Here is a 71839-nt window from a genome sequence, read left to right as displayed (position 1 = left end):
AGTGACGTAGTACCACGTTGCTAGCCTGAGAGCCCCCGCTCGTTCCCTAACCGGTCCGCGCGTGTGACCGGCGGATCCCGATGTCCGCCGGTCACTCGCAATCTCCCCGTGGAGAGGGAGAAAGGCAGACAGCTGATGTAAACAAAGCCGCCTGTCATTCTCCCTGATCTAACTGCAGAGATCATACGATCCTGCTATGTAGGATCGTATGTCCTCTGTGGTTACATCACTAGCCACACCCCTTTACAGTTAGAAGCACGCCCCTAGGGACACACTTAACCCCTGCATCACCAATAAAGTTAACCCCTTCCCTGCCAGTGTCATTTTTATAGTAACTGTGCATATGTATAGCACTGATTACTGTAGTAATGTCACTGGTACCCCCAAAAGTGTCAAAAATGTCAGTCAAGGGTCCGATCTGTCCGCCGCAATGTCGCAGTCCCGCAAAAAAAATCGCAGATTGCCGCCATTACTCGTTAAAAAAAAAAAACCACCAAAAATGACAAATCTTTCCCTTAGTTAGTAAACGCAATAACTTTTGCGCAAACCAATCAAAATACACTTATTGCGATTTTTTTTTTTTTTTTTTTTTTTTTTTTTTTTTAAATTTATTTATTTATTTATTTTTTTTACCAAACATATGTAGCAGAAAACAAATTGGCCTAAAATGTTTGATTTTTAATTTTTTTTTTTTTTTGGGGGGGGAATTTCATATAAAAAAAATGTGAAAAATATTGATATTTTTTCAAAATTGTCGCACTTTTTTGTTTATAGCGCAAAAAGTAAAAATCGCACAGGTGATCAAATACCACCACAAGAAAGCTCTGTTTGTGGGGAAAAAAGGACATCAACTTCATTTGGGTACAGCGTCGCACGACCGCGCAATTGTCCGTTAGTCACGCAGTGCCAAATCGCAAAATAGGGCCTGGTCAGGAAGGGGGTAAAATCTTCCGGGGCTTAAGTGGTTGAGAGTGCTCACTTTGTTGAAATATAAAGGAACCACCACCTTTTGTGGTTGAACTCCTCCTTTGGACTGTGATTACACTTTTCTTATTTATTCGGACTGGATTTGTACCTTTTTGTCATATGTTTATAATTTTTTGGGACTGTATTTGCATATTTTTATATATTTATAATTTTTGTAATGTATTTGCACAAGGCTTTTCCTAATATATTGTAATGTATTTTCATGTATCTATTTGCACTTGAGCACTTTATTTCTAGCATCGGGAGTGATTTAGTTAGTTTGAGGAACTTGCGCTGCTAATAGCAATTTGCTATTTATTTCTGTTTTTGGCAATATAGTGTATATTCATCTGTAATTGCTCTGTTTGAAACTGCTTGGGGACCTCCCGTGGTTCGTACATATTAATTGCTGTGTCACTCAATGGCCAGTTAAACAGATGTCCCTGCAGGGTTTGCTGTGTGATGACTTCTTGGGTCTCCCTCTGATTACCTAAAGACAGTCACTAGGGGGATTTTTCACACATCCATCCTTACTCCTGTTTGCTTGCTAGTCAATAAACAGTCCAGGGGATTTGGTTTTATATTTATTGTGGAACTTGGATGGGAGAAGGAAATTGTGGGATACTCTAAATTAACTATTCACAGAAGATGACAACTCTCACAGGGCCCCTACCAGGTTATTTGGGGAAGTGGACACACTGCTTTAACCATACTGCCACTTGTTTGGAAGAATTAAGTCTTCTTGCTCTCTTCAGCAGTAGACTTGATGCAAACTGCTTTCTCTTCAGGACACTCTCTAGCATCCCCTTGACTAACACCCGTCCACTGTCTCCTCTAGCTGAAGGGATGAACCCCCTCAGGACAGGCCACATGACACAAATCTGTACTCACTGTAGGCAGACCCATATCATTTCCAGTGTCTCCCTTCCAGTCCGCTCTGCAGGACATCTGGGTTCAACTCCTCTCTAACTTTCAGGCCCTCAGGTCGACCACCTGAGGCAGCATGACAACTCCTACAGAGGAGGGGCAGCTGCCCCCTCCCTCTGGGATCCCGCTCCCTAGCTTAAAGACCCCGTGCACATGTGCTCTTGGCATTTATACAGTATTCAAGAATGCGTCGAGGCACTTTCCTCTGCCAATCACCTGGGCTGTAACAATGCCTGTGCCCTCACTTGTCAGGTTTCCTCCCACTGTCCAATATGCCTCCCTATTGGCCCAGTGTGAAACATTCAGACAAGCTGAGCTGCACCATGAGCAGACCCTACCAATGAATCCTGCTCTCTGGTAGGCAGAGCGCAATATACATTTACCTGGCAATCTCTCTGGTAAGCAGAAAGACCCAAAAACTATACTTTCTTTTAACACCTACCTAGGAGGGTGTTACATCTCTATCTATCTATCTATCTATCTATCTATCTATCTATCTATCTATCTATCTATCTATCTATCTATCTATCTATCTATCTATCTATCTATCTATCTATCTATCTATCTATCTATCTATTATATATATATATATATATATATATATATATATATATATATATATATATATATATATATATATATATATATATATATATATAATCTTTCTGGCAGTCCATTGAATGGAAACGCACCCCCTCTTGTTCCTAGGAGCAGGAAGAGTTGTGGTTCCTAGGGTCTGGCCTTAGATCTTTGTGCCTAGTGTGTTGTAAGAGTTGGGCATTCATCTGTGGTAGCACCTGGAAAATTGAAACAGATCTTATAATAGACTTGGATGCTTTCTAAGAAGTATTGATAGATTTATATATAAATCCAGTAAATAGATTTGGAATGTTTTGATAAAGGCAATTGATCTGATTGCCTTTATCAAGTCAGGAAAAAGTTTTTTTTTTTATTTTGCAAACCAAAATTGTTCATAGAATTATTTATTTTTCTGCATCCAAACTGCTGAAGGTTGGAACATTTACATCTTGACAGATATGTGTCTATCGCATATCATAAAGTAAAATCACATATCAGTGCATTTCTCATTATGTTTGTCATTTAGTGATTGTTTTTTTCTATTCCTTCCTAGCTTCGCTTGGAGCAATCTTTGGTATCACTACCTGTTTAACAGCCCAGATTCGTGAGAAGCCAGATGACGCACTAAACTATTTTATAGGGGGTTGTACATCTGGTGCTCTCCTAGGAATAAAAAGTAAGTTCAATTTTATTTCAGGTATACTGTATTCAGAGGCAAAACTAGAACCTTAACACAGATATCTGTGAAATCGCCCGTGAAGTCGGACTGAACTCGCATGATTTCAAACCCGCCTCAGTGTGAACCTAGGCTTAACGTTAGATCTGACTAGGAGCATCATCTGGATTGCATCCAAATCGGCATGTCAGAGAAGGCTCCACTGTTCCTAAGCAACCTGCAGGGAACTCGACTGTCTACAACCAATTGTGCTGGCCCTCTTGTGCATGAGCCCATCAGCCCCATAAAGTAACCAGCACTGGGTCCTAATGCGCTGTACTGCTGCCATGGAGACCAAAACGAACGCTGTCAATAGCAGGGGCAGGACAGTAACCCTGGTTGTTTGGCCACTGGTCGTTGTTCCACTGGCCCACAGTGGGAGGATTCCTCCATCCACCTGAAATGTGTATATGGGGGAAATAGATTATATATATATATATATATATATATATATATATATATCATTTTTTTTTTTTTTTTTTTCTTCAACTTAATAGTTGAATGAAAAGTGATTAATGCATGGGCTACCTAAGTGCTAAGGCCGGGCCATAGACAATTTGAATCTTGGCCAGTTCAGCAGGAACTGGCGGAGATTTGAACCATGTATGGGGTGGGCTGAATGTACCAAGTTGATTCATCGTTTAACTTGGGTGCAACCAGCCTGGTGAATTCTCTTATGATTATCGATAGCGGTTACTATAGCTGCTAGCGATAATCACGGTTTGTTGGAAGCAGACAATTGCTCAGCAGGAGGGATTCCCCTGTCAGCACTGTCTGCGTTGATGGGGAAATCATGCAAATTTCTTTCCTGCAAGCTGTGGCTGCAGGAAAGAAATTCGTACCATCTGTGGCTGGCCTAACTCGAACTAAAAGATTGTGAAGGTCTTGGAAGACCAGAGGGGAGGGAGACAGATGGGGGAAAGAAGGGAGGGAAATATGGACAGTTCATTGATAAGTGTACTACAGTGCCGGCCGAGGCTGGAAGCTCAGGCATCATTGACACAACACAGACAGTGAAGGGAATCTGTAGCTGCTGATTTTCATATTTTCCGCCCACATATCCCCTGTCTTTCAGATACAGCTGCACGCCGGGGATAGGAAAGTGGGCAGGAAAATGGGTGGGAGGAGCAGGAGCTGTAGTATTCTCTGCTCTCCCATCTATGAGGGGAGTGGGTGTGCTTGCTGGGCTGTGTAAGAGTGTCATAGACACTCGACTCAACTGCAGTCACCAGTCTCTAAAGTTACAGGCTAATGGGCCATACACACTATCCAATTTTCTTTAGGTTTGACCTCATATTATATGGTTTTGGTAAGTCTGAAGGAAAAAATCTAAACACTTTCAATTTGTATGCAATCAGGCAGGCCCTTGCACTACATAGAAAAGGTAAACCTAAAGGAAATCTGACAACAAAAGTTGTATAGTGTGTATCCAGCTTTAATCTCCTGTCATACGGACGGGAGAAATCAGTCTGTTTTTTCAAACTGCCACTGAGATAATGGGCGACTTCTGCAACCCTGGTAGTTCTGCCACTGACTAGTAATAACTGTGTTTGCACTGACAGCATAAAAAGTGTAGAAAGAGGTGTCGTGTAACACTTAAGCCCCGTACACATGTAGCGATTGTCGGCCGTAAATATTCGGCCGACGACCGATCGGCCGATTGTAGGCTTGTTAGTATGATGCTTCCAACAGCCGACAGCGCATTTTCGGCCGAACAGAATCTGTCGTGCAAGCATTAAAACTTTTGTTGGCCAACACCAGAACGGCCGATTGTTCGCCAGTCAGTACAGATTTCGGCCGACATGCAGCAGATTAGCAAGACTGGGCATGCTCAGAAAAGAAAAAACACACGGAAATTAACCATCACATGACATCACTTCTGCAGTCGGCTGTTGTTGGCCGACAAAATTAGTGTGCAGTCTTTTGCAGTTTTCAACAGACACGACAGCCCTGGACAAAAGACGGCCGATCGTTCGGCCGACGATCGGTATGTGTGTACGGGGCTTTAGGTCAATTGATGCAAGGCAGATATTATGGATAATGGATTGGCACACAATGTTGTATGAAGGATTAAGCTCATACATGCATTATTAGGTTTGATTATCTGAGGTTTTTTTTTTTTTTTGGAGAAAATAGACAACCCATTACTTCTATCCTTCTACCATTTCCATCAAGCCAGAAGGTGATAAAACCTGCCGATATATGGAATTAAGCTGGGTATACACTGACCGAAAATCAGCTAGTTCAGCAGGAACCTGGCCGACTTTCAGTCAATGGGTACAGCTGTCTTTCCCACAGTCGGTCTAACGTCTGGCATTTGTCAAAGGGACATGCTGGAAAACCAGCATCTGATCGGTGCTTGCAGCCAAGTTTCAGTGCAGGGTTCAGCAGCAAATTTCTAAGGATCAAACAGTAAGAAAGGTACATATTTTATAGACCATATACAGGTATGGCTTCATTAAAATACTATAGTGACAGGGCCACTTTAGGGGCCTTACACACTGGGCATAAAAAATGCTGCTTCTAATGGCTTTTGGTGCTTCTTTTTGTTTTCTTCTTTCTTAAGCCTGTTTCAAAGGATAAGTTCATCTTTTGGAAAAAATAAATAAATGCACATCTTTTTGCAAGTAAAATGTGCAATTTTTATTTTTTTTACTAGGAGCCTGCAAAGTGTTGCACCTGTGATTACCAGATCGTGGGTGCAATGCAGAACTCCTGCAGACTGTCAGTGTAAGCGGTCTGCTTGTACATCATGCAGGCAGGCAGTTACATGGACAGGAAGAGACCATGAACTACCTAGAGCAGTGGTCCTCAACCCTGGCCTACAGGGCCCACTAACAGGCCAGATTTTCAAGATAACTGAAATACATCCCAGGTGATATAATTTGCTGCTCAGTGATTGCAGAGTTCTAGTCTGCATCTCCCCAAGGTAATACCTAAAATCTGGCCTGTTAGTGGGCCCTGTAGGCCAGGGTTGAGGACCACTGACCTAGAGCACTCAACAGCACTCTGGTAGTTCGTTGAGAACTACAATCAGACAGCCGCAAAGGCTGTCAGTGCTTGTAGTTCTCCTCTCTGTGAATGAATGACACGGCTGGGTTGGCAGAGTCCCACACGGCCGCGTTTTTTCTTTTTGTTAATTGTGACAGCGAGTTTGGGGAGAAGATCCCTGGCTCCCTCTGTCCATAGAGGCGGCGGGTCGGGGAGAGGCTGCAGGAGTGTGGACAGGTTACACGTTCCACCCTAAAAACATGTAACATGTTCCCAAAGATGAACGTATCCTTTAAGCAATTCTATATTGGTCTATTTGTCCATGCACCTTAGGACAGTGGTCCTCAACCCTGGCCTACAGGGCCCACTAACAGGCCAGATTTTCAAGATAACTGAAATACATCACAGGTGATATAATTTGCTGTTCAGTGATTGCAGTATTCTAGTCTGCATCTCCCCAAGGTAATATCTAAAATCTGGCCTGTTAGTGGGCCCTGTAGGCCAGGGTTGAGGACCACTGCCTTAGGAAATTTAGAGGCATATTTGCAGAGAAGCGTATACAGGTAGAAAAAATCCCTATCGGAATCGGGTTTTGGAGAGGAGCTTTCTGGCAGAGAAATCGCTTGACTCACATAAACACTGCTTTTAGGACTGTTCAGTGGTTTCAAGTTTACTCTTATCTGCTAATAGTGAAAAATTTGAGCAGAGGGGAATTTTCTGGAAAAAACGCTTATAAAAGCAAATGCCTATAAATGCTCATAAAGTGAGCATTTTTATGCTGCTTTTTCTGATGCATGAAAAATGCATCCCTTAAAATCCAGTGGAACTCTTCACACTGGTCCGTTAAGGTTTTGGCTGCTTTCACACTGCTGCGGTGTACAAATGCATAATGAATCCCTTTAAATCCTATGGAACACTTCACACTGGCCAGTTGCGTTTTTAAAAGTCCTGCTTGCAGCATTTTTGGTGGTGTGGTGCATGTTCGAGCCTTTTCACACCAAACATTTGTTTAGTTAAAAAAAGCGGAAGATCCTGCATTTTAGCAACAGAGCAGTGTGAAAGCAGCCAAAAACGCAACTAAATCGTAACTAACTGATGTAAAGAGTTCCATAGGATTTGAAGGGATGAATTTTTCTTCCACTTTTTTTTTTTTTTTTTTTTTTTTTTTTTACTGAAAAATTGATCAAAAACTGATCAGTGTGAAAGGGCCCTAAACAGTTAGATGAGGGGGGGAAAAAAAGCCAACTTTCTGTTCACGATTGTACTTTATGTAAACAGGAGCATGTAACTTAAGTCACAGAGATTACTTTTCTGTTCACAGGTCACAGCTATGCAACTGGAGCCTACGCATGTGTTACGTTAGGAGGACTTGCTGCTTTTGCCAAGATTTCAAAAAAAGAGGGCTGGGTATGGATTCCATCGGAACCAAGACTCTGAAACTTTGTATTTTTGTCTTGTGATATTATAGCTGAAAAAAAAGATAAATATTATTGAAAACTGAATTTGTTTTACAGCTGAGTCGCACTTTTTGGTTGCTGTAGTGTACATTGGTCCCTATCTGAGCAGATAAATAAACTTGCTACATTGATTTTGTGTTACAACTGTGCTCTAAGTATGCCTCACCATATGGAATAAGAAACCTTTCATTTAGAGTAGATTTACTCCAGGTGAGGTGGGACTGCGTTGGGGGGGCTTTTCCAGCACAGTCCCACCATCGCAAGGCAAACTGCCTTGTCTCTGGTGTGTGTGTGTGTGTTGGGTGCAGTACTTTTTTCAATGTGGGGCAGTTACAACATGGCGGCCAATAGAACTTTGTGAAATGCCACTGTGTGAATAAAGTTTATTTAAAAAAGAAAAGTGAACAACACAATGCACCAGGACCAATTGTAATGCAGAAGCTGCTGTGAATGGAGCCTTAAAATGTAATCTTCTGAATCCTCTATCAAATGCCATTCTTTACTAGTTTACTAGTTGAAAATTGTAAATAAGTCTACAGTTTCATGTTAACACTGGAAAAGAAAAGTCTGATTGGAGCAGAACTCTATCCTTGGTTTAGATCTACCATACTACTGCTTAAAGGCTAGGTTCACATATCTCCAATGGGAATTTCCCCTCTACGTTTTCAGTGCGAATTTCCAAAGCAGCTGTTTAGTGGTTCAGCTGCAATTTTTAAATACGGTTCAGATGCACATTTTTGGAGCCGGTGTCTAACAATAGCTGGTTGTAAAGGAGCGGACCAGGAAGCCAGCCGCCGCATCCTTAATGACTCATCGGCTGTCCAGTGGGGTTCTCCACTGACAGCTGAAATGTAAAAAAAAAATCTGCTTTGCCGGCAATACAAATTTGTGAAAAAAAATAAAAATGGTGAGTTTCCTTCCACGCCCCCCCAACAAAAAAATCCTTATCCGAGTATGCAGTCCAGCAGGTCAGGAAAGGGGGGGGACAAGCGAGCACGTGCACCTCCCCTGGAAACTATACCAGGCTGCCACATGCCCTCAACATGGGGAGGGGGGTGCTTTGGAGCACTGGCCCCCCGCCCCAAAGCACCTTGTCCCCATTTTCATGGGGACAAGGGCCTCTTCCCCCACAACCACCCCAGATCCCAGCCCCCCCATGACTAATGGGGTACATTGTACCCCTACTAATTTACCAAAAAAAGTGTCAAAGAAATAAAAACTGTCTTTTCAAAAATGGGAATTTTTCAAAAACGACGTACCATCAATCACCATGAACCCAGCCGACCCCCCAAAAAAAAAACTCCACACCCTCTGCATGCTGGGTCGATGCCGTCACAGGGGGTTCCGCCCCTTAGGTATTTAATAGATGTCAGATGGCAGGAGCCAGCAATGGATGCAGAGCTTTTTTTTTTTGATTCGCGTTTATTGTGATCGACGCTGGATCCACACTGAGGGACATTGTTATTTTTAAATAAAGGAATTGTCACTTTTTTTTTTACACTTTTTTTGGTGAATGAGTAGGGGTACCCCTACTCATTCACTTATGGGGAGGGTCCCCTTGTTAAAGGGGGCTTCCAGATTCAGATAAGTCCCCCTGCCCGCAGACTCCTACAACCCCCGGCCAGGGCTGTGAGGAAGTGGCCTGATATGGATTTGGGGGGCCCGTGCCATTTTTTTTTTTCCTAATTAGTGTTCAAAACTGATAAGGGGTTCCCATGGAAGGCATTGAGACTGGAATTTACATCTGAACTGCACCACAGATCTGCACACCAGTTAGTGCTCTTAAGAAAAATCTTCCTCCTTGTGAAAAATTCAGTGTATAAACGCAGATAAGATCAGTTGACACATTTTAGCCTATAGGGCATTACTCATAATTTTTTTTAAATGCGCAGTGCCTTTGCACTGCTGCTGCACCACATACATGTACACCGGCTCCATCGAAAGCCAGTTTGGTTCACATGCCATGCGAATCGTATGCGGTTCAAAATGCATCCAATGCGCATATATCGGAACGGAGCCTTAGGCTTCTTTCACACGGTCCGCCTCCGCAGGCGGATCCGTGTTGCTCAGCGGGGATCGATCCGCGATCCCCGCTGAGCCGGGCGGATGACAGCTCCGTCTCCGCTTGCAGAGCGGAGAGGGAGGTGTCTCAGCACCCGCTGCCCTCTATGGGGGATCGGAGGAGAGCGGACCGCTTGTCCGCTCTCATCAGATCCGCTCCGCTCCGATTACTGAACGGATGGAAAAATAGGGTTTCCATCCGTCCAGATTTCAGCACAGGATCGGATGCGGATGGCAGCGGGTGTCAGCGGAGGTGACCTCCGCTGACACCCGCTGCCCCATAGAGCTGCATGGAGGATCCGATCAGATCCGCCTAAAAAACTGACAGGCGGATCTGATCGGACCGCCCGTGTGAAAGAGCCCTTAAGAGGAATGAAACACTGGTAAACAAAACCGTTAACCCATCACACTTAAATTTCATAGAAAGTAATAGAGGAGTAGATCACAAACACCAGGGAGCTGTGTCAGAAATGGACTTCATGGTAAGTACCATAAATTTTAAGGGGGACCAATGCCAAAAACAAAATTAGCCCCCCCCCCAAATTCCATAGCACACTTTAATGCAAGCATGCCAGGAAAGGGCACCAAAGTGAGTGAGAACAATACAAGGCCTGCATGCCCTCAACATGGGGTAAGGGTGCTACCTTGACGGCAAAGCACCTTGTCACCATTTTGATGAAAACAAGGGCCTCTTCCGCACAATCCTGGCTTGGGTGTAGGGGTCAGCTGGAAGCTTACTGGAATTAGGAAGCCCCTCTAGGAATAAGGGGGTACATAGGGCAGGGTTCGTAAGGTCATGAAAAACCTGGAAAAGTCATGGAATTTTAAAATGGCAGTTTCCAAGCCTGGAAAAGTCATGGAAATTTGTTTCATAAGCAGAAAAAAAGAGGCAACACTCGGTGTAGCTGATGTAAATAATTTTAGTGACACATATTAAGAAATTACATAGAGGTGTAAGTGTCTATCTTCATAGCTTGGCGTCCTTCTGGGTCCGCTGTGTTTCCCTCCCTGAGGCTGGCCAGCAGCCAGAGATGACACTAAGGGAGAACCAATCAGGGGACTCAGTCAGATCGAGGCAGCGGTGAAGCACATACCTCACTGGAGGGCCGCACGAATGTGATGACGTGCGCGGGGGGGGGGGGGGGGGCGGTAACCGGTTTCGGAGTATCAATAAATGCTGACTAGAAAGCACCTGCTCTGCAAACACTCCTCTTTTCTTCAGTCTCCAATACCCCAGATGGCCGCTGCTATAGGTGCTTTTACAGGACAAATTAAATCACAAAGCAAACTTTTTTCCTGGTGCCTCCATAGCAGCATACAAGTGGTAGTAGCTCTGCCTACTTCCAAAATGGGCTATTGTTGGGGTGTCAAAGAGTTAATACCCACACAACAGCCCAGTCCCTTTTTTGTCTTCATAGAACTCACACCCAGTGTGAAGAGAAGAAACCCTTACCTGCCATCTTAGGTGGTTTTACGCGCAGGTTCAACCTCTCTTGTAGCGCAGCCCTTGGGATGCTAAATGCTCTAATAAGCCAGGAAACCCCTTCTGTGGAACCTCTGGGGTGAAAACACGTATGCTAACTAACACCCCATACAGCACTGCAGCCAGGGCTATGTTCCTCAGAAGAGCAGTCAGTGTCTGGAGCCTGCCACCCAGAAGTGAGTGGATCCATGGAACTGACACCGCATTTCTCATTTTTTGGATTTTATCTGTAAATGGCAAAATAGGTTGTGTGTTACATCTCCTCTCGGATGGCCTGAAAGCTGCACCATGTTCCAGTATGCTTTCTAGTGGCAATTGTGGAAGAGAAAGCAAAGTGTCTATGATGCATTATGCTGAACATGTGAAGTGGATAGCATTTAGAAAGGGGCCATCTTTGGTTTGGGCAAGTACTCCAGTGGCCATCTAGGAATTGGGCAAGACTGCCTGGAAGCCATCTTGGAAGTGGGCAAGGTGAGAAGGTTGCCAGGAATGGGAGGCAGAATAGTTGAGAAACAAGACTCAACGACTTACAGATAGGACCGCATGCCAGCACACCCTTACCCACAAACCCTGCTTAAAGGGCCACTTTCCTTCTACCTAGTGGATAGATATACCTTGCTCATGTCTCAATGAGGCATTATTATACTGGACTAAATATGCTCACCGCATAGCAAAGATCCATACGGTTCCTATAGGTAAGGGCCATCAGACCAGGTAGCTATTTTGCTGCTAAATGAGTACATTCAGATGCTTACTTGCTACTCTCTCGGCTAAGGAACCCCGCCTGTCCCACTGACAGGAATATGCGTGAAAGAACCATCAGAAATCCAGTGCAAGGTATAGAAAATCCTCTTTCATATTGTAAATGCCAACACTACCGCCTGAAGAGTGTGTCTACCTTAAAGAGACAGATAGAAGCTCTCCAGCCTATTACGCTTAGCTCTAAGGGATTGCTGTGAATCCCTGTCAAGTGTCAAGATTGCCTTAGAAGGGGTAAGAGAAGCTCTCTTGATCACTATTCATAGTTGCAAAGGATTGCTGTTGGCCTGGGTGGAGTTACCATATCCAAGTTATTGCAAATACCTCAAGATGCATTCCAATACTGTTACTATCAACTGCATAAAGCCTTCTTCAACAGAGCAGGTCAACTGCTGGCAAGGAAGAACAGAGACAAAAAGCTGGGACTTTTTGTTCGGCATGAGGCTTTACGCCTGCTGGCCGTTTTTTTTAACCACTTGACGAGGCTGGCTCTCCCAGGCAAAACCCCGTACTTGTACAGCGCTCGCCTGGGAGGAGCTAGGGGGCGAGCATGCTCCCACCCCCGCTCGTCAGCGGGGAAGCCAGTGCAGGTGTTATGCGGCTCCAATTGCCACCTGACACCGGTGATCTCTTCACCGCTGACAGAGAAGGCTGGACGGCTGATGTAAACACAGCCGTCCGTCCTCCCTCGGATGATCACAGAGACCATGCGATCCTGCTATATAGGATCGCATGTCTCTATGGTCATCTCAGAAGCCACGCCCCCCACAGTTAGAATCACTACATTAGGGTCACATTTAACCCCTTCATCACCAACACTGTTAACCCCTTCCCTGCCAATGGCATTACAGTAACAGTGCATATTTTTAGCACTGATTACTGTAGTAATGTCACTGGTACCCCCAAAAGTGTACAAAATGTCAGTTAGGGGTTCGATCTGTCCTCCGCAATGTCGCAGTCCTGCAAAAAATCGCAGATTGCCGCAATTACTAGTAAAAAAAAATAAATAAAAAACATTAAAAATGACATAAATCTTTCCCGTTGTTAGTAGACGCAATAACTTTTGCACAAACCAATCAAAATACGCTTATTGCGATTTTTTCTTACCAAACATGGGTAGCAGAAAACAAATTGGCCTAAAATGTTAAAAAATTTTGATTTCTACATTTTTTTGAGAATGTCATATAAAAGAATGTGAAAAATATTGTTTTTTTTTCTTGTCTCTTTTTTTGTTTATAGCGCAAAAAGTAAAAATCGCACAGGTGATCAAATACCACCAAAAGAAAGCTCTGTTTGTGGGAAAAAAAAGGACGTCAATTTTATTTGGGTACAGCTTCGCACGACTGCGCAATTGTCTGTTAAAATAACACAGTGCCGAATCGCAAAATAGGACTGGTCATTAAGCAGCAAAATTTTCCGGTCTTAAAGCGGAGTTCCGGCCTCAAAAACAACTTTGGGCCATCCGCTTGCTTTAAATCCCCAAAACAACAAATGGATACTCCCGTTTTTTTTTTTTTTTTTTTCCCTTTACCTACCTTGTTTTCGAAGAAAGTATACTTACATTCCTTCCACTTCCCCCCTCTGCGGCCGCGACCTCTCTTCCTGCTTGCATTGACTCCTGGGAACGTCATCGCTCCCAGGAATCAATGAGCCTGCACCGGCCCCGCTCGTCAGTTCCGGCAAAGGCGCGTCATTCCCTGCTAAACAGCTTCTGGGCATGCCCAGAAGCTGTGCAGGGATGACACGCCTGCGCCGGTACCGACGAGCGTGGCTGGTGCAGGGCATTCTGGGACGAAGAGGACACGGAAGAGGATGCCCTGGCTTCAGCTGCCCACACCTGAGTTGGCAGTGCTGGACAAGAAATTTTCAAGGTAAGTATTTCTTCTAAAAGGTAAGTGCAACCTGGGACAGTTCAGAGGCTATCCATTATGAAATGTACTAGCCCTGACTGTCCCGGGAGTATTTTTATTGAAAAAACCTTTCCGAGGCTGGAACTCCCCTTTAAAGTGGTTAAAGGTAGGTAAGTTTATCATGACTGGAGAAGAACCAGAGGAGCCAGGTAAAAAACCAGTGGCTCTAGGTAAGAAACTTGCTACAGCATGTCCTTCGTTTGAAGAAGTAGCCTGTATGGCCTTTCAGGAGAGAGCTTTACCAAGGCAATAACAAGAAGTTGTCAAAATCAGGTTGCAAGCAATGTTTATCCATGAGTGATCAATAAATAATACAAATAAGAAAATTAATTCAAACCATATACACAAAAAAATGTCCATATATGCAATAAAAAATAAACACAAATTCAAATAGTAACAGTGATGGAATTGTGCAAACACCAGTCCTTTAGGACCAATTCACACCACCACGCAGAGCAGCAGGAACGTTTCCCTGCTCCAGCCTCTCTGCATTTACAGTTGCGCTCAGGGCAAGTGTGGAGTGCAATTCATGGCACTTTTTTTTTTCTTTTGTTTTGCATGAGTTTTAATTGAAGGTGTACAAAACAAAAAAAAATCCACTACAGCTTCTGCTACAGTATGTGTCCTCATTGCTGTCCTCCATTGGATCCTCACAGAGGCTTGAAGGCACAACCTCTGATTCAGGGACACTGTAAGTGGGAGAGGAGAAGTGTGGCATTTTTGGCCCCTGGAAACTAAAGGTTCTAGTGCTGAAAGTTTTCTGAACTCATGGAATGGATGTGAAAGATATGGGGTTTTGTGCATCTGGGATACAGGAGCTGCTATAACACAGGCATTGACCATGGTCCTGGGCTGTGTTTTGTGGTAGAATGCAGCAGAAAGTGCAGCAAACACGGTGTGCATATTTTCATCCGAGTGGCGATAGGTTAGTCTAGATCAGTGATGGCGAACCCTGGCACCCCAGATATTTTGGAACTAAATTTCCCATGATGCTCATGCACTCTGCAGTGTAGTTAAGCATCAAGGGTAAATGTAGTTCCAACACATCTAGGGTGCCAGGGTTCGCCATCACTGGCCTAGATCCTTGTTGCCACTACCTAACTATTCTGAAACAAAGTCCGGATAGGAAAAGGCCAACCATATTAAATTAAGCAAAAACACTTAAGGTGCTAAAAATAAATAAATAAATACAAGTACAATGGAGCATAAAACAATAAAGTCCCCATGTGTCCACATTGTGAACTTGTCTAAATTAGGTCTGTATAGCACCTTGCAACAACATGCAAATGTGAGCGCCTAATGCAAGGATTCAGTGCCTGAAGAAAACATTACAGGCAGGCCCCACACAGGAGAGAGTGAGAGAGAGCTAGAGAGAAAGATAGAGACTAAAGTCGAGGAGGGAAGACAGGGCTGCCACTTGCACCTTCAAAGTGTTATGGGAGATCTCCTTATCTGCCCCCTCTTGTAGGAAATCCAGGATTGCAGGAATAGCTCCCTTGTTGAAGATCCCCCTGCTCTTGTACCAGAAGACAAACTTTTTCCTCACTTTTTTATAGATGGCTCTGGTCACAGGTTTTCTGCTGGCTAAAATGGTGTCTAGCAGAGTGAATGACAGACCCCTGTTCTGTAACCTCACCCTTTAAGGAACCAGGCTGAAATCTTCATGACCTTGCGGTTTGGGTGGTTGACTGGTCCTTGCGATAGGAGGTTCCGTATGTCTGGGAGTGTTAGATGAGACTGAATGCTGAGATTCTTCAAGTGATTGAACCATGGTCTCTGAGGCCAATGAGGTGCAATGATTATCACCGTCGCCTTTTCCCCCTTGATCTTTTGTACCAACTTTGGTATTAGGGCAGTTGGGGGGAATGCGTAACAGATGGGGAAGCCAGCTTTGGTTAAACACATCCACCCTGATGTTTCCATCCATAGGGTTTAGGGAGAAGAATTTTGGGAGCTTCGCATTTATTTTTGCCGCGAACAGGTCCACCTCGGGCACTCCACAGAAAGACTTCTTGGTTCAAGGATCATTCCGTCTGTCTTATGATTTTCCAGCTTAGGAAATCTGCCAAGGTGTTGTCTATTGCCTTTAGATCAGGGGTGGGAAACCTTTTTTCTGCCAAGGGCCATTTGGGTATTTATAAAATCATTCGGGGGCCGTACAAAATTATCAACTTAAAAATGTGCTTATTATATTTGGTCAAAAATGTAATTAACTCACCCCTAATGTGATAGCTGCAACTGCTTCTCTTTGGTGAGGTGTGTGATGTTAGCTGGTATTGATGATGTTGCTACTCGCAACTGGTTTTCCAGGTTTGCATCGGTCAGTCTGGAGCGCAGTCGACTTTGTGGTGGTAAGTTTTGAAAAGAACTGCTGGTGGGTATAGCTGGCTGGTACTGCTGTGGGTACTGCTGGCTAAGGCTGGTACTGCTGGCTTGTACTGTGCTGTGGGTACTGCTGGCTGGTACTGCTGTGGGTATTGCTGATTCAGGCTGGTACTGTACTGTAGGTACTGTCTTGGGTACTGCTGGCTGTTATTGTGCTGTAGGTACTGCTGACTCTGGCTGGTACTGGTGTGGGTACTACTCGCTCTGGCTGGTACTGCTGTGTGTGCTGCTGGCGGGAAATGCTGGCTACCAGCGGCGCTGCGCTGGAGGACAAGGCAATGTTTCCTGTATTGGTCACAGGCGGAGTGCATTTGATATCACCCCGCCTGTGACTCACTCAGACAGTCAGAATGGAGCCGGAACTATACAGGAAGCATTGGCTCCGTTCTGACAGATCAGCTGAGAGACACAGACTCAGCTGCACGGGGGGCCGGACCAAATGACTTAGAGGGCCGCATACGGCCCCAGGGACATACAGTGGGTACGGAAAGTATTCAGACCCCCTTAAATTTTTCACTCTTTGTTATATTGCAGCCATTTGCTAAAATCATTTAAGTTCATTCTTCTTCCTCATGAATGTACACATAGCACTCCATACTGACAGAAAAACACAGAATTGTTGACATTGTTGCAGATTTATTAAAAAAGAAAAACTGAAATATCACATGGTCCTAAGTATTCAGACCCTTTGCTCAGTATTTAGTAGAAGCCCCCTTTTGATCTAATACAGCCAGGAGTCTTTTTGGGAAAGATGCAACAAGTCTTTCACACCTGGATTTGGGGATCCTCTGCCATTCCTCCTTGCAGATCCTCTCCATTTCTGTCAGGTTGGATGGTAAACATTGGTGGACAGCCATTTTTAGGTCTCTCCAGAGATGCTCAATTGGGTTTAAGTCAGGGCTCTGGCTGGGCCATTCAAGAACAGTCACGGAGTTGTTGTGAAGCCACTCCTTCGTTATTTTAGCTGTGTGCTTAGGGTCATTGTCTTGTTGGAAGGTAAACCTTCGGCCCAGTCTGAGGTCCAGAGCACTCTGGAGAAGGTTTTTGTCCAGGATATCCCTGTACTTGGCCGCATTCATCTTTCCCTCGATTGCAACCAGTCGTCCTGTCCCTGCAGCTGAAAAACACCCCGACAGCATGATGCTGCCACCACCATGCTTCTCTGTTGGGACTGTATTGGACAGGTGATGAGCAGTGCCTGGTTTTCTCCACACATACCGCTTAGAATTAAGGCTAAAAAGTTCTATTTTGGTCTCATCAGACCAGAGAATCTTATTTCTCACCATCTTGGAGTCCTTCAGGTGTTTTTTTTAGCAAACTCCATGTGGGCTTTCATGTGTCTTACACTGAGGAGAGGCTTCCGTCGGGCCACTCTGCCATAAAGCCCCGACTGGTGGAGGGCTGCAGTGATGGTTGACTTTCTACAACTTTCTCCCATCTCCTGACTGCATCTCTGGAGCTCAGCCACAGTGATCTTTGGGTTCTTCTTTACCTCTCTCACCAAGGCTCTTCTCCCCCGATAGCTCAGTTTGGCCGGACGGCCAGCTCTAGGAAGGGTTCTGGTCATCCCAAACATCTTCCATTTGAGGATTATGGAGGCCACTGTGCTCTTAGGAACCTTAAGTGCAGCAGAAATCTTTTTGTAACCTTGGCCAGATCTGTGCCTTGCCACAATTCTGTCTCTGAGCTCCTCAGGCAGTTCCTTTGACCTCATGATTCTCATTTGCTCTGACATGCATTGTGATCTGGAAGGTCTTATATAGACAGGCGTGTGGCTTTCCTAATCAAGTCCAATCAGTATAATCAAACACAGCTGGACTCAAATGAAGGTGTAGAACCATCTCAAGGATGATCAGAAGAAATGGAAAGCACCTGAGTTAAATATATGAGTGTCACAGCAAAGGGTCTGAATACTTAGGACCATGTGATATTTCAGTTTTTCTTTTTTTTTTTTCAAATTTTTTATTTAAAGAATACAAAACAGGCAACAAGCAAATATGCAGATTCATGAAACATCAGGTTTGTCATCACAACACAAAAAAGCGGGGAACCAAAAGCGGACAGTATGAGTAAACATAAAAAGGTGGACCGCTACTTCAAATTGCATTTATGAAGAGAACGCGCTATTCCCAGGGCCTCCGTGTAGGGGAGGCAAACTTACCCTGGGAAGGACTTCTCTAAAGTCAAACCAGCAAACCAACTAGCGAAGGAGGACAGGGGAACCGTCCTCCAAGTGGGCAGACGCCTGAGCCTGAGTGCATCCTGAAAAAATTTTTTTTTTCATTTTACGGTAACCAGGGTGAAAAAAAAAAAAAAAAAAAAAAGTAAAGATGCTATAAGAAAGATAGAAGGAAAACTTGAACAGAGGGAAAGGCAGGGGGGGGAGGTGAAAAGAAAAAAAAAAAAAAAAAAGGGTACAGATCCCCCACGCCAACCAGGATGGAATGAGAGGAATTCTCGAAGGGATCAATCAGGCCAGAAGGGCGCCCATAATGGGCTGCAAAAGTTTCTACAAACCAGAGCGGCACCAACCCTCTATGGAGGGTCAGAGTATGGCAGGTACTCGTCAGAGACTCCAATGTATCCACCTAGTCCTGTGCGCCTCTCTCGTCCCCCGAAGCTCGGACATAAGTTCCTCCATATGCTCGAGTTCGTTCACCCTGGCAAGCCATTGCGAAACCGTGGGAGCAGATTGTTGCTTACACATAGCTGGAATGCAGGCTCGGGCAGCGCTTAAGAGGTACTTGAGTAGGGATTTGCGGTATCTCTTCTTCGACATAGGCGTGAGGTTAAGCAGCACCGCCTTAGGATCCCCCTGCAAAGCCACATCCGTGAATCTCTGAATGAACTGCAGCACTGGGTCCCAAAAGGAGGCAAGGACAGGACAGTCCCAGAAAATGTGCAAGAGAGTGCCCTCCGAGGAATGACACCTCCAGCACCGGTCACTTTGTTGGGGAAAGCATTTGGCCAACATCGACGTCGTTCTGTACCATCTGGTCATCAATTTATAAGTGGTTTCCTGATATCGGCCGCTGAGTGCCGACTTGTGCGCAAAATACAATATGCGCTCCCGCTGCGGTACAGAGAAAGTAGCTCCAAGCTCCCCTTCCCATTTAGCAAGAAAAGGGGGCTCAGATCCCGCCTTAAGCTCCAAAAGTAGCTTATAGGAGGTAGAAAGGGATCCACGGATCGGTCCCTCCCCCAAACACAACTCCTCAAAGGCGTGCAGATCGCGCTGGAAAGACAAGAAATGTGGCAGCGAGTGCAGGAAATGCGAAAGTTGATGAGAGCGCCATTGGTTAAGGAAAGAGGGGGGTTGACCAGGAGGCAGAATACGATCTACGCGCCACCCCCCAGGACTCAGTAGTCGGGAAGCGCGAACCAGCCCAGTGGTAGATAAAAGACTAAAATGCGCATCCGCAAGCCCAGATGTCCAATAATAGGTGTCATAGGAGAGGGATGACCCTCCAGGGAGGCCACTCGGTTGAACCTATCCATCTCAGCCAGAGTGGCACCTATCAAGGGGTGCCCCGAGATGGTGGCCAAATGGGGACGCCCCGTCCAGGGCAATCCCGCGAGCGGTGCCAGTTTTTCTTTTTTAATAAATCTGCAACAATGTCAACAATTCTGTGTTTTTCTGTCAGTATGGGGTGCTATGTGTACATTCATGAGGAAGAAGAATGAACTTAAATGATTTTAGCAAATGGCTGCAATATAACAAAGAGTGAAAAATTTAAGGGGGTCTGAATACTTTCCGTACCCACTGTAGGTTCCCCACCCCTGCTTTAGATGGATCTGACATTTTTCTCACCTTATAACAGAGTAGTTTCCGTCAGTTCCATGAGACGGGACGATTTTGTTCCCCTTGTCTGTTCAGGTATGCCACTGTCGTGGCGTTGTCTGATTGAACCCTGACATCTTTGCCCTGAATTGCTGTCTGGAATGCTTTTAGCGCCACCATTATGGCTTTTAGCTCCCTGAGGTTTGAGCATGCTCGGGACCAGTGGGGGCTCCATTTCCCTTGTGTACAACGGTCCGCCATATGTGCTCCCCAACCTAGAGCACTGGCATCCGTATTGATCCTCAAGGTATTGGTCTGTGTCCATTTGCAGTCTTCGAGGTAAGTTAGTAGCCTAAGCCACCATTGCAGTGTTCTTTTGATTGCATGGGGAACCAAGATGGTTTCCTCTAGGGATGATGTCTTGCCATCCCATTGGGCCAAGAGGTGATTCTGCAACGGTCTCCGGTGCAGCTGAGCCCAGGTGATGCCCGGGATTGAGGACATCATCAGTCCCAAGACTGCCATGCCCCGTCTTACCGTTAGGAGTTTGGTCTCTACTAGAGATATCATTGCTTCCTTGAGCATTCTGAATTTTTACTCCGTCAGGAAGATCTTGGTCACTCTGGCATCCAGTATGTAGCCTAAGTATATGACCCTTTGGCTTGGTGTTAGCTGTGACTTCTCTTCATTCACTATCCATGCTAAGCCTTGCAGGTAGGATATGCTTCCGTGTAGATTGGCGTTCAGCTTGGCTGCTGACTCGTCAAAGAATAGTAGATCGTATAGATATAGTACTACTACTATGCCTTGCGGCCTCTGACTCTTTAGGGCTTCCACCATTATCTTTGAGAAGATCCTGGGTGCTGAGGAGATACCAAATGGCAGAGCCGTGTATTGAAAATGCAGTGCGGTAGCCGAGCCTTGGACCGCAAATCTTAGGTATTTCTGATAGCTCTTTTCTATCGGTACAGGTAGATATGCATCTTGCAGATCTACTGTGGCTATGAATGCTCCCGCCGGGAGAATATTTCTGACCGAATAGATGGATTCCATCCCGAACCTTTTGTATTTTATCCTTTTGTTGAGTGGCTTTAGGTTCAGTATGAGCCTTAGCTTGCCTGTTGGTTTTTTCCTTGCAAATATGTATGAGTAGACTCCCGTTCCTTCTTCCGGCGGTACCTGGCAAACACACTATTAGACGCTCTAGTGCCGATAGAAAGGCTACTGCTTGGTCTGTGGAACGTGGGAGTTTCGTTACCAGATACTTGGTTGGGGAGACGAGTGGAAATCTCTATTGGGTAGCCTTCGATTATTTTGTGAAGAATAAACCCGCTCTTTGGGATTCTCTTCCACTGGGGAGCGAAAACCGCCAACCTGCCCCCCACCTGGAGACCGTCCTTGCTTTTTGCTCTTTGGAGCAGTAGGCTTGAGAATAAAATCTTCATATATTATTATTAATAAGGATTTCTATAGCGCCAGCAATTTATGCAGCGCTTTTCAATATTAGAGATTACATATACAATACAATAAAATACAAGATATCTTCATAGTATTCAATAAAATACTTCAGCCACAAAGCTCTCCTGACTCCGCTGATGGTTCTTCTAGGAACGCCGCTGCTCTGGTTAGCATGGGTATGGTTTTCACTAGCTCCTCCCTTGGGGCATCTCCTTCCAGCAGCTCCTGCAGCTGTGTTAGCCACACTAATAGGGTCCTGGCCGTGCAAGTGAAGCTTATGGCTGGATTAAGGTTCACAGATGCAGATTCCCTATCTTTTCTCAGAAATGCTTCTATCTTTTTATCCATAGTATCAGCGAGGGTACCGGCGTTGTCGAAAACCAAATCCGATTTGTTTTGAGACTCTGGCAAGGGAGGCATCTACTTTAGGGTATTTCACCCAAGGTATAGTGTCCTCCACTGTGAAGGGATATCTGTGTTTAATTGCAGCTGGGGTAAAGAGCTTCTTTTCTGGCTCTTCCCATTGCTTCTTGACCAGGTTTTTCAGGGTCTCGTGTACCGGAAAAGTCCTGGTTTTTTTTTTTGCCTGCAAGCTCTTGTACATTTTGTCGTGTAGCGAAAGCTTTGACTCCGACTTGATACCCAGAGTGTCTGCTTTGGCTCTTCACAAATTATCCATGCCCTCAGAGAAAAAAAAAAAAAAAGCGTACCCTCTGCCTCTGGATCTTCGTCATCCGAGTCTGAGCCTGGGCCATTTGCAGATTCTGAATCAGACATCTGAATCAGATCCCTCCTCGCCTTGCTCCACCTCATCTCCACTGTAAGAGGGGATAGGAGTTTTGCTGGTAGATGGGGTACTGCCCCAGCTGGAGCCTCCAGTTTTTCTATGGCTGTACAAAGAGGACCAATCGTGCTTTTGATCTCTTTTTTAAAAGAGTCAAGCATGTCTTTAAAGAAATCCCTGCGATTCTTTAGCCACAATTTTGTTGATGCATTTTTGGCATAGTGGTTTTTTCCATTCTGGAGGAAGCCTGTGACCGCAAGAAGGGCATGCCTTGCTACTGGTCTTTGTCTGTAATAAAACAGAAAAAGGGGTCCCCATGAGGTAGGCAGTTGCCATACACCACCTTGCAGAGACGTTTGTGGTGAGGTAAAAACAGAGGGAACTCCAGAGTGCTCTGGCTCATCTTGGAGCTATCCTGACTAGCAGGATCTGAAGGGCAGGGTGGCAAGGCATCCAACATGGTCAGTTTCAGGAAAAGGAACCCAGCGTAGGAACATTATATTGCTTCCTGCCCTAGCTCCAGCTGCCCCTATGCAGGTTGGTGGAGATATCTGCATAGTCGTTTCACTGGAATCTGTAATCTTTTTGGTAAAGATTTATCCCTCTGCGCTGGTATTTTTTTTCAGTCACTTAGTTTTATTTTTTTAGAATTTTACGCTGCCGCCCGGAAGTGACGCCAGCGGAAGTTCACCGCTCTGTCACCGACTTCCGCCCTCCCCAAGATGGCGGTGGAGCGGAAGCACGCCACCAGAAGGGACGCAAGGTCCGCCTTCGCCGCCATCTTGCTCCTCCAAGAGGAAACACCCGACCTGGGCGGGCACTGCAGGGGAAGGCGGCCTGGGGGGTTGCTGTGCTGTTGCCGAGGCACGCCCCCCCCCCACCTGCGCACCGCCTGCCGGGGCATCGCTGGGGCTAGTCAGAATCAGCCCAGAAGAATCTTCTGAAGAGTCCAGGTATGGTGTAGGTGGATGACACTTCGGCATCTTCACAGCTGGGGGGATAGTTGCATACTCCTCAGTAGGGGTGAACCTTTGAATGCGAGAGCTAGCATTGCCCCATTGTGCTACCCCTGACCTTCCTACCCAAGGCTCCGTTAGCTGAAAGGGAGGCTGGTCAAGGAGCCTGTGAAAATAACAAACAGGTGTAGCTCCTAGTGGATCCGGAGGAAAACACAATTAAATAGAGACAGACGGTATGACCAAAGTTTTTATAATGGTGAATTATTTCCTGTTTCAGGTGGGAGGAGCCCCTCTCAGATGCTGCCCTGGAAGACTATTAGAGGGAAAAAAAAAAAATAAAGATTAGAAAGGAATGGAACCATAATGTACATGCATAATTCCTGGGAAAGAAAGAAAGTACTTCCTACAGTGCACTTTCTGTGAGGGAAGGATGGCAATAATTCCTTCAGAGGGTGGCACTGCCTTCCTTCAAAAAACAAACACACCTTCTGTTTTTTTGTAAAAACATGCGATTGATTAAAGTGATATCAAAAGGCAGTATTTGTTTTACATGACAACCATTTTATACTTACCTACTCTGTGCAGTAGTTTTGCAGCAGCCCCGATCCTTTTTTTTCAGGTTCCCCTGCCGGCGCTCCTGGCCCCTCTCTCCTACAGAGTTCCCCTAGAGCAAGCAGATTGCTATGGGAACACCCCGCTGTCTCCTCATTGGCTCACTGGCTTCCGATTGACAGTAGCTGTCTCAGCCAGTGAGGAGGAAGAGACCCGGAAGAGCTGAAGGTTTTTTTACCTTCATGCAAAGAATGACTTGGTAGGTTTGGACACTCATCAGAGTCACTTCTAGAGATGAAGCGGACAATGTTCTGTGAGACGCATTTAGAAATGTATTGGCGATCTCTCCAGTACTCCATTAACTGTTTGTAAAGTACTATAAATATTTAGTATTTAAATATATGAGCATCTAAAGAAAGGTCTAATTGTTTTTACTGATACATCGTTTAATGACAGATAAATAAAAATCTTTGATTTTAATGCACGTTTTTCACTAAAATGAAGGTATTAGGAAAGTCTAAATATGATTAATGGCAACCAACTCTCATCTGTTTATGAATAAAGGCTTCTTGTGACTGTAGGACCCACTGTCAATTGTGATCTCCTTGATAAGTCTTCATTTTCCTCCTCTGATATCTGCAGAAAAAAGATACACAGCATGAGTAAAATATTAATTCTAATCATCCAAATACAGTGTTCCCTCAAAGTGAACTTCTCTGGTCTGTCCCAATACATCACAAGAGCAGGCAAGCGTGTATCCTAACCAGATGCTCACTCTAGAAACGCAAGGTAACCGAGGCCTTAAAGCTAAACTCTAGGAACAAAATAATTTATTTATATATTTTTTTTGTGGCTATTGAGGCATTTAAACTGTATATTGTAAGCACCAAATGCCTTGGCAATCCCATGTATAACCTTGTTAAAAGAAGAAAGTAGTCTTTGGAGAGAGACCAGCAGGTCCACCTACCTACAAGACCAGTTAAAGCCTCGTACACACGTACCGATTGTCGGCCGTAAATATTCGGCCGACGACCGATCGGCCAATTGTAGGCTTGTTAGTATGATGCTTCCGACGGCCGACAGCACATTTTCGGCCGAACGGAATCTGTCGTGCAGGCATTAAAAAACTTTTGTTGGCCAACACCAGAACGGCCAATTTTTCCCCACGAGTACAGATTTCGGCCGACAGACAGCAGATTTGCAAGACTGGGCATGCTCAGAAAAGAAAAAAAGACAAGAAGAGTTAACCATCGCATGACATCACTTCTGCAGTCGGCTGTTGTTAGCCGACAAAATTTGTGTGCTGTCTTTTGCAGTTTTCAACAGACACGACAGCCCTGGACAAAAGACGTACGTGTGTACGAGGCTTAACTCTACACAAGGAGAGAGCAGCAGTGACCAGTTTATTACAGGAAACTCATGCACATAGAAAGTTTCACAATGCATTACTGCACAGATCTGGAATACATATACAACACACACCAAAATTCAAGTAAGAATACACATATATTTTATATTAAGTAACTGCTTATCCTGGAAATCAGCTTTAAAAAGTAACTCCTTATGTTAAGAAGAAAAAAATCTCTCTAGATGCTCAAGGATTTTGACAAAAGTTTGTACCAGATTCCTACCTTTTGTTGCTGTGAATAAATACAGTAGCTCTTTGTTTTACAAGACTGATTACACAGTCATTCTGAATGGGAGTGACTGGTTCATCATAATCAGCTGATGCACTTTGTGTTTCAATGAGGAAAGCTGCACAGTCTGCATTCCTTTAGAAGGGATGAACCCTTGGGAAGTGTCTCACCAAAACATACATTTCTATTACAAAGGGAGCCTACAAATGTATCTTAGTGAGAACTTAGACGAGTCAGTTACACAAGTAGGAAATAACATTTTTTGGAGGCATTCTGAACATCAATTGTGTACAGAATGTTTTCAGGTTGCCATATTGCATTTCATCTTACAGAAAATTACAGCGTCACAGACTGAAAAAGGACAGGTCATTTTAATTAACATTAACTTACAGCATGGCTTGTGTGATTGTTAGATCATCTTCTGTGGAACAGGACAGCTGGAAAACCTTGTTCGATCAGCAGCTTACAGCCAATTGGCTGCAGTGCTGATCAGTGTATTCTTACAGCAAAGAGTCCCAGCAGGAGGAATTTCTGCATCCACATTGCTTGTGTATGCAGGAATCTTTTTTTTTTTTTGATCAAAAAATAAAAACACAACAGTGTGCACCCAGCTTTTGTTTGAAAACAAAAAAATGTAGAGACAGTATATACTGTATACACACACAATTTTAAGTTAGGAAAATGGGTATAGGTCTATCAGTCTTAGGTCCGTTCCGTTTTTCCAAAAATTCCAGCAATATTGGGTTTTCTGTCGTCAATAAATCTTAATAGTTCCCCTAGGCTTTAGGACCTACAACGCAGCACCTTAGGCAGCAGTTTTTCCATGCTAACTTTGGGTTGGGGTTGCTGGCTTGACGCTTATCCTTTGTCTGAAGTACCGGTTGGGACTGGCTATATCAAGAAAAAAAAAAAAAAAAATTTCTGACCACAGCCAGGTTAGCCTAGTACTACATACGCTAATAAATCTCTTTAATATGAAAAGGACTTAAAAGTTTGCTAATAATTTCATTAGCATCACACTGGTTTTAGTGTTCAGGAATTCAATCAGTTAAGATAGATTTTCCCTGCAGATTGCTAAAGCTTTTCCCTCCAAAACAGCTTGCTCCTGTAAAGCTCCCCCTCTCTCTTGTTGAAAAGGTACAAAGAAGTGCGTTTGCTCGATATGAACTTGCATGTTTGTCAAAAGACCATTGATAAGGAAAACTTGATGCAGGGAACCCCTGTAAGGTGCTACTGCCAACTTGCTTTTAAATGATGCAAAATCTGGGGCCACTATTTCACTTCACTACTTAATGAGTGCCCTGAATCAAGCATGCGGCTGATGTTTAAACTCCCCCCATGTATACTTGACTCACCAGGCAAAGCCCCTTTCACATGAAGGTTTCAATCAGGTCTGCCTGTCTGTTTTTCAGGTGGACCCGATCGAAAACTCCATTCTCCTCTATGGAGATGGGTGTAACAGACGTGTCCATTTACATCCTCCTACATCCAATGTGATCAACTAAAAACAGACAGATTGGGATCCATTCCCCTTCACTCCAGCAGGTCAGATGATCGGAGAGCGGAATGTGTCCCCTCTTGTCATCTGCCTGCTCAGCGGAGATCCCCTGCCCAAAATTGAAAATGTAATGCTGAATAGAATAAGAGTAAAAGTCCATCCAAGAGATATATATATATATATATATATATATATATATATATATATATATATATATATATATATATATATATATATATATACTGATGTGAACAACCTCTAAAGGAACCACCAAGGCAAACTGCCATTTTTACCTGTCTATCTTCTCATTAATCTGGTTCATTCTTTCAGCTTTTTTCTTTTTATCCTCCAACAAACGTGAAAGGAGCTCTTCATGTTCACGCTCAATGCATTCAAGCCGGTTTAGTAAGGTTTCAACCTCCTCTTTCATTCTTTGAGAATCTCCACAACAGGAACTACAACATGGTATTATAATATTGAGAATGAAGCTTTGACACAAAAATAAAAAATTACACTTGTCAAATAATTGATCGCAGATCTAATAGTTATGTAACTAAACTGAGATTATACATTATGCCCTACAGGCATCTGTAAAAATAAAGAATGTCCTCCACTCACCTCCCATATTACCATGCCAGTTAAAAGGCTGGTAAAACACCAAGCATTGCTTCCTCAGATGTAAATGGGATAAAGCTAGTTTATACTGCACTACCAAAAAATGGTATTTAGATGGGTGCTTGGGAAAGCTTTGGATAAGCACTACAGTAATGTACGGGGTAAATAAAAGTATCATGTTGTGTTGCCTGTCATTTTCTGTTAACACAGGTCTAAACCATTAAAAAGCAAGACAAATGCTTTGTCAAATATTCACTAGTGCAGTGTTAATTTCGTCGACTAAAACGTTTTCGTCGACTAAATTAACATAATTTTAGTCGACTGAAATATGACAAACAATTCAGATGGCTAAAATACAACTAAAACTTAAAATGCATTTTAGTCAAAAGACTATAACTAAATCGAAATTTGCTGCCAAAATTAACACTGGTGCATGCTCAAAGCTTAATACCATAAATAATAGCATATTCTATTTTTCTGTCCAGGACCAGCAGTAGTATATAATGAGTTTGGAAATTGTAGAGAAATGCTTAAATAATGCATTACAAATTACAATTGAACTACACCCATTCGATTATAGATAACTAAAATGTACTGGAGTTTTAGTCGACTAAAATGTACTGGAGTTTTAGTCGACTAAAATGTACTGGAGTTTTAGTCGACTAAATATGACTAAAACTAAAACACTTGCAGAAGACTAAAATGGGACTAAAACTAAAATGCCATTTTAGTCCTAAGACTAAGACTAAAACTAAATTGAAATTTGCTGCCAAAATTAACACTGCACTAGTGCTTCAAATAAAAAAATTAAAAAAATAGCAGATATGGTCTAGAAATCACTCAAAATAAAATCCACCCATGAGATCTCTGATATATTTAAAAATTAAAAACTTCATACCAGTCTCCATTATTCTGAACGACTTTGCTGTTGGACTTCTGGCTAGAGATCAGTTTTCCTTCTTGTTGCTCCTATATAACAAAGTAAAGTGCAGATAAAAACACTAATGCAGTGCCCACAGGCTGTTTTTATAAAATAATTTTTGATGTACTGTATGTGATAAATGGAAAAAAAAAGCCATTGCTCTGTGAACATTGTTTGCAATGTCAATTGTCTTGTGGGAAAATATGCAGTATAGACTGGATTTCCAAAAAAAGCTTTTGTTAGCCCGATTATCAGAAAACAACTAAACTGAACTTAAATGGTTTGCCAGTGATGGACAAGTCCATCAAAAGGAGTAGCCAAAGGCCCTTAAAACAACATAACTATTAAGCATCTAAAGACCTTGAAAACGAGTTGATGTAATTTAACACATTATCTGCTTTCTTGAGACGATGAACTTTTTATTTTTTAATTGTCAAGGGAAATCGGCAAAACAATACAGAACAAGACAAAAATCACATCAAGTCACTTCAAGTTCAAAACGTTAACAAAGTCAGTAGACATTAAACACTACTAATTGTACTAAAAGTGACCAACAGTGCAAATCACTGGTCACTCAAAAGTATTGAGGGTTTGGGGGGGGCGGATAAATGAGCTGCGAATAACTTCTTCAGGAACCAAAAACCTTCACCTGACTATAAAAGAGGTGATCTGCAGATGACCTATTTTAGAATGATAAGAATATATTTTCAAACTTACACATAAATATTGGATAAATAACCCAAGAATCAAAAAACCTTGCCAGAAAATAGAGCTGCACGATTAATCGTATGAAAATCGCGATCTCGATTCACCCCCCCCTGACGATCTAAACCTGACATATGCTCCATTCTTTGCATAGCTGCAGCTGTGGAAAAAAAAAAAAAAAGCCTCCCGCAAACAAACGCCATCAGAAAGTCTCCCAGTAACTATAAACAAAATGATTACATTGTATCTTTTCCTTCCCTCTGCCAGGGAGAAAGGAAGTTTAACCTCTTAAAGACTAGACCTTTTTCTGACACTTGCTGCTTGCAAGTTAAAATCGTTTTTTTTTGCTAGAAAAGTACTTGGAACCCCCAAACATTTTATATATTTTTTTAGCAGAGACCCTACAGAATAAAATGGTGATTGTTGTAATATTTTATGTCACACTGTTTTTGCGCAGCAGTCTTTCAAACGCAATTAATAGACTTTAATGAATAAAAAAAAAAACGTAACAGTAAAGTTATCCCAATTTTTTTTGTTACACAGAGAATCATGATCTTTATTCCAAGCTAAAAAATCGCGATTCTCATTTTGGCCAGAATCGTGCAGCTCTACCAGAAAATGGAGTATTGGAAAGTCTCCATTTTGTCAATGCCAAAGCCACCTCTCAGTTATATTTTTACATACTGTAGGCCTACTTTGTTTTCCACATCCGAATATATAACGCAGCCCCCCACTGTTCTTGTACCTCCACTGGGATGGTAGCTGGGGAGTCAAACACCAGTGTGGGGTCAAGTCCCAAGAAGCCAACGCATTTTATCCCAACGCTGGACTTCTTCAGGACCTCAGTACATCAAATTTGAAAGAAGTTTATCTATTGGCATAAACTTCATATATATGAATGGAGTTGTGAGATATGCCAGAACCAGAAGTACCATGGTAAACCAATACATACAAATATGATGGGACAACGCAATATAAAAATTCTGTTTAAGATGGATGGTGCAGAGAGGAGGCGAAGAATATGCCTAATTATCTGCCTCAGGTTTCAATATGCAAGGTGGCATTATAACTTGCTGGATAACACATATTTTGTTTATGAATTGATTGTTTAGCTAGCATGCATGTTAGAAAGTGATCTTTTGGTATTTCAGTGGAGATATATTTTAACCACTCGCCGACAGCCGCAAGTACATATACTGCGGCGGTCAGCCCCGGCCAGGCAAAGTGACGTACCGGTACGTCACTAGCCTGTCACTCGCTTGTGAGCCAATAGCGGGCGGGCGGGCGCACGCCCGCCCCAGCTCGTTCCCTAACAAGTCAGTGCATGTGACCGGCGGACCCGATGTCCGCCGGTCACTCGCGATCGTTCGCCGGGAAGGGGGAAAGGCAGGCGGCTAATGTAAACAAGCCGCCTGTCATTCTCCTGTGTAAAAATGGAGATCACACGGTTCTACTATGTAGGACCGTTGATCTCTGTTCTTACACCAGTAGCCATGTCCCATCACAGTTAGAAACACGCCCCTAGGACACACTTAACCCCTCCCTCTCCAATACAGTTAACCCCTTCCCTGCCAGTGTCATTTTTACAGTAACAATGCATATGTATAGCACTGATTACTGTAGTAATGTCACTGGTAACCCCAAAAGTATCAAAAATGTCAGTCAAGGGTCCGATCTGTCCGCCACAATGTCGCAGTCCCGCAAAAAAATAAATAAAAAAAACGCAGATCGCCGCCATTACTCGTTAAAAAAAAAAACAACAAAAATGAGAAAAATCTTTCCCTTTGTTAGTAAACGCGATAACTTTTGCGCAAACCAATCAAAATACGCTTTTTGCGATTTTTTTTACCAAACATATGTAGCATAAAACAAAATTGGCCGAAAATGTTAAAAAAAATGTTGATTTTAACATTTTTTTTTTGGGGGGAATTTCATATAAAAAAATTTGAAAAATATTGTTATTTTTGCAAAATTTACGCTCTTTTTTTGTTTATAGCGCATGATAAAAAAAAAAAAAAAAATCGCACAGGTGATCAAATACCACCAAAAGAAAGCTCTGTTTGTGGGGAAAAAAAAAGGAAGTCAAATTTGTTTAGGTACAGCGTCACATAACTGCGCAATTGTCCGGCAGGGCCGAATAGCAAAAAAGGCCCTGGTCAGGAAGGGGGGTAAAATCTTCCGGGGCTTAAGTGGTTAAAGGATTTTGACATGTGTGTAAATGCTTGAGAAATGATTTGCTTACTGCAGAATTTAATTGGAATACAATTAGAAAAAGCATTTCTATTACTTCGTCCCTTACTTTGCAACCTGTTACACAGATGTATTAATTTAGTTTAGGTATCTTATAGCCCCTTAACTCTTTACAGAGAAAGTTTAAATTGGAAAGGATGGGGAGGTCAGCTTTAAAGATATTTAGAGAAGCAACATTGCACATTTTTCTATTGAGGAGGAAAGGTGTGTCTTGCCATTTAGCATGTAAAATATTGATTAAAAAAAAATTATATTTTTTTGGGGGGGAATACTCAAGAGTGGTGCCCGTGTGACTAATCCATATGATATTTACCAGCATACATTCAGATATCTTGCTCAAACTTAAAAAAAATGGACTTCGTCTTTGCACTTTTTACACAATATACCTATTCCCTAGTCTGAGTGGTATTTTCATAGGAGTTTATATTTATCCAGCTATTCTTCTCTCCATAATTTAATAGCAGAGGGACCAGCTACTGTAGTTGTGTGGAGAGATAACAGAGGACACTGGATTTTAATTTCATAAAAATGTACAAGGATAGAACAGCAGCACTGTTTGCAAGTTTTTCAAATTACCCCGGATAAAATGAAGGTTTTGTATGCTCTTTAAAAAGGTTTTACAATGCAGGTTGTCAATTTGGCTACAAACACAAAGGGATTTTTTGCTAAAAGAAAAAAAATATATATTTTCTAAGTTATGGTAACATTTTTGGAAGTACTACCCAAAACCTCTTTGTACAATGTCCCATATTTGTTTGATTACTGTGTTACTGCTGGGAAAATCTACCTTCTACGTTTTGTCCTGGTGGCCTACATTGTGAGAAGAAAAGGGAAATCCAATATTGTGAGTGGTCACAGAGTATGTATTTGAGACTCACTTGTGCCACAGTGATTAAAAAGTGTAACTAAAGCCCCAATAGTTTTTAAAGTTTTGGCTAGAGTGGGAAAATGTTAAAAACTGTCAGGTTTTTATTGTCGTCTATCTGTACATTTCTGCGACTGACTCTCCCTAGGGATACATCCTCTTGGTTTGTCCTGGGTAACCTTGGCACCTGGAGAGAAAATGAGGGGAAACCAAAGTTTTGAGTTGTCACTAAAAAAAAAAAAAAGTAGGTGATTGGAAAATTTCCAATGATTAAGGGCCTGTTCACACATACTGTGTTAGGTAAAAATCCTGTGGCTTTTATAGAGAACTGGCTGCTGTCTACTTTTGGGCAAGAATCCTTTACTACCATGTTTTCGGTGGAACATGCTCATCGGGTGTCCATGAGACCTCTCCCTCCAGGTGCCCCCCCACGTACTTTCATCTTTAAGCTCCTCAATTATAAGGACAGAGACACCATCCTCACTAAAGCTAGGAGCATGCAGGGGAGGCTAAAAATCGATAATTCCAGGATCTCCCTGTTTCTGGATTACTCCGCGGAGGTGCAAAAACAACGGGCGAAATTTGTGGAAGTAAAAAGGAGATTGCGGGACCTGAACCTTCAATACGCTATGCTATACCCTTCCAAGCTCCGGGTGGTGGCCTGGGATGAGGTGCTGTTTTTTGATAAACCTTCTGCTGCTGTTCAGTGGCTGGATGCTAATGGTGGGGCCTTGAGGGCGGCTGCCTCCCCCAGGTGGGAAGTCCCATAAAGATTGTGACTGTTCTCTGGAACTTTTGGACTCCGTTTGGCTGGTAATGGATTTCTTGTGTTCTCCTATAGTATATAGAACTTGATGTTACATGCACTTTTCCTGTTTTGTCGGGAGCTCTTATGCTGCACTAATGGCTGCTACCCCTCACATGGATGCTAGTTTGGAGGAGACTGCAATGGTATCTGTGGTCCCTCTCCGGTTTCCCCACTATAGTCCTGACTGGACACATACTGTGTTGACTTTTTATTGCACTGGAAGAATGCAGGTCACCAGATGAGCATACTGTCCTGTTTACAGCACAACACTGTTGTCATGTGCAGTGCAAAGTCGTCATCACCCTCAACAGACTTGAGTATATGAAAATTTGTATTTTTTGCTTCTGACTAGTCTTAGTGAAACAGTTTAAACAAATCTAGAAAGCAAGTTCTAAATGAATTCTGAGTTGTGTATTAAAGTAGAATTCCATGTAAAACTCAAATACTCTTAATAAGGCTCCCTCCTGTCTCCTAACACCTATTTGGATGAACCTGTGTAAGAATACTTTAGACTTACCAATTTTCAGGCTGCTCCGGTCACATGATCTCCTGCCAGTGCCAACTGCAGAGGAGAGGACAGAGGAGGACAGAGTGCTCAACAACAGCTGGTAAAGCCTGGAGCGGTGATGTCACCAATAGGCCCCTATGGCCCATCCATTATCAACGCTCCCTTCTCTCTCCTGCAGTCGCCGCAATCTGACTGGACTGGAATGGCCAGAAAATAGGCATACAGATCTTTCTTACACAGATTAGTAAGAATAGTTAGGTTTTGCCTGAATTCTACTTTAATATGACTGCAAGTCAGAAGCATCTCATATGCACTGCAGACAAGATATTTCCCTGAAGCAAAACAACTTTTCAGAACCTGCCACAAAGCTGCACAACTCTATTGGAGCATATGATAAAACAAAAGCATACGTTGGAGGTTACTTCCACTGAAAACTGAAGGTCAAAATGAACAGTAGATCCAGATATACTGTATAGACAGTTGAAAATGATCATATATCAAATTATTTATTTTCCTCACCACCTTCGCCTGCAATGTGTATTCTCTCTGGACAGCCTCTTCCTCTTGCTGATCTAGTAGCTTTATATCTGTTAAAATGAAAAAGAATCAACAGTACTTTGTAATAGTAGCATTTTTGTCTTATACCATAACTATTGACTGAGCCTGAAGGAGTCTGGTCTTCTTTCAACCCAATGAACTACCTACATAAAATACTTAAATTATTTTATCATTGTGAAAGCAAAATTTCCTGGTCTGCCAACACATCCTGGTCAGAAGAGATCATGGTTTTCCAGACAAGTCAGACTTCCACCCCGAAACCGGTCCAGCCAATATAGGGAGCTCAACAGACAGGAGGATGGACGTTCAATAGTAGGCAAGGCAAACATGAATTGCAGGAAAGAAAAATCTCTTGTTTCTGCCATCAACACTTTCAGTGTTGATGTGGTAATCCCTCCTGCAGAGCTATTGTGTTCCATCAGCGGGAGAGCACAGGGAGCTGTCTCTGCCGGGAGAACACAGTGATCATTGCTAGCAGCTACAGTATAGCCGCCGGAAATAATCACATGTAAAAAGCCAACATGCTGGTTGTATCCAAGTCGCTTGATGGATTGACTGGTACATTCAACCTGCCCTTCGAGGATTCAAATCTCGGCTGGTCCCTGCTGAACTGGCCAAGAATCAAGCCACCTATGGCCCGGCTTAATGCAGATTTTAGGGTTCAGTACAAAGTGACACAGAGCTCAGTCACGTTACATTTATTCTGTTTTAAAGTCTGAACAGCAAAGGACATGGGCATATTTGTTTGCAAAAAAATGTTCCATACAGGTATTAACCTGACTGATGGATAAAACTTTAAAGCAAAGTCAATGTCCTATCTAGTGGCATTTCAGTATTGCTTCCACTAACATTAGTCTTAAATACATGATTTGGCCAGCAGGTATCTATCCCCTTTGCTGAGAAGCTGAATGGCCATGCCCCTACTTTTGAGCAGGAAAAATCATTGACGGTTTACCAGTTGTATGCCACCCTAAACATTGCTTTAGTTAACATAAAAAGGTGCAACTGAACCAGAAAAGTAAGCAGGAAAAAAAATTAAACAAATCTGCAACAAAATAAAGCAGTTTTTTATTTTTTTTTTGCAATTAATGTATGCTTTGCTAATCTGGAATGTCGATTTTGCGTGCAATCTCTGGGGCGCCAGGGATGCACTTCCCTATGCAGAGTGGCAGCGCTGTCTCTGTGTTAAGACTGTGCATGCAGCAAGGGCAGAAAGGAGGCACACATCACACCACTGGCGCTCATTGGAGGGTGCTCTGGGCCCCAGTGCATGCCGCCTATTGTAGTCTTAAAGCACAGCTACTTAATGAGACTCAAACTTCAATTCCCAAAAATCACCTTAGTGTCTCCATTTAGAACCCTGTTCATTAGGTTGCTCCCCAAATGCCTAGGTAAGCAGTCTACAATGGATAATATGGGCAATGGACTGAATTGCTCACATTTGAAAAAAGAGGTAGTATTCGCATTGCGATGCTGTGCAGCAAAAATGAAGCCACATTTTTAACTCCTATAATTCAAGACCAAGGGAACACACCATAAACTCACCCGTAGTAATTACAGCACATTTATCAACTATAAGTGGGTTGGAAAAGAAACCCACTTCTTTCTTAATCCAATAAAAAAATCACTTGGCTGGCATCTGGGTTGTGTTATTAACTGCTCGTTAAATGCATCAAAAACACAATAATTTGGTAATAGTTACCTATTTGTATATACAGTATGTTAAAACTGCATGATACTAGGTACAAAAAAAAAAAAAAAAAAAGAAGATCAATGCAGTAAAAGGAAACCTTGTTAGTAGGTTAGATACAAGCTTTGTAAATCTAGCCCCGTTTTGATTTGTAAATTTTCAACAAAAAGATTTAGGGAAAAAAAAAAAAAGCACATTGGTTTGCTTTTGGTCCCATTCACGCTGGCATTAGAGGCGCGCTTGTTGCTGCTCCCCAAAGCCTAGTAAAGCAGCCTACAGTGGATAACATGGAGATTTGGCAAAGCTGTTCACATTTGACAAATATGTAGCGTTTGTGTTCCGTCAATGTGAAGCTACATGTTGAGTCTGGGAGGAGTTGAAGCTTGCCAGCTCCTTCCATTGAAGTCTATAGTACTGCCGTGTAAAGAGGCATGTAACAATTATGCAGGTTTACAGCACGTTGCATCAAATTTCAGTGAAGTGGAAGGTGGAATATTAGAGAGGTTAAAAAATAAATAAAAATCACTTGCGAGGGTGTCTGCCAGACACTGTCTGGGGTGCATTTTTTAAATGCACATTTAGGCTCGGTTCACACTAGTGTGGGCCGCGCATGCCGATTGCAGGAATCGCATGGATTGCCGCACTCGCATTGCGCTGCTCTTGCGAAACGCGCAGGTCTGCCATTCATTTTGAATGGCACCCCGCAGCGTAATTGCGGGTGCGGCAACCACAGGAAAAGGGTATGGTCAAAAAGACCATGCAGTTTCCCAGTGGCCACATTTTTAAAATGCACCTTTTTTGTGCGTTTTACACATCAGCCCATCCAAGTAAGTAAACGCAGGAAGCACGTCCCGCACTAGTGTGAACCGAGCCCAATGCTTCTAAAACGTGCGTACCGCTATAGGCATGTTGGTTCTAGGGTAAACCAGGACACACATTAAAGAGGAGTTTCGCTAGCTTTTGTGTTTGTTTATTAAAAGTCAGCAGCTACAAAAAGTGTAGCTGCTGACTTTAAGCCCCCGTTCACATTAGGTCGCTCCGACTTAGGGGGCGACCTGTGAAGTTGTGTGCAGCGCGACTTTGGCGCGACTTGCACGGACTTCACATAATGGAAGTCAATGCAAGTCGCCTCCAGGTCGCCCCGAAGTAGTACAGGACCCTTTTTCTAAGTCGGAGCGACTTGTGTTGCTCCTATTAGAACGGGTCCTGTACTACACAGTGGGAGCGACGGTGCACGACTTGTCAGGCTGACCAAGTCGCCTGACAAGTCGTACCAGTGTGAATGGAGTCTTAATAAACACACACTCACCTGTCCTACAGTCCAGTGATACGGCCGGGGGGGAGCCTCTGTTCTCTCGGTCTTCTCCCCGTGGTGCCGGAATCTCTAGCGTGGGAACTCAGCTGTGACAGCTTGCAGCTTCCCAACCGGGTGCACACTGCACATGCGCGAGTCGTGCTGTGTGTCCTGAATGGACGGACAATCTTCTGGGACCTGTGTAGTGTCCCAGAAGATTCCAGGGAGCGAGGGAGGGGGGAACTTACGCCCAAGCCGCATAGGCGGCCCGAGCGGAAGTGGGAGCCGGTGCTCCGTGAAAAAACCATACCCGTGAGAAAATCATACCCTCGTCACTTCCGGTGCACCTACGGAGGGTATGGATTTCTCACGGTACTTACACTTGCCGTAATTACATTAAAACAGCTCCTCTGCAACATAAATCATCTCCGCTCCTTCCCCTCTCACTTCCCTGCTCTCGGCTAATAAATATAAAAGCGCATCACGGAGCCGAGATCTCCGTCATTTCCATACACCCGCCGCCGCTTTTATATTTATTAGCCGACATCAGGGAGGTGACAGGGATAGCAGAGGAGATGATTGATGTTGCAGCCGAACTGTTTTTATGTAACCGCCGCAAGTATAACATTACACACAATACCGTGATTATTTCATTCCCTCCGAGCATGCGCACTCCTCAACTTCACAGCTGTTCAATGGGTTTTTGGGGCTCCGAGCATGCGCACTGTTACGCTGCTCAGCTGTTTCGGACAGGAAGTTACGAGGGTATGGAAATCTAACGTTACACCGGTACATGTCAAATCTAGGTACCTGCCCCCCCCCCCCCCCGCCCCCAAAAAAAGAGAAATGACACGCCAAATGTGGCATGTCAGGGGGTCAGGACCACTTAGAGCTCTTTCACACAGGCGAAGCGTTCAGATCCGCCTGTCCGTTTTTTTGGTGGATCTGAATGGTCCCCCCATACATCTCTATGGGGCATCGGGTGTCAGCGAAGACATGTCCGCTGACATCCGATCCGTCAAATCTGGATGGAAACCCTATTTTCCATCCGTCCAGGGGATCGGATGAGAACGGACAGACGGTCCGTTCCCATTCCATTCCCCCATAGAGCTGTATGGGGGACTGACAGCTGTGTCTCCGCAGTGTCCGCACACAGCGAGAACAGCTGTCATCCTCCTGCTCCTGATCGATCCCCCGCTGAGATAAACTGAGTCTGTCTGAAGGACGCAGTGTGAAAGGGGCCTTAACCACTTGCCGACCGCCGCACGACTATCTACGTCGGCGGTCAGCCCCTCACAGGCAAACTAACGTAGGGCTACGTTGCTTGCTTGTGAGGGTCTAGGGAGCGAGCGCGCGCCCCCGGGGGCGCGCTCCCGCTCCCGCGTGGTCACGGACCCCCCCGCGCGTGTGACCAGCGGACCCGATGTCCGCCGGTCACTCGGCGATCGGCGGGGGAGAGGGAGAATGTCAGGCAGCTTGTGTAAACAAACTGCCTGTCATTCTCCTCGCTGCAAAGACACTGATAAAACGGATCTGGTATGTAGATCCGTTGATCAGTGTCCTTACAGCTAGAGCCACAGCCAATCACAGTAGAAACCACGCCCCTAGGGACACACACAGCCCCTCCCTTCCAAATATAGTTAACCCCTTCACTACCAGTGTATTTTTACAGTAACAGTGCATATGTATAGCACTGATTACTGTAGAAATGTCACTGGTAACCCCAAAAGTGTCAAAAATGTCAGTCAAGGGTCCGATCTGTCCGCCGCAATGTCGCAGTACCGCAAAAAAAAAAAATCGCAGATCGCCGCCATTACGCGTTAAAAAAAAAAAACAACAAAAATGACAAAAATCTTTCCCTTTGTTAGTAAACGCGATAACTTTTGCGCAAACCAATCAAAATACGCTTTTTGCGATTTTTTTTACCAAACATAGGTAGCATAAAACAAATTGGCCGAAAATTTTTAAAAATTTTGATTTTTACATTTTTTTTGGGGGAATTTCATAAATAAATAATAATAAATTTTTCATAAAAAAAATGTGAAAAATATTGCTATTTTTGCAAAATTGACGCTCTTTTTTTGTTTATAGCGCGTGATCAAAAAATCGCACAGGTGATCAAATACCACCAAAAGAAAGCTCTGTTTGTGGGAAAAAAAGGACGTCAAATTCGTTTAGGTACAGCGTCGCACGACCGCGCAATTGTGCGTTAAATTCACGCAGTGCCGAATCGCAAAATACCCCCTGGTCGGAATGGGGGTAAAATCTTCCGGGGCTTAAGTGGTTAAAGCGGAAGTTCCACTTTTGAGTGGAACTCCGCTTTAATTACACATGTTGTGTGGCTGATTAAGATGGTAATTAAACTCACTTAGTGCCTGATGTGCATTATATTAGCTTCAGAACCTGTGTAAATAATGTGTCCTGGTTTAAAGGGATGATGTGGCAACCCTAGTTGGTTCGCATTACTGTCAGTGCTAGAATTTTTTGCAAGTGTGAACTTATCCTAAAAGCAAACGGTTTTTATGTGCACCTCTTCAAAAACGTATATGCAATTGCATTAGGCCTTCTGTAAGGTTACTGTTACACATTAAAGATGTTCTAGAAAACACAATCAAACCTCCCGCTCTCTATTACATGATTCCACCAGCTTGCCGTAGTTGCCGAGCTGCAGCTGGTCTCTCCTTGTCAGCAGACGTCGGATTTGCTGCTTCCACTGCTCTTCCATGTCACGTGACCAGCAGCGTCCAGACGCCGCCATATTGCTACACCCATAAAAAGGCTGTGAATTCCGCCCGCTCTTACATTAACTTTAACCACTCCGGCCAAAATGTAACCTCCTCCTAGAGTTGGACAGCAAGCACGTGGGTGGATAGTGTCAGGAGAGGCAATAGACAACGGTATGGACTCCATCTGAGTGGGTTCATAACTATTAGGGAAGCCGGAAGTGCAGGTCTTCTGAAAGAACACCGCTACCCATCAGATTGTGTAACGGAAGTGACGTATGACACTAACCACTTACTGCGCATGCGCTGTGATTTGGAACACCGGTGTAGTGTTAAAGAGGAAGCTATTGAGAAGGTATGCTGTCTATTATTGCAGATGTGCTATGTGTTGGTTTAATGGAATAGGCACTTTGCGTCCTTCAATGATTTTCGCTCTTTCTTGCCTCTCTGCTTTCGTTTGCACATGCAAGCTCATGTATTTGTTGTAAAGTTCACCTTCATCCAGGACATGAACCTCTTCTAAGTTGGTTTCTTTCCTCTCTCTCCATTACACAACTGGGACACATTTTAATATTCTATTTAAAGTATCGTGCAGCAGCACTTTCTATCTTCCCACCTAGGTGACTATAAAGCAGAGATGGCTAACCTTGGCATTCCAGATATTTTGGAACTACATTTCCCATGATGCTCAAGTACACTGCAGAGTGCATGAGCATCTTGGGAAATGTAGTTCCAAAACATTTGGGGTGCCAAGGTTGGCCATCAATTCTATAAAGGATGTGTCCCCCTTCTGGCTGCTGGGATTGCCATGTCACATTCCCAGGAGGCAGTTTTACTAAGGTCGTGTGTGTGCCACAAGATTGTGAATATACCCAGATTCAACCTTGCACTCTGCCAGTTATCTGGGGCCTGGAAGAGTCTGGCACAGACGTGATGGGGCTCTGCTGGCTCTCAGATACCAGAAACTAGCGTCATCTGTATACATGTGTGTGCCAGAACTCCAGACACGTGCACTGATATGCTGCTGGGCTTTGCCAGGTCCCAGATACCTGTCGGAGATGTGCGCACATACCAGATTATTTGTGGCGGGGTGTTAACAAAGAGGGGTGATGTTTCAATGTTAGGCTCCTTTCACACTGAGGAGTCTTTTCAAGCACTTTTGCGTTCAAAAAGGTGCTTGAAAACCTCAAGAAAAAATGCTTCCCTTTAAAATCAATGAATGTTTTCACACGGGGCGGTTCGCGTGCAGTGAAAATAAATCATGCCTGCAGATAAAAAAAAACAAAAAAAAACGCTCCTCCCAATTGAAATGAAAATTAAGTGCCTTCAATGCCCCACAGCGTTTTCGGTACAGTTTTTGAGTCACGTGTCCTTTAAAAACTGCACCGCAAGCGCCTTTTTAAAGTGTTTTACTGGAAAGTTCTGAACCAAATAAGTGTACAAGGAGCATCATAAATTTTACTTTAGCAGCTGTGCATGCCACCAATCAGCTTCCAGCTTTAAAATTACAGTCTTTAAAGCAGTATTAACCACTTGCCTACCGGCCGCCGTGTATTTACTGCGGTAGTGTGGCACTATTGCGCGAAACAATGTACCTGTACTTTGTTTCCTTCAACAGCCACTAGATAGTGCCGCTGTGATTGGCTAGCAGGGATGTCAATCAGTGGGTCTGGCAGACCTGATGTCTGTAGGCTACCCGCGATTTTCCCCAGGAGAGGCAGAACGGCGATCTGCCTACGTAGTCAAGGCAGATCGCCATTCTGCAAGGGGACAAGATGGAGGAACCCAGATCTCTGTCTTACCCCAATCAGTGCAACCCCCCACAGTTAGGAGGCCCTCCCTAGGGACACACTTAACCCTTCGATCGCCCCTGATGTTAACCCCTTCCCTGCCAGTGTCAGTGCAGTGACAGTGCATTTTGTTTAGCATTGATCACTATATTAGTCTTACTGGTCCCCAAAAAGTGTCAGATGTCTGATTTGTCCACCGCAATGTCGCAGTCCCGTTTAAAAATAGCTGATTGCCGTAATTACTAGTAAAAAAAATAAATACAAATTTTATAAAATATTGCATCCTTTGTAGACTGTAACTTTTGTGCAAACCTTTTCAAACAAAAATTTGTAGCAGAATGCATATTGGCCTAAATTAATGAAAAAATTTGAATTTTTAAAAAAAAAATTTGGGCTGTGTTTTATAGCAGAAAGTAAAAAATATTGTTTTTTTTTTTTTCAAAATTGTTGCCGTTTATTTGTTCACCGCGCAAAAAATAAAAAACAAAGAGGTGATGAAATACCACCAAAAGAAAGATCCATTTATGGGGAAAAAAAGTGATTTTTTTTTTTGGGTACATTGTTGCATGACTGCGCAATTGCTAGTTAAAATAATGCAGTGCCGTAGCGCAGAAAATGGCCTGGTCAATAAGGGGGTAAAACCTTCCAGTCCAGAAGTGGTTAAACCCAAATGCACTCATTTATTATATTGCAGCCTACCAATTCTTAAATGTGAAGGCTACCTTCGTTTTCCTTTTCAGGCTTTTTTTTTTTTATTGTCATGCTCTCATCCTACCTATCCCACTGCAATTTCAGTGTCACTCAAAATTCTTCGTCTTCCACTCCTTTTCCTTTCTCCATCAGGTTCCCCCAAGGTTCTGTTGTTCTTGGACCTTTCCTATTCTCAATCTACACCTCCTCCCTGGAGCAGCTGAAAGCCTCCCATGGCTTTTAATATCATTTCTATCATTCAGATATTTAGTTCTGGTTTATGTTTTGGTGGGGTTAAGTATTAAGCACCACACCTTTTTTACATTAATGCATTCAAATGCACCAGGGAATCCTTCCCAAACACATTATTTGCTGCATATGTGTGCACACATAAGTACTACTTTCTGTTGTAGCTGACACCAAATCACCCAGTGCAGCTTCCCCTGAACTTTGGCATGGAGGAGGCAGGAGTAGAGGAGCGGCTTGCTGTCCTAGGCTGCATGTCTCTGTGTTTGTGGGAATGCATACAATGTAGTAACACTTGGTGTGCATTTGGCTCTAGTCCTTGATGGGAGCATACACACAAGGGTGGCTCCATAAGACCATGTAAGGGAAAGGAACCACCCTGAAACCAGAAAGCTGGGCTAGAGTCAAGGGTACAAAGAAATGGAGTGTCTATAATTTTTATCATAGGTGTATTTCTAAATGATAGAGCCAGAATATCAACCAAAAATCCAGAAAAAAACACAGAAAATAAATTATAAAAATGAAGTTGCAGTTCAGTGAGTAAAATAAGTATTTGATCCTCAAGCAAAACATGACCTGGTGGAGAAACCCCTGTTGGTAAGCACAAAGGTAAGGTGTTTCTTGTGGTTGGTGACCAGGTTTGCACACATCTCAGGAGGGATTTTGGTCCACTCTTCTTTACAATCACTTTAAGGATTTAGAGAAGATCGATAAAGTCTTGTTTTTTTTCCTATAGAAATAACAAACATGTTATACTTGCCTGCTCTGTTGCAGTGGATTTGCACAGAGTGACCCGGATCCTCCTCTTCTCTGGTCCCTCTTCTGCGCTCCTGGCCCCTCCCTCCTGTTCAATGCCCCCAGAGCAAGCAGCTTTACACCCCAACAAATATACCAAGTTGCATGATGCTGGGGATATAAGCTCAGGGGTGGCAGTGCTGGAGCAGGTGCCCTCCCCTAGCTGCCAGGGGATTGACAGCTCTGGTAAGGAGGGTGGCAGAGATGCAGGAAAGGTTAGACAGGTACTGGTAGTAGGGGACTCAATTATTAGGAGGACAGAGAGGGCAATTTGTCATAAAGATCATGGTCACCGAACAGTATGTTGTTTACCGGGTGCTTGGTTTTGGCACATCGCGGATCAGGTGGACGGATTATTCAGTTGGCACCACTGACAAAGTAAGAGGAAGGTGTAGAGTCCTAAAATATTATTTCAGGGACTTAGGGAATAGATTGAAGAGAAGGACCTCCAAGGTGGTTTTCTCAGAAATCCTACCTGTGCCTCGAGCCACATCAGAGAGGCAGCAGGAGCTTAGGTAATGGAACAGGTAGCTGAGGAATTGGTGTAGGAATGAGGGGGTTTGGGTTCCAACTTCCTGGAGAACTGGGCTGACTTCAGTCGGTTGTTGGCTCTTTAGTGAGGAAAGGCTGCACCTTAATGGGGATCGGGCAGCTCTATTGGAAAGAAAGATGGCCACAAAGTTGTAGGAGATTTTAAACTAGGTGTTGGGGGGGAGGGTTCTAAGGAAGTGACAGCCAGCAGTGAGCAAAGGATAGAGAGGAATAGTGGATCAAGTAGTGATAACATAGCTGTAACGTCTAATCCAGGGGTGAATTAATGGTCAAACTAAAAACAAAGCATGAGAAAACTTGAGAAGAATATGCATTCATACAACACTGAAACACTGAGAGAAGTATACACAAATGCCAGGAGCCTAGCTAATAAAATGGAGGGGCTGGAACTGCTATTACACGAGGAGGACTTAGACTTTGTGGGAATAACAGAAACTTGGTTTGACAGCTCACACGACTGGCTGGCAAATATTCATGGGTATTCCTTGTATCAGAAGGACAGGAAGGTAGAAGAGGGTGTCAGCATTCCAACACTACAAGGAATGCAATAAGAAGTGTAAGAATAAAATCAGGGCAGCTAAAGAAGGCTACGAGAGATACATAGCAGAGGAGAGTAAAAAAAAAAATCCCAAGGAATTCTTTCGATATTTTAACAGAAAAAAAGCGAAATCAGAGCACATTGCCCACATAAAAGATGTTGAAGGGAGGATGGTTACAGATGACACAAAGAAGGCAACTGTACTAAATGCTTTATTGACCTTCTTTTACACAGGAAAAGGAGGGGTGTATTGACCGCCACAGTATTGTTAGTAACACATCACATGATATACCCCCGTGGCTAACAGAGGCTGGAGTCAAGAAAGACTAGATAAGCTTAACACAAAAAATTCACCAGTACCAGATGGCTTACACCCAAGAGTCCTCAAAGAACTGTCGGGTTATAGCTAGACCATTGTTCCTAATCTTTGCGGACAGCATACGGACAGGAATTGTACCAGCTGATTGGAGAAAAGCCACTGTGGTACCAATATTCAAAAAAGGGCATAGACATATTCCGGGGAACTACAGGCCAGTCAGTCTAACATCAATAGTAGGTAAATTATTGGAGGGAATGATAGGGACTTTATTTGATTATTTGCTTATGAAAAAAATATCATAGTAGTAATCGCCATGGATTTATGAATGGTCTGGCAAGACTGACCCATCTGTTAACGTTCTACGAGGAAGTGAGCTGCCATCTAGATAGGGGAAGGCCTGTGGATGTGGTGTATCTGAATTTTGCAAAAGCATTCAATACAGTTCCTTATAAACGCCTAATCTACAAGCTGAGGTCTGCAGGCAGGGACCATAAGGTTTGTTCTTGGATAGAAAACTGGTTACAGGGGCATGTCCAAAGGGTATTGATAAATAACGTGTACTCAGACTGGTCTGGAGTGTTAAGTGGGGTACCACAAGGTTCTGTCTTGGGACCAATTCTGTTTAATTAATTCATAAATTACATAGAGGAAGGGATACATAGCTCAATCTAAGTTTTGCGGACAATACAAAAATAAGCAGGGCAATAACTTCACAGCAGGATATAGAAATTTTACAGAAAGACCTAAACCAATTAATGGAGTGGGCAACTACATGGCAAATGAGTTTTAATGTGGAGAAATGTAAAATAATGCACTTGGGGGGCTAAGAACATAAACGCAAACTACTCACCTGGGGGGGAGAACCTCTGGGGGAGTCAAGGATAGAGAAAGATCTGTTGGTCCTAGTGGAAGACAGACTGTGCATGCAATGTCAAGCTGCAGCTACCAAAGCCAGCAGAATATTAGCATGCATAAAAAAGGGGATATTCTCTCAAGATAAATCTATAATGCTGCCACTTTATAAAACTCTGGTCCGGCCACATCTGGAGTATTCCATCCAGTTCTGGTCACCAGTCCTCAGAAGGGATGTGCTAGAGCTGGAGAGAGTCCAAAGAAGGGCTACTAAATTAACCACTTGCCTTCTGTGCACTTAAACCCCCTTCCCATCCTGACCAATTTTTAGCTTTCAGCGCTCTCACACTTTGAATGACAATTGCGCGGTCATGCTACACTGTACCCATATGAAATTTTTATAATTTTTTTCACACAAATAGAGCTTTCTTTTGGTGGTATTTAATCCTCTCTGGGTTTTTTATTTTTTACAAAAAAAAAGAAAAAAGACAGAAAATTTTGAAAAAAAAAAGTTTTTCTTATTTTCTGCGAGTAAATTTTGAAAATTTTTCTCCTTCACTGATGTGCGCTGATGAAGCGGCACTGATGGGCACTGATGAGGAGGTACTAATATGCCGCACTGATGAGCACTGATAGGTGGCACTGATGGGCACTGACGGGCGGCACTGATGGGCACTGACGGGCGGCACCGATGGGCACTGATGGGCGGCACTGATGGGCAGCACCATCAGTGCCCACACTCAGTGCCCATAGTGCTGCCAGTCAGTGCTCATCAGTGCCTAGATGAGCAGGCACTGACTGGCAGCACTATGGGCACTGATTGTGGGCACTGATGGCGGGCACTGTGGGCATTGATGGTGGGCAGTTAGTGTGTTTGGTGTACCTTGTGTAATCAGGGCACTGGTGATCAGTGCCCTGATTACTTTTTTCTTTGTCCCCGACGGCTGATCTGCTCTCCTTCCTCACACTGCAGTCTCCGTGTGAGGAAGGAGCGCTGGCAATGAGAGATGATCTCATATGTTTACATATGAGATCATCTCTCATTGGACGGTCCGATCACGTGGTGAATGGCCGCTGTGATTGGCCATTCACCACGATCTGTGATCGGACACGGCCGACACAGATTTTCTCTGATGCGCGCTCGCGGGAGCGCGCGGGGAGTCTGTTACTGGGAGGCCGTTTAAAGACGGCCTCCCGAAAATGTGAGTCCGCGCTGCAGCCGTACTTCCGCTACAGCGCGGAGGGGAGGAGGTTAATAAGGGGACTGGAGGAGCAACTACAAGCACTAAATTTATTCTCGCTTGAGAGGGGACGTGATGGCGGTTTACCTCCATGATTCCAGCATAGGAAAAAAAGCTATTCACTCTCAGGGGGTGTAAGAGGACACGGGGCCACAGAATGAGATTAGAGAAGCGGTTTAACCTTAAGCTGCGGAGGGGGTTTTTCACTGTCAGAGCGGTAAGAATGTGGAACTCTCTACCACACTCCTAGAGGTGCATCTTAAACACTTATTAGGGATATGGGAAATGATTATCGACACTGACACACGTACGCCTACACAGGTTGAACTATATATATATATATATATATATATATATATATATATATATTATACATTTTTCTTTTTTTAGACATTAAAAATCGGGGACTGTTGTAGTTTGGATCAAGAAGTTATATGCAGCTATGGAAAATGTTCACCCCGCTATGTAATGATTAGTTACTCCCTTTTTATTATACTATAGGAATGTCTAACTATGGCATATTAAACTGCAGAATTTAAATGGTGAATATAAAAAGAAATAAGCAGTCAATTTTTCTGTTCAATTTAGGATCAGTTCAGTTACTTGTACCTGTGCATTGTGAAATCCGGCTGAAGGTTTCTTGTATTCATGGCCACCTATAACTTGGCTAATGAGAGGCTCCGTGTCTTGGAGGAAATTGAGAAGGAGATTGCTGCCATCTTGCTTAATGCAGGTAACCATTTATTGATGTGTTTACAACAAGCATTGTACACATTGGGGTTGGGAAGTTATTTTGTGGTCATTTTTTGTATGTTTGTTTTATTTGTTTTTCTACCTTTTTTTTCTGCACTTCGCGTTTTTTATTTATTTTTGATCAGCTAAGGGTTATTAATATGGATATTTGTGACCAGAGGTCATTGAAACCTTTATCACCAAAAAAAATTAACATGACTGTAACCTTAAGACTTATACACTCCATACTCATTCACGTGGAGGAGGGGCACAGGATCTAGGGGCCCCCTTGGTAAAGGGGGCTTCCAGATTCTGAAATGTCACCCCCATGATAACCAGGCTCACATTTTTTTGTGAATTGCATGTACCTACGTTAAATAATGCGTGAATTATTTTAACGCAAATACTCCTGTGGTTTTGAAGCCTTAGTAAATTGAACCCAATATTTATTAGGGCTTGTGCTTAGAAACTTTGGTCCTCCTTTATAGGGACACAAACAGCAATAGAATCTGACAGAGGTTCTTGCATTGCAGGATGCCCTTTTTTTCTCCCTTTTTAGCACACACCAATATTTTGTTTGGTAAAAGATCCCAATAATTCACTGAGCTGGTGTGCTGAAAAGAAATGGGGGAAAAAAAGTTCTGCTATGCAAGAACCTTTGTCAGGATTTTATTGTTGTTTGTGTCTACATGAGAGGGATGTATGGGAATGCCATGCATGCCTAATGTGAACAAAGGTTTTTGCTTTGTCCAACAAAGTCCCTACACGAGGACATCAAAAGTAGCCTTATTTTGCTATAGTGTAAGTTCACATTAATGTGCAGCTTCCCTTGTCCTTGTGTTGGGATTGCGTTAAACAAAGCATCCCAATGCTACAAGTGTAAGCAAGCCCTAAGGGGTCCATTTTATAGTGAAGGGCAAGTATTATATATGCTCTCTGTTCTACTCCATGTATACCTTATCTGTATACCGCAGGCTGCTTCATGCAGCTTGCAATATCCTACACAGTTCCCTTTGCTTAACACAGCTCATATCAAGACGGATTAATGCTGAATGTGTCAATTAGGTTAAAATAATTTTTAAAGGATGCATTAAATAAATACAGCTGCATTAAATAATTTTTTTTCTCTACTTGCAGGAAATGTCATTTTGGAACTTTCCAAAGAAAAGCCAAATGAACGTCTTCTAGACAGACAGGCCACTCAGTTCACGTCTTCTATGCAGAAGGTGGAATCTGAGCTTTCAGGACAGATCCGTTATCTTACACAGGTACAACGTTTAGGGGGGAAGCGCAAGAAACAAGAGGAAGCGGTAGCTGCCTATAGACTAATATATTAGTGGGCTGAAGCAGGACTGTATTGTATTGTTGCGGCAACCAAACGTATAATGAAAATTAGAAACAAAATATTTTAATGTGGTGGATGGCTTTGGGCAACACAGACAGTTTAGCATGATTATTTAAATGCTGTATAAAGGATGTCTGTGAAAGCAGTGTAGTTCATGGTAGGTCATGAATATATTGTACAGGCATACCCCACTTTTAAGTACACAATGGGACCAGAGCATGTACTGTATGTAAAATGAAAATGTACTTAAAGTGAAGCAATATCCTTTTTCACTTCTCAATCTCAATGCATGTAAATACACTAGCTGTATAGGAAATCTTGGTCAGCTTGACATGGCACTGCTCCCGAACCATAAGTGACAGGGACACCAAACTTGGGGAGCAAGTTAAGGTGGCCCAGGACTATGACATGGTAGATTATCTAGACAAGCTGGTCGGCAACAAAATAGGATATGTTGTAGTCCTGGGTCCCCTCTTGGTGCTCCCAAGAATTCCCATAGATGCCAATGTTACACAGGGAGTAGTGCCTTACCAAGCTGACCAAGATTTCTCATAGATGCCAATGTTAAAACCAGCAGCAGTGCCATGTCAAGCTGACCAAGATTTCCTATAGATGCCAATGTTAAAAACTGGGAGTAGTGCCATGCCAAGCTGACCAAGCTGTGTCTGTACTCATGAGTGTACGTAAAACGGGGTATGCCTGTATTCATATTCTATGATATACTGTATGTTGACTAATAATTGTTACAACTTGTTCAATTTTTTTTCTTTCTCAGGTAGCCACAGGGCAGCCACATGAAGGCTCCAGTTACAGTGCACGCAAAGATGGCACAATGGCTCTCAACCGAATAGATTATGCTCGGATAAAGCTAGCAGAACTGTGCCGAACATGTGAACAGATGCTGGAACAACCCTAACCTGACTGTTGAAATAATTTAATTTTTAGTAAATGGACTTTTCATTATGTAATCTTGATCAGAAAACCGGGGTCTCATTAGATACCTGAAAGGTGTCAGAAGTTGGCCTTAGGAGGAAAATATCTGCAAATCCTTACTCTCCTCAAGAGTAGACCTTTTGTAAAAAAAAAAAAAAAATAAAATACTCTGAGGCTTTTTTTTTTACCAGTGTATTATTGTGACAGTAGAGATTTTTTTTCTGCTATCTAAACATACAGAAATATGTATTAATTGACTGAAAATGGATTAGTAGTGAATATATATCAAATCAGTTCTCCAGTCTTTCACTTGCATTATTTTACTTGCTGATCTGTGAACTCCAGGCCAGTCTGTTGCAGTGCATTTAATGTATGCATAATAGATTGTGTATTAACGTTCAATGCATTAATGCATCCCATTCAAATTTCAGTATGCTCCCAATGCACCACAAAAGTAGGATCTGCATTGTGTAGCACACTATGGGGTATATCACGCCACACAGTACAACACAAGTGCATTGTGGGGCTATTCAAAATAAACAGCACTGCAACATACAAATGGGAGGAAAGTTTATTACCAGGATGTGATAATTGTAATTGCAGTTTAACAAGCACTAAGAGGGAAAATTATTTATAGTTTTACATTTTTTGGTATTTATATTTTCTGAAATGCCAATAAATTTAGGTATTAAGCCTGCAGTAAAAGTTTTTTTAGTGTACCTGTTTTTATTTGATTTGAAAACCTTTTTCAGTAAAAGGCTTAGTGATTTCTTCTAGAACCTTGTGGACATTGAGTTTCTTTCCTTAAAATGTATTTCAGGGCAATACATCCCTCTAATACATGTACTGTATATTTCTCTATGTTTTATCCATTTAAAGACCCCGCAAGTATAGAAAAATACCTGTTGATCTGCTAAAAATGCATTTGGCTCCCAATTTCCAAAAAAAAGAAAATGGCTTTAGAATAACTGAGATCAATTATTTGAGGACACATGGGCTGACAACACACATTTTGTTGACTAAAATCACAATAAATTGTCAGCCTTGCCCATTTTTGCTAAACTATTTATTCTTTACAACATAGAGAGTAATTGTTCTGTAGTACAGAATAATATTAGGAAGTACTGATTAGGCTTCATAAGGACAAGACGGCTGTGAATTTCTGACCAGATCAGCAGGTTTTTTTCCTCTTTCTTTTTTTTGCATTTACAGGTTTAACCGGTTCCCGACCGCCGCACGACTATATACTGCGGCGGTCAGCCCCGGCCAGGCAGAGTGACGTATCGATACGTCACTCGCCTGTCACTGACTTGCGAGCCTATTGCGGGCGGGCGCGGGCCTGCCGCGGCTCGTTCACAGACAAGTCAGTGCGTGTGTCCGGCGGACTCGATGTCCGCCGGTCACACTACGATCGCTCCTGTGAAGGGAGAAAGGCGGAGCGGCTTATGTAAACAAGCCGCCCGTCATTCTCCCTGGTGTAAAAATGAAGATCTGACAGTTCTACTATGTAGAACCGTTGATCTTTGCTTTTACACCAATAGCCATGTCCCTGCACAGTTAGAAACACGCCCCTAGGACACACTTAACCCCTCCCTGTCCAATAAAGTTAACCCCTTCCCTGCCAGTGTCATTTTTGCAGTAACAGTGCATATATATATAGCACTGATTACTGCAGTAATGTCACTGGTACCCCCAAAAGTGTCAAAAATGTCAGTCAAGGGTCCGATCTGTCCGCCGCAATGTCGCAGTACCGCAAAAAAAATCGCAGATCGCCGCCATTACTCGTTAAAAAAAAAAAAACACCAAAAATGACAAAAATCTTTCCTTTTGTTAGTAAACGCGATAACTTTTGCGCAAACCAATCAAAATACGCTTTTTGCGATTTTTTTTTTTTTTTTTTTTTTACCAAACATATGTAGCGTAAAACAATTTGGCCGAAAATGTTAAAAAATTTTGATTTTTACATTTTTTGTGGGGGGAATTTCATATAAAAAAAAGTTAAAAATATTGTTATTTTTGCAAAAATTACGCTCTTTTTTTGTTTATAGCGCATGATCAAAAAATCGCACAGGTGATCAAATACCACCAAAAGAAAGCTCTGTTTGTGGGAAAAAAAGGACGTGAAATTCGTTTAGGTACAGCGTCGCACGACCGTGCAATTGTCCGTCAAAGTCACGCAGTAAAAAAATCGCAAAAAACCCCCTGGTCTTTTAGCAGCCAAATCCTCCGGGGCTTAAGTGGTTAAAAGTGGTATAGGTAAAGCATATCTATGGCTAGGATATTTTTTAAATTTAGTCTACATTTTATAAAAGAAAGAGAAAAAAAAAAAAACATACAGAAAGAATACAGTGGATCTTACAGTCGCATATATGTTTATCAATCAGCGTAGCATAGATCAGATTAATTGCAAGATAGCAGTGTTTCAGTAATCCCCAGTAAACCCAAAGTGCAATAGGAATAGCTCAGTTCAACCCACCACAACCCTGTCGCCAGCTATCAGAAAAAGGATTAGGACTGTTGCTGTATTCATTCAATTGGACTAGGAACAACGCTAAATGGTATTCTCTCTCTCTGGGGGTATTTAATAAATCTAAGAATAGCAGCCCAGGATTCTCATTCCACTTATCCCATATCCTATAGCATGTGTCAGGGATACCCTGGTTAGCATAAATATGTCTTACCATCCAGAGGGTCATTTGTTGCCTTCACTGCAAAAGTCTGGGAGTGATTAGAAAGGTACTCAATAGTGGCGGCCTGTCCATTAGGGGCGCAGGGGCACTGCCCCCCCTATACATTCGTCCGGCCCCCTAATCTACATGTAGGGCGTAAGATGCATGGATTCCAATGGGGTTTTTTTTTTTTGAAGCATGTGATTAGAGCCAGAGGCTCTAATAGGCTTCAAAAAAGGGTGGGCTCGGGGCCCAGAGCACTGCACCCTGAGCCTACCCAGATGTGTTACAATAGCGAATGGATATTCGCTATTGTCACACGGATTCTCCTCCTGGCCAATCAGGAAGCGGGTCCTGAGACCTGTTTCCTGATTGGCCGAAAGGAGAAGCCATCCTATTGGCGAAGGAGGAGGGAGGAGACGCAGGGGAAGCCCAACCAGCAAAGGTGGACATGGAGGACATGTCAGTCCAGGGGGTCGGCACAGGGTGAGTGAGCCAGCGACCGGAGAGAGGAGGAGGGGGGGGGGGAGTATGGTGTGGGGTGCTGTGTGGGTGTGATCCGTGGTCAGGTACGTCTGTCGCCCCCCGACCCATGGAGCACCAGCCGCCACTGGTACTCAATGCAAGGATTATTTTTTAACCAGGAAAAGGGCTCTCTGAAGTGTGTCCTGGATGTATGGCTTAAATGGGAGAAGGTCAGCTCCCCTAGAAATAGAGATAAGAGGGTCTCTAGAAATGTCAATTTGGAACACCGTATTAAGCATGCTCCCTTTGGTGTAAATTGTGCACCCATAAGAACTATATGGTCTAATGTAAAATCATATATTTGTTTCCACATTGTATTTCAATTATTCAAAGCCTACTCTTATTAATCTGAATGATCTTATGATCTTAAAGTTCATAAACTTACTTTTTTTTTGTTTATGTACATAGTCTTCTTTATAATGCATTGCAGTTATGTGCTCACAGTGCCTGTCTGTTCATCCTGGAATTGCGGCCAGTGGGCATGTCTGCTCTGCTGTTGCTTCCTCATTCATTAGAAAACATATGACCTCTAGATGGGAGCAATGCTGGGCAAAATTAATGTGGGGCTGTGCGCAACAGGGGCGGAATAGGATGGGACTGTGCTGTGTTACTTAAAAGGGGGAAAAAAATAGCAAATAAATAAACAATATAGCTTATACAATTGTGACACAAATCATATTGTAATTGAATGTTATTAAAAATGACCTTTCCTTTTCAATCTCCAGCTGTTGAATTTTCTGTAAATGCAATGCAATATAGCTACCTGCAGCTGTTCTGTACACAGAATGTGTACTGACCACACCCCAGAAACATCATTTCCTGCTTGTGTGATTGGCTCACCAATTTTCCCAGAAGTCTGCCTAGATACAAGTCAGATTTCAGGCATCCCATGCAACAGAAATGTATTTTTTGGTGAGATACTCCCAATAGGAACACATTGAAAGGGATGCAGGGCCAGCAGCTTTCCTCATTAGAGCCCTGCAGCTGCCACAGCTGATAGATAATTGTAAAACCACTCCCATTTGACCCACTCAGCACAGAGGAACAAACAATGATTTCTTCAGAATAAAAAAAGGTAGGAATCTATAACATAGTTTGTTAAAATCCCTGCAATGTACAGAGATCATCCAGAGGGGAATGTTTGTTTTTTTGCTCAACAAAAGTGGAGTTTCGCTTTAAACAGACACTGACAATGGTATCAAGAAAAAAAAAAAACGATATGTTTATTATTCAAATAATTTATAGAGTATTATTTGTTTTTACCTGGAAATTCTACTTTAATCTATTTTGCTTTTTTTTCAAAGTGTGTTAACTTTTGACAACCCAGCTTCTATGTTTTAATTTGTAATTTATATGTATAATTTATAATTGTACATTATGTATTGCTTGTTACAAACTAGGCTCTGCTGTCAAATTTGCAATCCTGTTGCTATTTAAAAAATGAGTGATTCCATGTTTATCCTAGTGGAAAATCTACATATAACTGTATTTTTATACAGGAACAAAACCGTATCCGTTCAATAATGCTAAATGTATGCTATACAGTATTCTCCCTTAAAATGCATTGCTTTCTAATACATGCTATGATATAAAACTACCACTTGGGGGCACCAAATACACTTGCTGTTCATTACAGCCCTATGCTACAACAACTGTCAATGCAGTCATGCATAGTAACACATTATTTAAAACTGATTCAGTAAAGTTCTTGGCACAAATGCATTGGTTTGCCCTTTGTGTTTAGAATTGGGTACATCAAGAAATAAATTGAAGCCACTAGTCCAGAGGAAAACTTTATGGTGGGACGTCACCTTGTATGAATGTAGCATACATGAATTGCCAGATATCTGAAAAGTCAACTGAAGTTGGCACTGGGCTAATGACTGCAAGGTAAAGTGCAATTTACTGCTGACAGGACTATTAAAAATAATAAACGTACAATAAAAATAAATGTTGGATACAAATAAAATGTAAATGTTATAGTTTAAATGATTTTCAAATTATTGTATTCTCATATATCCTATGGTTTTTAAATCCTCTGTTTTTTTAAAAAAAGCATAACTCCACTTCTGTTGAGAAAAAAACATTCCCCTTTGGGTGATATATGTACATTGCAAGAATTTTAACAAACTTTGTTGCAGATTCTGTTATTCTGGAGAAATATCTGTCTGTTTGTCTGTATCCATGTGCTAAGTGAATCTGGGTTTTCATGGGAGTGTTTTTCATAGTTATTAATCAGCTGCTGCACCTGCAGGGCTCTAACAAGGACCAATCACACAAACAGGAAATGATGTTTCTGGGAGGTGTTCTGTATATATTCTGCGCACAGAACACCTCCAGGTAGCCATATTGCATTACATTTTGCAGGAAATTAAAGAGCTGCAGATTGAAAAGTAAAAGGTCATTTTTGATAACATTCAATTATAATATGACTTGTGTTACAATTGTATATGCTATATTATTTTTTTTTTTTTATATGTTATTTAATTTTTTCCATGAAAGTGGAGTTACCCTTTAAGGACTTTAATCAGTTAGAGCTCTTTCAGATGGGTGGTTGGAGGACAGTAAAAATGGACAGCTGAGCTGGAGTATGGCCACCCACCCGGGCTGTTCCTGTCCAGTGGCCACAATGCCTTGCTTCGCAGTTGTAACATTTTTTTAAAGTTCACTTTTTCCAAAAAAAAAAAATAAGTGCATTTTTTTTAAGTTGCAGATTAAAAAAAATTGCATTTATTTTTAAACAGGAGCCTGCAAAGAATTGCACCTGCCATCAGCAGATTGTGGCTGCAATTTCAGGCTCCTGCACAATCTCTCTCTCTAGCTTTAAGCCTGAACCTCTGTATGGGCTGTTCTGTTGTAAGCTGGAGGGGGCCAATTCAAACTACAAATATGTCTGCCACAGTCGTTTCATCATTGGCAGATTCCCTGGGCCCGGTACAACTGTACTGTTTTAAAAAAAAAAACACACAAACACACTGAGTGCAGGGAGAGGATCCCTCCGCCCGCTGTCATGGGGAAGAGAGGGGGGGGGGTGGTTTTCGGGGGGAAGTTGCTGTAGATGTTTTTAAATAAATACAGTAGTAATGTTCAGAACAATGAATTTATCCTTTAGCTTGGAATGCAGCTTTGACAAGCTGGACTGTTTGTCAGATTTCTTTTCTGAGTTCAATGAGGCTGCGCCGCAACTAATTTTTCAGTATATGGTTAAATCAGGTGGTGAGAGTACACTACGCGCCACCGCGACTGTGAAATAATCCTTATTGATTATCCAGCTTTATATTTTAGGGCCAGTTCACATCACATGCAGTCCAGTGTGTTTTTTTTTTTTTCTGCATCAATAATGCATGGAAAGTAGGTTATATGGTTTCCAATGGCATTGTTCACGTCAGGGCTTGCAGTTCCAGAAAAAAAAAAAGCAGAACATGCTGCATTTTCTCTTACGTCCTCCGACAGTCGCCGCCTCCTCTAAGTCATCACTTTTGGGTATTGACTTCCACTCCGCAGGAGTAGCTAGGCATAACACTTAGTCAAAAGAACAAAGGCATTTGCATATACACACCCATGGGGGCTGTCCCACTGGTCAATACCCCCCTGCAGTGACACTCCCAACTCAGTTTGTTTCTGCCTAGCGTCAGGAGTAGTTAGGCTTTCCCTGTGCTGGGGCTACAGTCTCAGCCTTCTAATCTTTTTTATTTGATTTTCTTTTAAACATGTCAGTTTTTTCTTGTTATACTAGCTGTTTCTTTTGTCAGCTTTAGTTTTTAGTCGACTCTTCGGATGAAGATGGATTCATGCGGAGCTGGGAATCGGACTGACCGCCCTGGTTCTCCAGGGCAGAGGGTCAGAGGGACCCCCAGCCCGCCATCGAGCGTTCAGCCATGGTTCGTCCTGGCATTATGAATGACCCATTCCTGCTTGCAGCAGGGATGCAGCTGTGAGGTGGCTACCTCACTGGTCTCATCTGCGATACTGCAGTGTAATGTCCTTGGCTAACGACATTCCCTGTCAGATGAGGATAGTGGCTTTCCGTTCTGAGAGGCGCCCCACGCCATCTGGTACAGGTAAGTACTTCTGTGTGGTGGCAGTCCTGTGTTGCTGTGTGTCCCCCATGTCTGTTCTTGTGTGGGGCTCCCTGTGGTGATCCCTGCGGGGGTCTCTTTGTACATGTGCTGCGGTGCTGTGTATTGTTGGGGGCCCCTTCCCCTGTGTCACTTCGGTGTTTTTTCTGGGGGTGCAGACGATGTGTGTGGCGGCCACAGCGGGGAAAAAACGCACGGTCCGCCATCTTTACTATGGGCATACATGTCTGGCTTCACTGTGGGCTACATTACATGTTGTTTTGGCGCCATCCGGCGCCATCTTGCGTGTGGCAGACCGATCGTTCTGAGCACATGTTCGGCGGCCATTTTCCCGAAGCCTCCCATTCAGTTCTATAGGCAGCCATTTTCCCTGGGTTATTGCAGCTTATAGTTCAGCCTCTTCTGACCTCACTTCCTTTTCCTCTGAAGCAGCGATCGATGTGGTAACACTCTGTGGGGCTCTGCAGACTGTCTCTTCCATAACTTTCTGTTTTGCCATTCCTGGCTCAGTTTCTTCTCCTTTTTTGGGGGTCTTTAGTCACTGTACATATAGCGGTGGGCTGCGCACTCTGCAACGGTATTAAAGGGCCAGTACCTTTTATTGAACTGTTGTTTTTTTCTAATTTGGACAATGGATTCTCAGGACAGCAAATTTCCTCCAGCTCTGGTGGGGGACCCCAGTTCTGCTGGGGCCCCTGTTATACCTGACTTGGCCGCCGTAGTGGCGTCTTTGGTGTCCAAAATGGAGGTACTGATGGCTGAACGTGCTGCTAGGAAAAGATCCAGATTATCTATCTATCTCTGATTCAGATGGTGATGGGGCTGCTGCGGCGGACGTGCCCTTTTCAGGGTCGAGCTCATCCTTGGACCCTCTGGGGTCTGAGGGGGAGGCGGAGGTGGAGGGGGTTGATGTTTCTCCCCCGGGGAGAACGTGCGACCATGGATGAGTTGATTGTTTCTGTTAAAGAAACACTACACTTGGAGGATGAGCCCAGTCCTCCGGGCATTGTGTCCTCTTTTGGTACACATAGGACCCGCAAGTCGGCGCAGGTTTTTCCCTGCCCCGCTGAGTTTCATTACACTGTGAATGAACTGTGGCGCACTTTAAAATGTCCATTCATGGTTCCTAGTCGGTTTAAACTACTTTATCCCTACGGAATCGCGATGGTGTGTGCCTCCACAAGTGGATCACACTGTGGCCGTCTTAAACAAGGCTACCTTGATTCCTACTGAGGAGACCCTGGTTTTTCGGGATCCCACGGACAGGAGGTTGGAGTCTCTAGCCCGCCATTCCTACACGGTGGCGGGTTCCTTGCTCAAACCTGTTTTCGCGTCCGTTCTGGTGGCTCAGGCGGTGGCTGATTGGACTAAGGTGCTTAGATGCAACCTTGTGTCTGATTCTGCTCCCCCTGCCACGCTGGCTATGGTGGATCAAATTTACCAAGGAGTCATGTATTTGTGCGATGCGGCCTTAAATGAGGCCCCTTTGGTAGCACGCCTATCTAGTGTTGCGGTGCTTAACCATCAACTGATCTGGCTGAAGAGCTGGTCGGCTGACCAGACATCATGGAAAACTGTTGCTGATTTTCCTTATGCAGGTTCTCGCCTTTTTGGCGAGGCCTTGGATACTTTGGTAAAAGGTGTCACGGGGGCTAAGAGCGCCATGCTGCCCCAGAACCCCAAGAACAAGTCCTTTCGTGGCAAGCAGGGTTCCTCCTCTCAACCCAATCAAGGGTCCTTTCGTGCCTTTCGGAATCAAACCAAGGGCAAGCCCTTAAAGGGCCAAGGTAGCCAGAAGAAGCCCTGGGCGGGCAAGCAGAAGTCCGGCAATGCCGGTGCGGCGGGTCAATCCGCCTCTGCCTGAAGGGGCGCCCTCACCCATTTCTGGGGTGGGGGGACGTTTGCGCGGTTTCCTCCAACCTTGGCTGCTCCGAATTCCGGACAGGTGGGTTCAGGAAATCATTCGATCAGGTTACAAGATCAAATTCCTTTCCCGGCCGGCAGACAGATTTTTTCCCTCAAATCTTCATTTGACCCCGGGGTGTCTGCAGGACCTGCATCAAGCGGTGCGGGACCTCCTTGCCCAGGGGGTGATTGTCCCGGTGCCTCATCGGGACAGGTTTCAGGGGTTTTTACTCCAAGCTGTTCACTGTGCCCAGAAAGGAGGGCAAGGTGCGTCCTATTCTGGACCTAAAAGCGCTGAACCGCTTTGTGCGCGTTCGGAAGTTCCGTATGGAATCTCTCCGTTCAGTGGTGGCCTCCCTGAGCCCAGGGGAATTCCTGGCCTCTATAGACCTGAAGGATGCGTACCTGCACATCCCCATTTTCGAGGGTCACCAGAGGTACCTTCGTTTCGCAATCGCGGAGGACCACTATCAGTTTGTGGCGTTACCTTTTGGTCTCGCTTCGGCTCCAAGGGTCTTTACCAAAGTGTTGGCGCCAGTTCTGGGCCTGCTAAGGGCACAGGGCATTGCGGTCTTGGGGTATCAGGACGATCTCCTCTTAAGATCGAGTGTCAGCCAGAACCTGCTGCGCGATCTGTCCACCACAGTACAGACGCTCCAGGAGTTCGGATGGACCATCAACGTACAGAAGTCGACCTTGTCTCCTTCGGTTCGTCTTCCCTATCTGGGAATGATCCTGGACTCTGCTCAGGCAAAGGTGTTCTTGCCGGAGGACAAGCTCCGGACCCTGCAGGACGAGATCAGGTCCCTCAGGGACAATCCGTCTTCGTCGCTCAGGACCTGCATGCTGTCCCTGGGGTTGATGGTATCAGCCTTCGAGGCGATACCCTTTGCTCAGTTTCACACACGATCTCTTCAAGCGGAGATCCTGGCCAGGTGGGACAGACTACCTCGGTCCTTGGATCTGAGTGTCTCATTGAGTCGCCGAACCAGAATGGATCTTATGTGGTGGCTCCAGTCCCCGGCAGTGTCAGAAGGCAAATCTTTCCGTCTGTTGCTGTGGACGGTGATTACCACCGATGCCAGCCTGGCTGGGGTGGAGTCCTGGGCAACCTGTCTGCCCAGGGCGCTTGGTCGGGGGAGGAATCCTCCCTTCTGATCAATGTGTTGGAATTGAGAGCGATAAAACTCTGTCTCTTCCAGTGGTTGGATGGACTTCGGGGCTGTCCTGTTCGGGTACAGACGAACAATTCTACCGCGGTGGCTTACATAAAGCCCCAAGGGGGCACCAGGAGTGCCCGGGCGGCCCGGGAGGTGACCGACATTCTGTCCTGGGCTGAGACTCATGTCCCAGCGATTTCAGCAGTTCACATTCCGGGTGTGGAGAATTGGCAGGCCGACTATCTGAGCCGCCAGACCCTGGACCAGGGGGAATGGTCCCTGCACCCGGAGGTTTTCCAAATGCTGTGTGCGAAGTGGGGATCCCCGGCCGTGGATCTGTTCAAATCTCGGTTAAACCACAAGGTGGAAAGGTTCGTGGCAAGAACGCGCGATCCTCTGGCAGACGCCTCGGATGCGTTGGTGGCTCCTTGGCATCAGTATCGTCTGATGTATGCCTTTCCTCCGATTCAGTGGTTGTCCAGGTTCCTTCGCAGGTTAGTCTCGGAACCGCACCTGGTGATTCTGGTAGCACCGGACTGGCCACGCCGGTCCTGGTACGCCGACGCTGTTCACCTGGCAGTGGCGCCTCCTTGGCGGCTGCCAATGCGGAAAGATCTACTGTCTCAGGGACCGATCTTCCATCCTGCTTTACAGTCGCTGGCTTTAATGGCCTGGCTGTTGAGACCCAGGTCCTGAGAGACAGGGGTCTCTCCCCTGAGGTCATTCCTACTCTGATCAAGGCTAGGAAAACCTCATCTGGTAAAATCTATTACCGTACCTGGAAAGCTTACTTCGCCTGGTGTGAGTCCAGGGGGTTCTCCCCTCGCTCATACTCGGTGTCAAAGGTGTTGGCTTTCCTCCAGTCTGGGGTGGACCAGCGCCTGGCGCTGGCCACAATAAAGTGTCCGCACTGGCTATTCTTTTCCAATGCCCTGTGGCGTCTCATTCCTTAATTTGCACCTTCATTCAAGGTGTGCGACATTTGGCTCCTCCCAGGAGGGAGCCTTTACCTCCATGGGACTTGAACTTGGTTCTGTCCGTGTTACAGCGTGCTCCCTTTGAAAACATCGTTGCCTCTGCTGTCTAAGAAGGTTGCCTTTTTGGTGGCGATCACTTCGGCTCGCAGAGTGTCGGAACTGGCGGCGTTGTCTTGCCGCTCTCCTTACGTGGTAATTCACAAGGATAAGGTGGTCTTGCGACCTCATTCGTCTTTTCTTCCTAAGGTGGTCTCTGAGTTCCACCTTAATGAGGACATTGTCCTGCCTTCGCTTTGTACGAAGCCTAAGCATCCTAAGGAGGTTGCTGTGCATTCCTTGGATGTTGTCAGGGCGATCAGTGTTTACCTGTCATCTACGGAGTCCTTTCGGAAGACGTATTCCCTCTTTGTCCTTCCTGAGGGACCTCAGAAGGGCACGGCTGCGTCTGCAGCGACCATTGCCAAATGGACAGACAGACAGACCATTGAACAGGCTTATGCTTTGAAGGAACGGGTTCCACTCTTCCCTGTTAAGGCGCACTCTACCGGATCTTTGAGTGCTTCCTGGGCCTATTGGCATTGTGCCTCGGTGGCCCAGGTGTGCAAGGCTGCGACTTGGTCGTCGGTGCACACCTTTTCCAAATTCTATAAGGTGGATGTTCTGGCACCAGCTGATGCCTCCTTTGGCCGCAAAGTTCTCAGTGCGGCAGTGCCATAAAGGACCCTTGTGTTTTCTTGTGGGTCCCTGGCTGTTGGGGTGTTATCCCCTGGGTTATTTGCTTTCCTGGGCTGTTGCTCCTGTTGAGCCTTGTTTTCTATTGCCCAGAAGGTTCTCTTACTGTGCGTGTAAGTTTCCTTTCTCTGGTGTGGGTACTGCGTTGCCTTTTCTACGGTTGCGTCTCCCACCCCTCATGTCTACACTGCTTTGGGACATCCCAATAGTGATGACTTAGAGGAGGCGGCGACTGTCGGAGGACATAAGAGAAAAATTAATTTTTGTAAAATCTTACCTGTAAAATTCCTTTCTCTGAGTCCTCCGACAGTCGCCGCCCCGCCCCTCTTTTGGGGTTGTTTTCTTACCTACTGCTATTCTACCAAACTGAGCTGGGAGTGTCACTGCAGGGGGGTATTGACCAGTGGGACAGCCCCCATGGGTGTGTATATGCAAATGCCTTTGTTCTTTTTACTAAGTCTTATGCCTAGTTACTCCTGCGGAGCGGAAGTCAATACCCAATAGTGATGACTTGGAGGAGGCGGTGACTGTCGGAGGACTCAGAGAAAGGAATTTTGTTTCTGCACTAAACTGTACTGCAACGCTGTAAAATGCACCGGAATGCACCAAAATCACACTGGAACACACATCCATATTTAAGGTTAAGAAAAAAAGAGGTGGAAAAAATGCACTGGACTGCATCAAAAACGCCCATGCAGAAAAGCATTTTGAAGGCATCCGGACTGCATTTCTCTTCTATGTTTTTGTTTACGCCAGTGCCATGGCTGATGCCCCAAGGTTTCCTTAGTCAGGGCCGCTCCGTTAACTCTTTCCTCCTCCCAGCTAAATAGACTGATTGAAGCCTATTGTCCACTGTCAACTCTTTCCTGTAAAGAACATAAATTCAGAGAAAGAGCAATGAGAGAGGAGGGGTCATCAGCATTGAATTGTAAAATTGTAAAAAAAACAAATAGTAGGGTAAGAACTGTAAGGCCCCTTTCACACAGGCGGAACGTTCAGATCCGCCTGTCAGTTTTTTTTGGTGGATCTGTTTGGTCACCCCATGTATCTCTACGGGGCACCGGATGTCAGCGGAGACATGTCCGCTGACATCTGATCCGTCAAATCTGGACGGATCGGATGAGAACAGACAGACGGTCTATTCCCATCCGATTCCCCCATAGAGATCCATGGGGACCTGACAGCTGTGTCTCCGCACACAGCGCGGAGACACAGCTGTCATCCTGCTCAGCAGGGGATCAGCGGATCGATCCCCCGCTGAGAAAAACGGAGTCCGTCTGACGGACTCCAAGTGTGAAAGGGGCCTAATAGTTTACTGTGTAATGTTTATTGGGTACAATGAGTTCAGCTAAAAAAATGCTAAGGGTTTAATGCTGTTTTAATGCATGAGATTGTGACTTGTTTTGAATTGACACCATAGGGTAGTCCATGTATGCTTATTTTCTACTTTTCTTTTTTTTAATTATTACGGAATAAAGTTACAGCGAGTTTTACTGATGTTGCTGCTTTTGTATGCAACTTCACTGCGTGTTTGGTGATGCAGTGAAAAAAGAGAGGAAGTTCCTCCTCATCAGGAGGAAAGCTATTTGCTTGGTAAAAGTTGCTACACGATGGGTGCCTCAGCATGCATTGGTAATGCTACACTTTCAAAAGCCTTCAAAAATGGTTTCCTTTTATAGGAAATCTAAAAAGGAGACTTCACTGCAATAATCCTCCCATTTAACCACTTGCCGACCAGTCACGTTGACTGTACTGCGGCAAAGTGGCTCGATTCCGTCCAGCGACGTAGACCTACGTCACTGGACTCCTCCCCTTGTAGGCGGCGCTCGCGCGCCGCCGGAGGCGCGCTCCCGCTGTTTTCAGTCACAGCGGGAGTCGGGCCAGGGGAGGAGCGGCGGCGATCGCCGCTGCTCTTCCCCGATCGTCGGGGAATCGAGTTTGGAGATCCGCCCGCTTGTGTAAACAAAGCGGGCGGATCTCCTAAGTGACAAACAGTGACAGATTGCAGGGTTCAGCATAGCTGAACATGCGATCTGTCCCTGTGTCACTCAGTCACCTCCCCCCACACACGTTAGTCACCTCCCTCTCCAATAAAATTAACCCCTTCCCTGCCAGTGTCATTTTTACAGTAACAGTGCATATTTATAGCACTGATTACTGTAGAAATGTCACTGGTAACCCCAAAAGTGTCAAAAATGTCAGTCAAGGGTCCGATCTGACCGCCGCGATGTCGCAGTCCCGCAAAAAAAATCGCAGATCGCCGCCATTACTCGTTAAAAAAAAAAACACCAAAAATGACAGAAATCTTTCCCTTAGTAAACGCAATAACTTTTGCGCAAACCAATCAAAATACGCTTATTGTGATTTTTTTTTACCAAACATAGGTAGTGGAAAACAAATTGGCCAAAAATTTTAAAAAATTTTGATTTTTACATTTTTTGGGGGGGAATTTCATATAAAAAAATGTTAAAAATATTATTTTTTCAAAATAAACACTATTTTTGTTTATAGCGCAAAAAGTAAAAATCGCACAGGTGATCAAATACCACCAAAAGAAAGCTCTGTTTGTGGAAAAAAAGGACGTAAATTTCGTTTGGGTACGGCGTCGCACGACCGCGCAATTGTCAGTTAAAGTCGCACATCGCCGAATCGCGTAAGACAGCAAAATCCTCCGGGGGTAAAGTGGTTAATATGAATTGTTTGTCTATCAGGTACTGAACAAGCAGACATGCAGCTTTTAATGCTTGCTGAGTTGGATCATTCTTGGTCACTATCCCTACTCATCATGATAACTGCTGCCAACCATGTGGTTGCTGAGTGCCACCTTGAGATTTCAGGGAAGGTCATTCAAGGACTTTACTGTCTATAAAAGAAGATTGTGCATCTTCTCCATCTCTGGTTGCAGCTGTCGTGGCATGCAGCGGAAATTCTGATGTCTTTCAACCTCAAGGAAATTCGATTTTTTTTTTTTTTTTTACAAAATCATGTTTTTATATTTTCCAGTCTAAATTAAGACCTAATCATTCCTTATATAGTCCATACTCACATACATAAACAGACATGAGCCACACACTTTCCACTCCCTATTTAAAAAGTGTCAGAAACTTATGAGCTGAGCAGAGAACAATGAAGTGTTTTTTCAGAATGACCTATACTAGGGGGTGAGACAACAGTAAAGACAAAACAGATTTTTTTCTCACAAAACAAAGTTTTCTTTTCCTACAAGGGTGGGAGTTTAACCAGATTGTCTCAATCTGCGGTTTACCTGGTATGAAACACATGGCCACACAAAAAGAATAGGCGAGTGTTGAAGTTCTGCTTAGTGTTTCACCAGATTTTCCAGACCACCTTCACTTTATAATTTGGATTTGTTGTATATTAACTTTATTATTGTAGTTTTTTTATTTTTTGCATTGTTTACTAGGTCACAAGCCATCAGCATCGTAGCCACCAATGATGTTGGCTAAACTGGGACATGAGTGGAGCCTGATGCTAAGAGACTAGTTCCAAATTGGGTCCACCTACCTTTGTAGGGTTGTCAGTGGGCAGATTCGATAAACAATAGCCCAACTGTGGCTATAAAATCTACCCACTGTCCTCTGATGTCAATCTCAAGGGTGGCAGACCTGATGGGTAACTAGTCTTTCAAAGATCCCCATCAGGCTCTGCTCACCCCATAACAAAACTCTTTGGCCGATGCTCCTGTGCGACATGCACCAACTGAGTGGGGAGCTAAGTAATGTTAAGCCTCCTATGACAAATTAATTTACCTTTCAGGAACAGCTACATGATTCCGTCCCAGACAAACAGTCCTGGTGTGGAGACATAACTAAATTCTAAAGAGTGTCTACAACACGGAATAAAAGATCCTAATGTCTGTTGTATACTAACTTTGCCTTTCTGAATAACAGGTGAAAAGTTTTACTGCCAACCTAAAACATGCTGTAGCTATGATGTACTTTGCGGCCATGGCAAATTTACTCTAGCTTGAAGAGTTTAACAGGAGGTACTGCCCTTATATTAAAGTCCTGTTATTTGTAACCTTTAAGTTAAAGTCACAGAAGGAGATTGAAAAAGGGTTTTAACCACTTAAGCCCCGGAAGATTTTACCCCCTTCCTGACCAGGCCCTATTTTGCGATTCAGCACTGCGTGAATTTAACTGACGATTGCGCGGTCGTGCGACGCTGTACCCAAATTAAATTGATGTTCTTTTTTTCCCACAAACAGATCTTTCTTTTGGTGGTATTTGATCACCTGTGCGATTTTTACTTTTTGCGCTATAAACAAAAAAAGAGCGACAATTTTGAAAAAATAACAATATTTTTCAAATTTTTTTTATATGAAATTCCCCAAAAAAAAAATGTAAAAATCAACATTTTTTAACATTTTAGGCCAATTTGTTTTCTGCTAAATATGTTTGGTAAAAAAAATCGCAATAAGCATATTTTGATTGGTTTGCGCAAAAGTTATTGCGTTTACTAACTAAGGGAAATATTTCTGTCATTTTTGGAGGTTTTTTTTTTTAACGAGTAATGGCGGCGATCTGCAATTTTTTTTTGCAGGACTGCGACATTGCAGCGGACAGATCAGACCCTTGACTGACATTTTTGACACTTTTGGGGGTACCAGTGACATTACTACAGTAATCAGTGCTATAAATATGCACTGTTACTGTAATAATGACACTGGCAGGGAAGGGGTTAACTTTATTGGTGATGGAGGGGTTAAGTGTGTCCCTAGGGGCGTGCTTCTTACTGTAAAGGGGTATGGCTAGTGATGTAACCACAGAGACATACGATCCTACATAGCAGGATCGTATGGTTTCTGCAGTTAGATCAGGGAGAATGACAGGCGGCTTTGTTTACATCAGCCGCCTGCCTTTCTCCCTCTCCACCAGGAGATCGCAAGTGACCGGCGGACATCGGGTCCGCCGGTCACACGAGCGGACATGTTAGGGAACGAGCGGGGGCGCGCGCTCGCCCCCTAGAGGCTCACAGGCTAGTCACGTAGTACTACGTCACTTTGCCTGTACGGGGCTGACCGCCGCAGTAAATAGTTGTGCGGCAGTCGGCAAGTGGTTAAGATAGTACTATCGAAGCGATCGTACGATAATCTGATCGTTAGTACACAGCTTTTGAGAGCCGATCATGACAGTTAATGCAAAATTATCTGAAGGGACAAATGAAAATTTTTCTCATATGATATTAGATTGAACGATTATCACTTAATCAGTACCGTATTTGTCCAAAAGAAATCGTGTGACCAAGACCATGCATGCTCGGGAGCAAAAGAATACATTGCAATACAATACAATACATTACATCACTTCTGAAGTTGTCATACAAGAATTTTTGTAACTTTGGTAACATCTTTGTTTTCAAAATGAGACTAGCATGCAATGAAAAAAAATAAAAATAAACGAAGGATCATTCATCTGATATTCTTATCGTGTTAAGGCTTAAAAAAAGTTAGTCCCAGGAAATGGAATCAAAATCCTTTTGAAGATATAATGAGGATAACATACTCTGTCTAACCCCTCCTTTTTTCCAATTTGAATGGATAGCCGAGATATGATTTAGTACTCTTCTTGTTTCGCTGGAAGCTTGAGCCTAAAGCCTGGTGCACATTATTTGTTTTTTTCCGTTCAACCCAAAACCCGTTGAACGAAAAAAAAAACGGTCAGCTCCGGTCGTTAGGATAGCAATCTTCCCCGCTGAGCCATTGGCTGAGAGCGCTGGTCGGGAGGCAGTTAGCTACTGGCTTTCCAGCATGCTTGTCCGACAGAAGCTGGCCAAACAGCCGGCTTCTGTCGGATTGGCTGTCATACACACGGGTCGAATGTTGGCTGGTTTTTATTGAACCGGTCAATGTTGCCTGGCATTCGGCCCATGTGTATGGAGCTTTAGGGTTCAATCCCGCCTGATCCTGGTGGATAACATGTGATAAGAAAAAGTTAATCCTGTTAGCAAATGCTTTTGTCATTATTTTTAGATCTACATTTTATTAGTGATATAAAACAATAGTTTGTACAATCTCATTGGTCTTTCACTTTTTTTGGAATTACATGGATAAATGCCATGTTTTTCTCTAAAGGTAGCCTCTAACCATTTAAAAAGGCATCAGAAATGGGGAGTTAGGATCTCCGCATATTTTTTGCGTACTGAGAATCTATCGGGTCCTGGAGCTTTTGATGATTTCGAAAACTTTATAGCCATTTTAGTTTCCTTTGTTGTGAAATCATCTCCTATTAGAGTCCTATGTGTATGATTAATCTTGGGAAATGGAAGTATGTAAAAGAACTGTTGAGCCCATTGTTGGGGAAAGTGACATGGTGCGTATAAAACAGCTTTTCTCAACCTTTTTACCTTCGAGGAACCCCTGGCAAAATGTCTATTTCAGGGGTCTCAATTTTCATATCTACAGCTCATGGAACCTTTATGTGATCAGCGTGAGCTGTTAATATAACAACAATTATTTTTGGAAACAGCATTAAATAGAATGAATATTAAAACACTTAATGTGAGTTCTTGAGATAAACAGTGTACAGGGGGACAGGAGGGCACAGTACAAAGGGGGTACACTACATGGAAGGAGGGCACATTACATGAGAGCAGGGCACATTATGTGAGAGCAGGGCACATTGGGGGGCACACAGCTGGGTACATTACGTGAGGCACACTCAGTGCCGGGACAAGGTAATTTAGAGCCCAGGGCGAACGTGCCAAATTGTCCCCCCCCCCCCCCAAGATGTACAAGCATTATGTGTGAGCAAAAAATCCCTCCCCCCAAAAAATTGATCAATAATCTGCATGCTTACCCCCTAAGCATAAATTCCCCCTCCCAGTACAAATCTGACCCCCTGCGGAAAGCCCCTTGCCAGCATAAATATTTGCCTCCCCAACCCCCCCAGCTCAAAGTGCCTCATTCCCCATATGCCCCCAGCACAAATCCACTCCCTGAAAAAGATTCCCCCTCCTAGTACAAATCCTCTACCCCTCAAATTTCCCCTCTGTGCACAAATCTTCTCACCCTAATCCAAATCCCCCTCCCAGCACAAATTCTCCCAAATCCCCCATCCTAGCACAAATCCCCCCAAATTTCCCCTCTTAGCACAAATCCCCTACCCTCTACCATATTACCTTTTCTAGCACAAGCCTCCCCCCTAAATTTCCCCTCCTAGCACAAATCTTCTTCTCCATATCCCCTCCCAACATAAATCTCCTCAAATCACCACTCCTAGCACACTTCCCCAAATTTCCCCTCCTAGAACAATTCGTATCCTCTGCTGCCCACAAGTTCCCCCTTTCAACACCAATTCCCTCCTCCCCAGCCCCATTGTAGTGCCCCCACCTCTCATCATACCACAGTACCCAGAGCAGCCTCCCCTCCTGCCTACCCTTTGTCCAGGCTCTGGGCACACTACATTAGACAGACCACAGGGCACATTACATGGGGAACACTACATGGGACAGACCACAGGGCACATTAACTGGGGCACACTACATGGGACAGACCACAGGGCATATTATATGGGGCACCACAGGGCACAGTACATAGGGAACACTACATGGGCAGACCACAGGGCACACTAACTGGGGCACACTACATGGGACAGACCACAGGGCATATTATATGGGGCACCACAGAGCACAGTACATAGGGAACACTACATGGGACAGACCACAGGGCACATTAACTGGGGCACACTACATGAGACAGACCATAGGGCATATTATATGGGGCACCACAGGGCACAGTACATAGGGAACACTATATGGGACAGAGCACAGGACACATTACATGGGGCATACTGCATGGAGCACACTACGTGGGACAGAGCATAGGGTACATTACATGGGGCACACTACATGGGACAGACTACAGGGCACAGTGTGGGGGGCACAGCAGGGCCATTAGGGGTGCGCTGTTCCCCGCTGGCCTCTCCCCCCCCCCACGTCCATCCCAGACGATGTCTCGGATGAAAGAAACTTGAACGTTTCCTGCTAATTAAGAGGGTAAGCCTCTGTGATCAAATAAACAATCTATGAGAATTTTGGTTAATATGAGATTGATCTTGGTGAAGATAGGTGGAAGGGAAGTTCCCTAATTGAGAAGATTGATATAAATTTGTCTTTGTTTAAACAACAATAATGGGCTATGCAATATAACACTAGATACTTATTAAACAGTATGAGGGTAAAACTTTATCTATTCATTGTGATTTATTATGAGAATACTGCCTTTATACTTCTGTAGTGAGTGCAAAATATAAGGGGAGAGGACAAATTCAAACCAAAATACAGTTTTACTCTTAATGAACTGTCCTCGCTGTTTACTAAAATAGGTTGTGTAGCTTGTAGTAGTTCTACCCCTTAGGAGTTTGAGTAATAATAGTTTAAATGTTCAGTACTTTTTCAGGTTTAATGATTAGATGTCATCGCTGTTGTTGTGGGCTTGTCAAATGTTCTCCTGGAGAGGCAGGTTCTTCTGGCGAAACCTAAAAAGAAAAACAAAAAAGAGGTGAAGGCTAGCTATGTTGCCTAATAGATATGTTTTTTTGAGGATTATGCTTATCTAGGAGTGTTGATAATGAATAGTTATTTGAAGGTCTTGAATTAATGGAGTCTTGGAGACTCTTTAGATTTTCAATCATTGAAAATTCTGTCTTATAGAATAGCTGTCATTCTTCCCAATCAAGATTTGAGAGGAGACCTACCAGATGTGGTTTTCCAGATAGAAAAAATACACTGAGTCTGTGTTGCTGTTGGACTTTCTGGACGATCTTTGGATATGAGACCAAGATCTCTTTTCATTTTTGGAAAGGGGAAAAAGCATTAGATTTATTTTTATATACAAAAGTAAGGTGGAATGGGAAGGCTCATTGATCTTTGATATTTTTTTTGAGTGGCTGAATAAGTTTCAGTTTGAGGTTTTTGGATGATAGATGGGCAATACCTGCATATAGCTGAATAGGATGTCTCTGTAATGTTATAGTGTGTTTCTCTTCTGTGGCAGACATTATTTTCTCTCTGATTTTGAGGAAGTGAGGTTTTATTATAATATTTATTGGGGTGCGACCAGCTCTAGGGGTGCTCGGTGACCTCTATTCACTTCCATGTGATTTTCCAAAATATCTGGTATCCGTTCCTTCATCAATGTTTGAACAACTTGGTCTAGGTCTGCAACTGATTCCTGGAAGACCTCTTATACAAAAGTTTTATCGCCTAGATCTGTTTTCCAGATCTTTGATTCTGGCATTAGCTTGGTATAGTTGCGACTGTACATCTGCAATTGTTTTGGAGTTTTGATTGACTTGAAATAGTGCCATCTAATATTGTCTCGATAGTATCCAAATGTTCACCCAGACTGTGAAGGTCTCTTTTCAATTCAGTTATAATAGTCAGAGATGCATAGTAACTAAGTAGAACTACTTCACTACTGTACTTAAGTACCGAAAGGCAGTATCTGTACTTTCCTGGAGTATAATTTTTTTCTCCTACTTCCACTTTTACTTCACTACATTTTTTCAATGATTTCAATACTTCTACTCCGATATTTTATTTTTGTGCTGCATAGTTACTCGTTACAATTATAAAAATTACCACTGCCAGAACAGTAGATGTCAGGTTTCATGAAGTTCAAAAAAATGTGTGTAATGTCATGTGTAAATCAGCGCATACAAAAATAAATGCTACTGTATGTATAAATAAAATGGTCTACATATCTGCTGTTAAGGGGAAAGAGAACCTCCCCCAACCAAGGAGAGTCACAAGCGTACATAGACCTTTTTTCTAAGAGGCTGATTTTGCTTTTATCACTGGAAGTTGAGAGCACAGGTTTTGCAGTTTTGTTTCACTGGAAGAGTCTATTTGGATATTATTTTGCACTTACCTTCATCCGCTGGGTAAGGGGGAAACC

General features: G+C 43.7%; 3 protein-coding genes across 3 annotated transcripts in view; 2 read left to right on the top strand and 1 right to left on the bottom strand.

Annotated features, from left to right (window-relative positions):
- The window catches only part of NDUFA11 (NADH:ubiquinone oxidoreductase subunit A11), a 12646-nt gene extending 4880 nt beyond the window's left edge, over window positions 1-7766 (top strand). The window contains exons 3-4 of the mRNA XM_082271289.1: window positions 3026-3148; window positions 7500-7766. Coding sequence (XP_082127415.1) covers window positions 3026-3148; window positions 7500-7615 — 239 coding nt within the window. The 3' untranslated portion in view covers window positions 7616-7766. The remainder of the gene's footprint in view (window positions 1-3025; window positions 3149-7499) is intronic.
- A 16547-nt stretch (window positions 7767-24313) lies between these two features.
- Window positions 24314-39880, bottom strand: LOC309544342 (uncharacterized protein). The gene is made up of 5 exons (XM_082243245.1): window positions 39752-39880; window positions 34095-34162; window positions 28416-28486; window positions 27196-27357; window positions 24314-24403 (listed from the first exon to the last, which is right to left on the bottom strand). Exons 1-5 carry the CDS (start codon window positions 39873-39875, stop codon window positions 24358-24360), a joined length of 471 nt encoding a protein of 156 aa, XP_082099371.1. The 5' UTR covers window positions 39876-39880; the 3' UTR covers window positions 24314-24357.
- Window positions 39881-40090: 210 nt separating this feature from the next.
- On the top strand, window positions 40091-50036 carry MED11 (mediator complex subunit 11). The gene is made up of 4 exons (XM_082243580.1): window positions 40091-40195; window positions 47452-47596; window positions 48733-48863; window positions 49716-50036. The coding sequence occupies exons 2-4, from the start codon at window positions 47512-47514 to the stop codon at window positions 49854-49856; spliced, it is 357 nt and encodes a 118-aa protein (XP_082099706.1). The 5' UTR covers window positions 40091-40195; window positions 47452-47511; the 3' UTR covers window positions 49857-50036.
- The last annotated feature ends 21803 nt before the right edge of the window (window positions 50037-71839 follow it).

The sequence above is a fragment of the Pelophylax lessonae genome (assembly GCF_965119305.1).
Source record: "Pelophylax lessonae genome assembly, chromosome: 1".
Lineage (NCBI taxonomy): Eukaryota > Metazoa > Chordata > Amphibia > Anura > Ranidae > Pelophylax > Pelophylax lessonae.
Note: the sequence above shows the minus strand (reverse complement) of the source record. Positions and strands in the feature narration are given on the sequence as shown.

Excerpts from the sequence above, each read along its gene's own strand:
- LOC309544342 (XM_082243245.1), bottom strand. The coding sequence starts at position 39,875 with ATGGCGGCGTCTGGACGCTGCTGGTCACGTGACATGGAAGAGCAGTGG. Across the intron at positions 27,358-28,415 it reads GTTCAGAATAATGGAGACTG|TTCCTGTTGTGGAGATTCTC; the intron begins GTATGAAGTTTT and ends ACCATGTTGTAG. Across the intron at positions 24,404-27,195 it reads ATTAATGAGAAGATAGACAG|ATATCAGAGGAGGAAAATGA; the intron begins GTAAAAATGGCA and ends TTTTTTCTGCAG.
- MED11 (XM_082243580.1), top strand. The coding sequence starts at position 47,512 with ATGGCCACCTATAACTTGGCTAATGAGAGGCTCCGTGTCTTGGAGGAA. Across the intron at positions 47,597-48,732 it reads TGCCATCTTGCTTAATGCAG|GAAATGTCATTTTGGAACTT; the intron begins GTAACCATTTAT and ends CTCTACTTGCAG. Across the intron at positions 48,864-49,715 it reads AGATCCGTTATCTTACACAG|GTAGCCACAGGGCAGCCACA; the intron begins GTACAACGTTTA and ends TTTCTTTCTCAG.